This window comes from Cupressus sempervirens, chromosome 3 (assembly GCF_028749045.1).
Source record: "Cupressus sempervirens isolate cs-2001-9-10 chromosome 3, ASM2874904v1, whole genome shotgun sequence".
In the NCBI taxonomy this organism is placed as follows: Eukaryota; Viridiplantae; Streptophyta; class Pinopsida; order Cupressales; family Cupressaceae; genus Cupressus; species Cupressus sempervirens.
In genome coordinates this window covers 116,861,632-116,933,720 of record NC_143120.1, presented here as the reverse complement: position 1 = coordinate 116,933,720, position 72,089 = coordinate 116,861,632, and the positions used below count along the sequence as shown (strand labels likewise).

At 37.9% G+C, this 72,089-nt stretch overlaps 1 protein-coding gene across 1 annotated transcript; it reads right to left on the bottom strand.

The window, feature by feature from the left end:
• Positions 1–38,231: 38,231 nt before the first annotated feature.
• Positions 38,232–41,373, bottom strand: LOC149565048 (scarecrow-like protein 22). Its single transcript, XM_089818580.1, has one exon. It carries the CDS (start codon positions 40,886–40,888, stop codon positions 38,633–38,635), a length of 2,256 nt encoding a protein of 751 aa, XP_089674706.1. The 5' UTR covers positions 40,889–41,373; the 3' UTR covers positions 38,232–38,632.
• Positions 41,374–72,089: the final 30,716 nt, after the last annotated feature.

Here is a 72,089-nt window from a genome sequence, read left to right as displayed (position 1 = left end):
TAACAAAACTATAGGCATGGATTGATCAAAATTGGGGATAGAATATGACCTTGAAACTGCTCTCAAATCAGTTTTTGATGATCATATGCCCTTTCAAAATCACAAAAGGAAGACATATTAAAGGGATTGCCTATCATGATAGATGGTAGAGGTGTGTACATCTGTGATTGGCCCTAATTTCAACCCTAGTTTAGAAAAGGCTAAGTATGTGATGGTATGGATAAACCTAAAAAATTACCATGGGAGTTTAAGGATGAGAAAACCCTAAAAAAAATTGGGGATTTTTTTGGGTCATATCACTTATTTGAGGAGATGATTGATTCAAATTATTTTTATCAGTATACAAGAACTCTAATAAGAATGCAGGACTATTACAGGGTTCCAAATTTTGTAATGTTGAGCACATCTCAAGGGGAATGGAGGCTTAAATTGGAAGTGGAAATTAGCAAAGGTAACTCTAGCCAAAAAGGTAAAGGTATTGATGGAAACTTTTGTGTGGATATCCTCAAAAGAATTGAGGAACAAAGGGAAATTATACCTCGTTGGTCTATCTCCTTTGAAGAGGAAATGATTTCACATAGATGCAATTATGAGGACATAGAGGATGAAGTGATTGGAACTATTAATAGTCCACATTAGGATTGGATTATGGAAATAGCTAACCCCAAAGGATCAACTCAAGTAGTCAAGGAGACACCCTATAGTTTTAGGAGGATTGAAGAATTAAAAGCATTTTCTCCAACTAAAAATCTAAATTTTAATCAGTCTTCATGTATTGTGTTGGACACTTTGGAGGAAGTGGAACAGAACCTCCCCAACCTAGAAGGTATTCAAGAGGATAGAGGAAAGAGACCAGATCTCAAATCAGGAATGGGTTTTTCAACAAGCAATGCTTCTACTCCAAAAGGTAATAGGGAGGAATATGCAAAAGGATTTAAATATATACAAATCTCACCTATTAGAAATTTGGACATGGCCATGCAGGGAACTAGAGATAGTAGGGGAGATAGCTTAGTTTCAAAGTCAGACTACTATTCTCATAAGGAGGAGCATGAACAAGATGAATTTGGATTGGAGGATCTAGTAGATATAGAGAAAAATAGAACCATCTCTCAAGCACCCTCCCAAATTCAAAAACCAAACTGTAAGGAGAAGAAGAAGAGAGGCCCTAAATCAACTAAAGTTAAATTAGCCATAGTTGGTAATGTAGTAGACCAATCAAAATTGTTGAGATCAGGAAGATGATATACATCGTCTTGGAGGAAATGGAGACCCTTTCATGGAATTCTTGAGGCTTTGATGCCTCTAACAAAAGGTGTTTGATCAAACAAGGTCTTGATCAAACCCAACCAGACTTGATCTTCCTTCAAGAGAAAAAGTTAAGTGGGGACTTTATCCAATCCTTTGCTAAAAAGTTTAGGATGTAAGGAAGTTTATTTGTTGAGGTGGAGGGAGTTTTTGGAGGCATGTGTATCTTGTGGAAGGAAGCCTTTGTAAGTGCATAGTTGATAGATTCAGACACAAACTAGTAGCTAATTAAAGTGCATTCCTTTTAGTTGAAGCTAAAATTCTTTTATTTCAATGTTTATGGACCATGCAATCGAACTTTAAAATCTCAGGTATGGGAAACTCTGACTAATAAATGTAATAACATGAAACAAAATTTATTTTAGGTAGTGACTTCAATGCTATTTTATCTCCAGCCAAAAAATTAGGAGGTAAAGGAAGCCTCAGCCAAAGCCACTTGGAATTTGCAGATTTTGTATATGCAAATGGTTTGTAGGATATGGATTTAAATAATGGTAAATTCACATGGACAAACCATTGTAAATGTTTTACAAATATAAAAAAAAGGATAGATAGATTTCTATTTGGGGGATCTTGGTGTGAAACGAAATTGCTATGCCAAGATGAGGTAATACCTTTAACCAGTTCAGATCATTTTCCTATTTGTCTTCAAGTTTGGGATGACTCTTCTCTGGAGAGGGACCCCTTCAAGTTTGAAAAATGTGGCTAAGAGAAGAGGGGTTTGTAGATTTAATTCAAAATTGGTGGAGTAAGGCACCAAAAAGATCAAGGAACTTAACCTTTATTTTCTTCAAGAAACTTCAATTTTTGAAGGATCAATTAAAATTTTGGAATAGAGTAGTCTTCAAAAATATTTTTGATGAAAAGGGGAAATTGAAAAATGAGTTGGTAGAGGTTAATAAAATAGTAATGAAGGGGGGAATGGATGAATCCCTTTATAATAAATAGGTGAGCTTGATAAAGAAGTATAACGAGGTTCTACATAGAGAGGAATCCTTTTGGAGAGAAAAATCTCAGGAGCTCTAGCTTAGAGAGGGTGATAAGTTTTTTCATAGTTAAGTTAAAGGAAAAATAGTAGTCAATAAGGTCTTTACTATCAAGGATAGACATGGTAGATTGCTAGAGGAGAAAGATAATATTAATAAAGAAGCTATAAGTTTCTTCTCATATATTTTTGCTAAAAGTATTTAGGAGCATAATGATACTGAGGATTTGTTGGATGGAATCCCCAAACTAATAAGTGAGGAACAAAATTCTATGTTAATGAAACCTATTTTGGAGTAGGGGGTTTAAAATGTTGGTTTTATTATGGGAAGTGAAGAATGCCCAAGGTCGGATGGGTTCTCGACACTATTTTTTTCAAAAAACATGGAATGTGATTGGAAGGGACCTTTGGGAGGTGGTGGAAGAATCTTAGAGATGAGGATTTTTTTTTAAAAAAAATTAATAACACCTTTTTAACTTTGATTCCAAAAAAAGGTGCCAAGGAATTGTTTGAGGATTTCAAACCAATTGCCCTCTGTAATAGTACATATAAAGTCATAGCCAATGTGATTGCAAATAGTTTTACCAATTATTTTTTTAGGGGAGAAAAGTGGGTTTGGTCTAGGATGATCTATTTATGAAGGGATTACTGTGGTGCATGAAGCAATTCACTCTCTAAAATTGGCTAAAGAGATGGGAATGATGATTAAATTGGTTATCAAGAAAGCATATGACAATGTTAGATAGAGCCTTCCTACTTCATGTTCTTAACTGGTTTGGTTTTTCTTTTGTTTGGTGTAATTGGATATGTAGTTGTATTTCTACACCAAGTCTGTCTATATTGATCAATGGTAGCCCACAAGGTTTTTTTGAGACTACTACTGGTATTAGACAAGGGGACTCTCTCTCCCATTTTATTTTTATTATTATGGAAAAGGTATTGGGGCAGTCTATCAAAAGTAAAAATCTAAAAAGAGTGTGGAGAGGCTTAAAAATAGCAAGGGGTCTTGACCCGATTACACATCTGCAATTTGTTGATGATACTAAATTTGAAATCTCTTTCTTTAATACTCCTATTCCCACCCAAGAACATATTAGTACAATTTTGGGTATGAAGCAGGGTTCCTTACCTAATAAGTATCTTAGGATTCCTCTTTTCAATGGAGCTAATAGAGCCAATCTATGGAAAGATCTGATAGATTCTTGTGTTAAAAGATTGGATAGCTAGAAAGGGAAATGGTTAACATATGTTGGCATAATTTTGTTGTTACAAACAGTTATCTCGACCATTCCAATCTTTGCAATGAGTTGCCTAAAGATCCCTATTAAAGTGTTGAGATATATCGAACAAAGGATGAGGAAATTTTTTTGGAATGAGGCTTAGGAGGAGGAAAAGATTCCACTTATAACATGGGATAGGATTTGTAACCCAAAGAAGCAAGGGGGAGCGGGCCTTTGAAAATGGCACTTGGTAAACAAAGCACTTGGAGCTAAATTGGTGTAGGATATGTCTACTAACCCTTCTCAATTGTGGGTGAAAAATCTATAGGCTAAGTATCTAGATTCTAGGGTGGCATCAAGAATTTTGATAGTTAGAAATCCACCAAAAGGCTCTATTGTTTGGAATTTTATTTTGGATTGTAGACAAGTTATTACATATCACTTATCCTGGTAGATAGGGAATGGTAAAATGGCCTCCTTTTGGGATGACTCTTGGAATGAAGCACATGTTCTTGTAGAGTCTAATAAGGTTCTAGGAGTGAAAGATATTTTAGTAAGAGTTTGGGGGGCTAAAGTTGTTGATTGCATTGAAAGAACTGAACCTCTTGTAGGATCTTACTAGGGTTGGAAAGACTGGACTGCTTTGGGACTTAACAACAAATTAGAATAGAATGATGTAGAGAATCTTCAGCGATAAGTGTGTGATTTATAGAGAGAAAGATGTTAGGATCATTTAGTATGCAGAAAAAAGTGGGCCTTACTCAACAAAAGTGGGATATTAGATGCTAAGTAGAGAAAAATATATAGAAGAATCACCTTCAAAATTATGTTGGGATAAGGATTGTCTACAAAAGGAAGGGACCTTTGCTTGGTTAGCAATTCAATGAAGGATTTTAACTTGTAAAAGAATAAAGAAATATGGATTCATTGGACCAACTCTATGTATCTTATGTCAGAAGGAGGAGGAAGATACATATCATTTATTAGTCCAATGCGAATTTGCAGAGAAGTGCTAGAAAAATTTAAGACAAAATCTAAATTGGTCTAGTCCATTGTCAAACAAGCTATGGCCTCTGTTCCAAGGATGGCCAAAAGACTTCAAAAAGCCTACCTTTTCAAAGGTATGGATTATAAGCCCATAAATAGTAATATGTGATGTGTGGAAGGAGAGAAATAGGCAAATTTTTCAAAATAAGATGGAATTAGTGGATAGAGTTTGGAACCGAAATCATAGAACAAGAGGTGAAACTCTGCAAGTTATCACTTCTAAGGGGCAAGTTAATATGTAATGCCCCGCCTGAAGATCCTTGGAAACAAGGATTCAAATCAACCCAAGATATATTTGTTTTTTTACAAGTATGAATGCACAAGACAACATCATACAGGGATCACAAAGATCGCAACGGAAGACTTCAACACAATCCCGACAACCAACGAATCTCCAAACGCCACTACCCAACTGACATGCCCAAAAAAAAGCCAAAAACCACCACAACAAGATGAGGGCACAACAAATGACCACTCATCAACAAAACACCAAGTTGGGATAAAATGCAGAATCCCAAAATTTGGCTAAGCCTGAAATCCTGAAGCCCTGAAAATTGGCTAAGTCTGGATTTCTGAAGCCCTAAAATTTTCTAGAATCCATAACTTATCTCTGAGAGGTCTGAAACCTATCTAAAATGATTTGTCGCATATATTAAAATATATCTTAAGTATAAGAAATTAAACGATATATTTTAAACCCTGAAGGACTACAACAAAAACCCAAAAACTGAATTTCAAAAGAAACCTCTTGAATTCAAAATGCAACAACAAAGGCTTGAAGAATGCCCAAAAGGGTATCCAGATCAACTCTCAAAAAGATCAAAACACTACAAAAAGTGCCCGTTGATGGCACACGCAGGTTTTTCACAAAAATCGTGCGACACTTTTCACTAAGGGAGGGCGACACTTCTCCCTTACTGCGTGCGACACTTCTCAAGAAGGCGTGGGATACTGGAAAAGTATCACATGACATTTCTCATAAAGTCGTGCAACACTCTTCCAGTGTTGTACGACACTTCTCAAGTAATGTGTGCGACACTTTACAGTATCGTACAACATTCTTTCTATGGGCGTGTGATACTTTAGCAGTGTCGCACAATGCTGAACAAATGTCGCCCATAGAAAGTAAAAACACTTCCAAAACTCAAAAATGAGGAAAAACTGACAAAAGAACCTCCACACCGGGGAGTACCGGATCCACGAAGGCTCGAGGAATGAACACTCGAGCACAAGACCAACACAGAAAGGAGAACATCTATCCATCTAAACTACAGCAGCAAAGAACACACTCAAATAAACATCGCAGAGAACAAAAGAAACATCACAATGTACATAAATACATCTCTGGAACAAAACAACCAAACTAAGTACGCGGGTCCTCCCAACCGTCAATAGCATCATAAGACCATCGTGGATCCTAGCCATCCCCTGCGCGTAACATCCCAAGCCACAGACCAAATCGTCAGTACTGTCGTAATAGGGACGTCACTACTAAAACATGCATAATAACAGCATAAGAAAATCTAACATGCTAGTGATAACGCATAAGATAATCCTACAGTAGATAACATCACCTATCACATGCTAAACAGCAATAAGCAACAGATAGACTACTAAAGCAAATCACATCATCTAATCATATGCTAAACATCATAATAAGGAAATGCGCCAAATAAAATAACATCATCTAAACATGATATACAAGCATCCCAATGAAAGCATAAATCAAAAGAAAGCATACTCTGGAACCCGAAGTACCAAGTGAATACATCCAGCAATGGTCGCACTAGGAAAAAAGATCGTCTCTGTACACCGATCCCTAGCAGTGGTGAAGGTAACTACACCTCCCAACCAAGTGGCACCCTTAGATCCACACCCGTCGTGCTGATGGAGATAATGATCCAACCACAAACACACGAAAATCACAACATCCAAGGCTAACACTCACGCCAAATAGTATGATGGATGAACCAAGAACTTAAGACAATGCAAGGAGTAAAGGTCTTGGTCATACACTCAATAGGCTACTATGTAGGGGTTGACATCTTGGAGAGTCGCTTGGCATCAAAAAGCTCAAGCTCGAATCGTGTGTCCTCAAACTTAAACGAGTGCTCACACATTGTGTCCTTGAACTTAATCGGGTGCTCACACATTTTACTTATCTTAATTTTTATTAACAATCACACATTTTATTTAGTTATCAATTGCTTAAAACTTCTTATCCTCCGTCAACCTCCGGCGCCATGAATGCCGAGCTGCGAGATAGAAGCCCCCTCCAGATGCTACCCTACCCTACCCATGCTCATCCTACAACAACTGCCCGTGGGCATGCATAATCCCATCCCAACCCCAATGATCATAACTTCCAGAAAATCCATGGAAGATCGGGCCTCGCAAGTCACCCAAAAAATGTACGCGCACGTACTCGTGTGTGGCACACCACCATCATGAAGATCATAACACAAGGACACAAATGAGAACATAATGCAAAGAAAACACCCAACTGAAAGCAACACGGGAAGGATGGATTCTACACGAATCCAAAAGCCGACAAAACCATACATCATTAAATCACTCAATCGGCCTCAATCTGAGAGTATGGATTCCACACGAATCCCAATGATGCAACAAGACCAAACATCATGAACTCACTCAATCGGCCTCAATCCGAGAGTATGGATTCTACACGAATCCTACCGTTCACGAACAAAAGCAAAGGTCTAAAAGAAACAATAACAACAAGTATAAAATCACTCAACCGAACACAATGTCGGGAGTACGGATGCAACACGCATCCCAATGCAACATAAAAGTGTAGAAGTGGTCTGAATGATATCCAAATGAATCATCCAGGTCCACGACCCACATTGTACCAAGATAACCCACGAAAATAGGGCGGCACGCAAAATGAGGTAAAAACTCCAAAATTTTGGAAAATTTTGAAATTAAAACCCATTTGGCCTTTGGGTTCAAAAACCCCAAAAATCCAAAAATAAATGGAATCGAACACCGTATGCAAAAATGACCAGCATAACGACGTAAAATCCCAAACCCTCATCCCAAAAAATAGGGAAATGTTCATACCGGCCCAACCGGGTAGAACTAACATACAAAAACGGAGGGCAACACTAGTTCTCAGCCTCCAAACAAATGGCTACCAAAAATAGAAGCTAAAACGAAGCAAAAACAATAAAGCGGGAAAGCCCTACCTCACAGCCAAAAGGTGAAAACAGAAATCTGAACCATAAAATAAATATCTCGCAGAAGTAGCTGAAAATCCTGGCAATCCAAGGTTTCCCCGAGCCGGATCCAACGAGCCCGACCTCGTGACGATCCCACGCCCGTAGCTCCCACAACGAACAAAACAGTAAATCCTCATGAAGAGGATTTTTGGGTTTTACTCTCCAACTTTCCAATTTGAAAGCAAGAAGTGAGGAATTAAATTCCTCTTTGGATATTTATTCACTTTTCAGGTGAATAATCGATTAGGGCATTTAACCAGCCAACCTAGTTAACCCCCGAATCGACCCAAACGAAAACAGGCTATTCCTATAAATAGGAATTCATCTATGGCAAAGCTGCCAGAAATAAAAATAAATCAATTAAAAAGCTTGAAAACCCAAAAACACAGAAATCACCTTAACAACTTTCGTGACAATGCGAACCTCTAAATGCACAGACACGCTTAATGGTCTAATCACATAATGCAAATCAGTTCGGATTTAATAATCACCGAAAGGTTTAAATTAAACATTTAATTAAGGATACGTCGACCATACAAGGACGACATTCATAAAATATGAACGGTTGAATCACTAACTCCATGTGCCACTGCCAGGGATATAAATCCTGCACACTAAACAACACGATCAAGTGCAATTGCATATAATAACATAGCCGAAGCAATAATGCATTAAATCACCTAATTTAACCATTTAATGAATTATATTAAAATAATCTATTTACATCACTCATGTTCGCATAAAGCATAACAACGTAGGAATGAAGTAAATAACCATAGCATTAAATCCATCACATAACATAATCAGAGGTATGTCCAAATACCAGATAACCAGATATCATCATAAAACACATTGTCATCTCAAAATGGCATCATCATGCAATATGATTAATTGAATAACATAGTAGTCTAATATCTATGATACTAGAATCAAAGAGTAACATTTGACCCTCAGGTCATCTCAAATGTAAAACATCACATAAGAACAGATATCTCTCAGATCAAAAATATAACAAGGTGAATGTCCGCAGCACATAACCAAATAATCCCACATGAACAATCCATTTAATTACTTACACATTAATAATGATTGATTACTCTGCATTAAAAAGGCATTTAAAACACATAAGCAAACACAGTCATAAACATGACTAACCACTACTACGAGAACCTAGTCCAGTGTAGCATGGTAATGGTACAGAGTGCAATCTCTGCACACATCTCATGGTAATCACGGAACAACCTCATGATACCACATCGATCCTGGTAACCACTGGCACAAACCTCAGTGAACCAAAAATCACATCATAATCTAAAAGATTAGTCAAAAGCATAATCAAAGCAACTAATACAGAAACATAAATCCAAACACCTCAACGGTGTAGACCACTCAGGGTCACAATCATGATCCCATCACAACAAAAGATCAGCCAAGTTGCATCCATCAGGATGACTTACAAAAGTCAAATGGGAGAGGCACTACATCATCCCCCCCAAAGACTAGGCTTACTCCTGGAAGCCTGCAATCCAAGAATAGAACCCAAAACACACAAGAACCAAAATCAAAAGCGAGCAATAGGAAAGACTCAACAACTCTGTACAAGTCAAACTCAAATCACTCCAACATTCTCAAACCATCACATTACCCCCAAATAGGTTAACCACAAGAGAATGGGTGTCACATAGACACGAGGTCCTCCAGCAAGGAACCTTCTATGTGCTAGGAAGAACCCAACTAGCCATAGAGTCAACAATACAAGGTAAGGAAAATCCCTCTCTACCTCGTCGACAGGTGCCCAACTACAACATGCACCAACCACATGACCACAAAACGAGGTCAAAACACTAAGCACTTCCAACAAAAGTTGGAATCATGGGGAATAACCATCCCAAACTCCCAAGAATATTATAATGTTACACATGATCATTTTGGAATCCACGTAAACTCACCCTTAGAACAAAGAGGATGAAATTTTACCAACAAAAGGACACACTCCAAAGGACTACTCACCACCAAGTGTAGGAGCACGACACCTCACCAAGGTACAAAAGCTCAACTAACACTGGGAACTAGGGTAACACAACCCCACCAGACAAGATATCACCTTCCACAAGGTTGCACAGACTTTCGTCAGTGGACACAATCATGAAATGTCTGCATACCAACTCACGAGATGTTGATATGTGTCCAATGATACCATGTCCCTCTAGCCCCATGCTAGAAAAACTACACCCAATCTACCGCTAAACTCAATCTCTAGCCTCAAGTCCACAATTAAAGAGAAAACTTGACTGGGACAATCCACATGAAGATATAAGCTTAGGGAGAAGGATACTACAGAGTATAGGACTGAGAGGGAGTTGCTCTCTCAACCTCTACACTAAACCAGTCCAAGATGCATTAGGGAACTCACAATTTCCCCCAACCATCAACATACTCACAAGAGAACACTAACTGAGCTAGTGGCATAACCATACTAGCCTACTCTCACAAGAGAGAAAAGGATACAGAGGTGCACCCAAGACAATGTCCAAGAAGGAGAATCTAGACTCATCAAAGAACTGGGTCACTTCCAAAAGACAAGGCAACATCAACCCTAAGCAAGGAACGCTCACAAACCACACTACACCTCACAAGGGCGGTTCAATGCAATAGGAAACACAAAAACTTGAGCACAAACCCCAACAGGTACCTAGTAGATTATGAAGACAAGATAACTCTTCATTATAAATAACATGAAGAGTTAAACTTCTCCAATGGCCATAAATATGATATGTCATGATCAAATTGGCCTCTACTCAAAAAGTTACTTGAAACATCGATCAACAACTCCAAAAGCCATAGCCTCACAGTCGGACTCAGATTGAATCCATTAGAAAAGCATCGAAAAGATATCGACAAGGACTACAACATGAAGAAGCTAAGAGAGACCTAAGACCTACGATCTGAGCCACCACTCAAATCAAAACAACAAGGACAAAACCAATAGCTTTGGTCACCAAGACAAGCAACGGAAAAAATTTCCAAATCCACACAAGAACACACATGCCCAAAACAACATAAGGCATGGAAAGAAAGGTAAATCACACATTGAAACCATCATTACTTTTCTTTCATAAATTCATTAATTAAGCATAACATAAGCACTAATGCATAATGAACTGAAAGATTTCAAGCAAGGGTCCAAGAGTCAATATAGAACAAGTACATACCTTTCAATTTCTTTCAAAAATAACATTCCATTTACTCATCTTTTAAACCATCCAATTACCTTAACACTTAAAATCTATCAAACACACTAGCATGTTCTCCATGATAATATCCCTTGTACACACTACCAGAGGTTTGAGATGAACATGATAGAGTCACAACACACAACAGGGCAGCAGTGAAACACATCCAGAATAGTCATCATGAAACAAAATCAAAGAGCCCAAATGGGGGAATTATCAATTCCAACAGTAAGTATCAAAAAGAGCTCATTTCAACAATAAGTCAAATGTGACAACTGTCACAAAGAGAGCGATAGATAAAATTTGATGACTATTCCAAGAGAGGAAGAAACTAAAAACCAATGCTAGCCCAACAACATGAGGAAAGTACCTCCAGCCAAATAAAATAAGGTATCAAACAAATCACATTATAGGTGATGACTGAGTACAGTCACACAAGAGGGATAAATCACCACACAATGCTAAGGAATACATCATCCTAGCATCGTTAGAGAACACACTCACACACATCAAGCCATATACCATTAGTAACCTCATGCATATGCAGACAACAATAATTTCCATGCAATGCAACATTTAAATATTCATCAAATTAATACAGTTCTACATAAGCTTAAGAAACAATTAGATTGGGGACTTAAGTCATTTACCCAAGGATATAATGCAAACATATTACTTTGCAATGATTCACAATAAACACTCATTTTCAATGAAAGGAACCATTTCATCATTATAACAACAAAATAAAGAATCACAAATAAGATTCATTCATCAACTTACAATCAGAAGAAAATAGGGAAACAATGCACCTAACCCCACAAGAGGAAACAAGAAGAGGCACACAAGCCAACACATGAAAACCAATCAGTGGCTCCATCTAAAAAGGGTCACACACGCAACCAACCAAACAAGGCACATCGATCCCACCTACAAGGCCAGGAAGACTCACTTCCTTCTCCACACACTGCTCTAGTTGCATCTACTAGACAAGCAAGTCCATCACAAGTAGATACCAAAGCAACAAAGATCACGAGTTCTCACCAGGACACTCGCACTCAACCAACGCAACAACAACTACATGGGCAACATAAACACAGAGATCCCAATGTTTGAACATGGGCTCTAATACCAGATGTAATGCCCCGCTCGGAGATCCTTGGAAACAAGGATTCAAATCAAGCCAACATATTTTTTTTTTTTACAAGTATGAATGCACAAGAAAACATCATGCAGGGATCACAAAGATCGTAACAGAAGACTTCAACACAATCCTGGCAACCAACAAATTTCCGAACGACACTACCCAACTGACATACCCAAACAAAAGCCAACAACCACCACAACAAGATGAGGGCACAAGAAATGACCACTCATCAACAAAACACCAAGTTGGGGTAAAATGCAGAATCCCAAAATTTGGCTAAGCCTGAAATCCTGAAGCCTTGAAAATTGGCTAAGTCTGGATTTTTGAAGCCCTGAAATTTCCTAGAATCCATAACTTATCTCTGAGAGGTCTGAAACCTATCTCAAACAATGTGTCGCATATATTAAAATGTATCTTAAGTATAAGAAAATTAAATATACGTCAACTTATACTTAAACGATATATTTTAAACCCCGAAGGACTACAACAGAAACCCAAAAATTTAATTTCAAAAGAAACCTCCTGAATTCAAAATGCAACAAAAAAGGCTTGAAGAACACCCAAAACGGTATCTAGATCAACTCTCAAAAAGATCAGAACACTAAAAAAAGTGCTCGCTGATGGCACGTGCAGGTTTTTCACAAAAATCGTGCGACACTTTTCACTAAGGGAGGGCGACACTTCTCCCTTACAGCGTGCGATACCGAAAAAGTATCGCGCGACATTTCTTGTAAAGCTGTGCGACACTCTTCCAGTGTCGTACGACACTTCTCCAGTAATGCGTGCGACACTTTATAGTATCGTACAACATTCTTTCTATGGGCGTGTGATACTTTAGCAGTGTCGCACAATGTTGAACAAATGTCACCCATAGAAAGTAAAAACACTTCCAGAACTCAAAAATGGGGAAAAACTGACAAAAGAACCTCCACACCGGGGAGTACCGGATCCACCAAGGCTTGAGGAATGAACACTCGAGCGCAAGAACAACACAGAAAGGAGAACATCTATCCATCTAAACTACAGTAGCAAAGAACACACTCAAATAAACATCGCAGAGAACAAAAGCAACATCGCAATGTACATAAATACATCTCCGAAACAAAACAGCCAAACTAAGTACGCAGGTCCTCCCAACAGTCAATAGCATCATAAGACCATCGTGTATCCTACCCATCCCCCGCGCGTAACATCCCAAGCCACCGACCAAATCATCAGTACTATCGTAATAGGGACGTCACTACTAAAACATGCATAATAACAGCATAAGAAAATCTAACATGCTAGTGATAACGCATAAGATAATCCTACAGTAGATAACATCACCTATCACATGCTAAACAACAGTAAGCAACAGATATACTACTAAAGCAAATCACGAATGCGCCAAATAAAATAACATCATCTAAACATGATATACAAGCATCCCAATGAAAGCATAAATCACAAGAAAGCATACTCATGAACCCGAAGTACCAAGTGAATACATCCAGCAATGGTCGCACTAGGACAAAAGATCATCGTTGTACACCGATCCCTAGCAGTGGTGAAGGTAGCTACGCCTCCCAACCACGTGGCACCCTTAGGTCCACACCCGCCGTGCTGATGGAGATAATGATCCAACCACAAACACACAAAAAGCACAACATCCAAGGCTAACACTCACGCCAGACAGTATGATGGATGAACCAAGAACCTAAGACAATGTAAGGAGTAAAGGTCCTGGTTAGACACTCAATAGGCTACTATGTAGGGGATGACATCTTGGAGAGTCGCTTGGCATCAAAAAGCCCAAGCTCGAATCGTGTGTCCTCAAACTTAAACGGGTGCTCACACATTGTGTCCTCAAACTTAATCGGGTGCTCACACATTTTACTTATCTTAAGTTTTATTAACAATCACACATTTTATTTAGTTATCACTTGCATAAAACTTCTTATCCTCCGTCAACCTCTGGCACCATGAACGCCGAGTTGCGAGATAGAAGCCCGCTCCAGATGCTACCCTACCCTACCCATGCTCATCCTACAACAACTGCCTGTGCGCATGCATACTCCCATCCCAACCCCAATGATCATAACTTCCAGCAAATCCACGGAAGATCGGGCCTCACAAGTCACCCAACAAATGTACGCGCACGTACTCGTGTGTGGCGCACCACCATCACGAAGGTAATAACACAAGGACACGAATGAGAACATAATGCAAAAAAAACACCCAACTGAAAGCAACACGGGAAGGACGGATTCTACACGAATCCCAAAGCTGACAAAACCATACATCATTAAATCACTAAATCGGCCTCAATCCGAGAGTATGGATTCCACACGAATCCCAATGATGCAACAAGACCAAACATCATGAACTCACTCAATCGGCCTCAATCCGAGAGTATGGATTCTACGCGAATCCTACCGTTCATGAACAAAAGCAAAGGTCTAAAAGAAACAATAACAACAAGTATAAAATCACTCAACCGAACACAATGTCGGGAGTACGGATGCAACACACATTCCAATGCAACATAAAAGTGTAGAAGTGGTCTGATTGATATCCAAATGGATCATCTAGGTCCACGACCCACATTGTGCCAAGAAAACCCGTGAAAACAGGGTGGCACGCAAAATGAGGTAAAAACTCCAAAAATTTGGAAAATTTTGAAATTAAAACCAATTTGGCCTTTGGGTTCAAAAACCCCAAAGGTCCAATAATAAATGGAATCGGACACCATATGCAAAAACGACCAGCATAACGGCATAAAATCCCAAACCCTCATCCCAAAAAATAGGGAAATGTTCATACCCGCCCAACCGGGTAGAACTAACATACAAAAACAGAGGGAAACACTAGTTCTCAGCCTCCAAACAAACGGCTACCAAAAACAAAAGCTGAAACGGAGCAGAAATAATAAAACGGGAAAGCCCTACCTCACAGCCAAAAGGTGAAAACGGGAATCTGAACCATAAAATAAATATCCTACAGAAGTAGCTGAAAATTTTGACAATCCAAGGTTTCCTCGAGCCGGATCCAACGAGCCCGACCTCGCGACGATCCCACGCCCGTAGCTCCCACAACGAACAAAAAAGTAAATCTTCATGAAGAGGATTTTTGGGTTTTACTCTCCAACTTTCCAATTTGAAAGCGAGAAGTGAGGAATTAAATTCCTCTTTGGATATTTATTCACTTTTCAGGTGAATAATCGATTAGGCCATTTAACCAGCCAACCTAGTTAACCCCTGAATCGACCCAAACAAAAACAGGCTATTCCTATAAATAGGAATTCATCTATGGCAAAGCTGCCAGAAATAAAAATAAATCAATTAAAAAGCCCAAAAACCCAAAAACACAGAAATCACCTTAACAACTTTCACGACAATGCGAACCTCTAAATGCACAAACACGCTTACTGGTCTAATCACATAATGCAAATGAGTTCGGATTTAATAATCATCGAAAGGTTTAAATTAAACATTTAATTAAGGATACGTCGACCATACAAGGACGACATTGGTAAAATATGAACGACTGAATCACTAACTCCATGTGCCACTGCCAGGGATATAAATCTTGCACACTAAACAACACGATCAAGTGCAATTGCATATAATAACATAGCCAAAGCAATAATGCATTAAATCACCTAATTTAACCATTTAATTAATTATATTAAAATAATCTATTTACATCACTCACGTTCGCATAAAGCATAACAACGTAGGAATGAAGTAAATAACCATAGCATTAAATCCATCACATAACATAATCAAAGGTATGTCCAAATACCAGATAACCAGATATCATCATAAAACACACTGTCATCTCAAAATGGCATCATCATGGAATATGATTAACTAAACAGCATAGTAGTCTAATATCTATGATACTGGAATCAAAGAGTAACATTTGACCCTCAGGTCATCTCAAATGTAAAACATCACATAAGAACAGATATCTCTAAGATCAGAAATATAACAACGTGAATGTCCGCAGCACATAACCAAATAATCCCACATGAACAATCCATTTAATTACTTACACATTAATAATGATTGATTACTCTGCATTAAAAAGGTATTTAAAACACATAAGCAAACACAGTCATAAACATGACTAACCACTGCTACGGGAACCTAGTCCAGTGTAGCATGGTAATGGTACACAGTGCAATCTCTGCACACATCTCAGGGTAATCACGGAACAACCTCATGATACCACATCGATCCTGGTAACCACTGGCACAAACCTCAGTGAACCAAAAATCACATCATAATCTCAAAGATCAATCAAAAGCATAATCAAAGCAACTGATACAGAAACATAAATCCAAACACCTCAACGGTGTAGACCACTAAGGGTCACAATCATGATCCCATCACAAAAAAAGATCAACCAAGTTGCATCCATCAGGATGACTTACAAAAGTCAAATGGGAGAGGCACTACATCATCCCCCCCAAAGACTAGGCTTACTCCTGGAATCCTGCAATCCAAGAATAGAACCCAAAACACACAAGAACCAAAATCAAAAGTGAGCAATAGGAATGACTCAACAACTCTATACAAGTCAAACTCAAATCACTCCAACATTCTCAAACCATCACGTTACCCCCAAATAGGTTAACCACGAGAGAATGGGTGTCACACAGACACGAGGTTCTCCAACAAGGAACCTTCTATGCACTAGGAAGAACCCAACTAGCCATAGAGTCAACAATACAAGGTAAGGAAAATCCCTCTCTACCTCGTCAATAGGTGCCCAACTACAACATGCACCAACCACGTGACCACAAAACCAAGTCAAAACACTAAGCACTTCCAACAAAAGTTAGAATCATGGGGAATAACCATCCCAAACTCCCAAGAATACTATCATGTCACACATGATCATTCTGGAATCCACGTAAACTCACCCTTAGAACAAAGAGGATGAAAGTTTACCAACAAAAGGACACACTCCAAAGGACTTCTCACCACCAAGTGTAGGAGCACGACACCTCACCAAGGTACAAAAGCTCAACTAACACTGGGAACTAGGGTAACACAACCCCACCAGAAAAGATATCACCTTCCACAAGGTTGCACAGACTTTCGCCAGTGGACACAATCATGAAATGTCTGCATACCAACTCACGAGATGGTGATATGTGTCCAACGATACCATGTCCCTCTAGCACCATGCTAGGAAGACTACACCCAATCTACCGCTAAACTCAATCTCTAGCCTCAAGTCCACAATTAAAGGGAAAACTTGACTGGGACAATCCACATGAAGATATAAGCTTAGGGAGAAGGATACTACAGAGTATAGGACTGAGAGGGAGTTTCTCTCTCAACCTCTACACTAAACAAGTCCAAGATGCATTAGGGAACTCACAATTTCCCCCAACCATCAACATACTCACAAGAGAACACTAACTGAGCTAGTGGCATAACCATACTAGCCTACTCTCACAAGAGAGAAAAGGATACAGAGGTGCACCCAAGACAATGTCCAAGAAGGAGAATCTAGACTCATCAAAGAACTGAGTCACTCCCAAAAGACAAGGCAACATCAACCCTGAGCAAGGAACGCTCACAAACCATACTACACCTCACAAGGGCGGTTCAGTGCAATAGGAAACACACAAACCCAAGCACAAACCCCAACAGGTACCTAGTAGATTATGAAGACAAGATAACTCTTCATTATGAATAACATGAAGAGTTAAACTTCTCCAATGGCCATAAATATGATATGTATGATCGAATTGGCCTCTACTCAAAAAGGTACTCGAAACATCGATCAACAACTCCAAAAGCCATAGCCTCACAGCCGGACTCAGATCGAATCCATTAGAAAAGCGTCAAAAAGATATCAACAAGGACTACAACATGAAGAAGCTAAGAGAGACCTAAGACCTACGATCTAAGCCACCACTCAAATCAAAACAACAAGGACAAAACCAATAGCCTTGGTCACCAAGACAAGCAACGGACGAAATGTCCAAATCCACACAAGGATACACATGCCCAAAACAACATAAGGCATGGAAAGAAAGGTAAATCACACATTGAAACCATCATTACTTTTCTTTCATAAATTCATTAATTAAGCATAACATAAGCACTAATGCATAATGAACTGAAAGATTTCAAGCAAGGGTCCAAGAGTCACTATAGAACAAGTACATACCTTTCAATTTCTTTCAAAAATAACATTCCATTTACTCATCTTTTAAACCATCCAATTACCTTAACACTTAAAATCTATCAGACACACTAGCATGTTCTCCATGATAATATCCCTTGTACAAACTACCAGAGGTTCGAGATGAACATGATAGAGTCACAACACACAACAGGGCAGCAGTGAAACACATCCAGAATAGTCATCATGAAACAAAATCAAAGAGCCCAAATGGGGTAATTATCAATTCCAACAGTAAGTATCAAAAAGAGCTCATTTCAACAATAAGTCAAATGTGACAACTGTCACAAAGAGATCAATAGATAAAATTTGATGACTATTCCAATAGAGGAAGAAACTAAAAACCAATGCTAGCCCAACAACATGAGGAAAGTACCTCCAGCCAAATAAAATAAGGTATCAAACAAATCACATTACAGGTGATGACTGAGTACAGTCACACAAGAGGGATAAATCACCACACAATGCTAAGGAATACATCATCCTAGCATCGTTAGAGAACACACTCACACCTCATGCATATGCAGACAACAATAATTTCCATGCAATGCAACATTTAAATATTCATCAAATTAATACAGTTCTACATAAGCTTAAGAAACAATTAGATTGGGGACTTAAGTCATTTACCCAAGGATATAATGCAAACATATTACTTTGCAATGATTCACAATAAACACTTATTTTCAATGAAAGGAACCATTTCATCATTATAACAACAAAATAAAGAATCACAAATAAGATTCATTCATCAACTTACAATCAGGAGAAAATAGGGAAACAATGCACCTAACCCCACAAGGGGAAACAAGAATAGGCACACAACCCACCACATGAAAACCAATCAGTGGCTCCATCCAAAAAGGGTCACACACGCAACCAACCAAACAAGGCACATTGATCCCACCTACAAGGCCAGGAAGACTCACTTCCTTCTCCACACACTGCTCTAGTTGCATCTACTGGACAAGCAAGTCCATCACAAGTAGATACCAAAGCAACAAAGATCACGATTTCTCACCAAGACACTCACACTCAACCAACGTAGCAACAACTACATGGGCAACATAAACACAAAGATCCCAATGTTTGAACATGGGCTCTGATACCAGATTCTATGCCCCGCCCGGAGATCCTTGGAAACAAGGATTCAAATCAAGCCAACATTTTTTTTTTTTTTTACAAGTATGAATGCACAAGACAACATCATACAGGGATCACAAAGATCGCAACGGAAGACTTCAACATAATCGCGGCAACCAACGAATCTCCGAACGCCACTACCCAACTGACACACCCAAAAAAAAGCCAACAACCACCACAACAAGATGAGGGCACAAGAAATGACCACTCATCAACAAAACACCAAGTTGGGGTAAAATGTAGAATCCCGAAATTTGGCTAAACCTGAAATCCTGAAGACCTGAAAATTGGCAAAGTTTGGATTTCTGAAGCCCTGAAATTTCCTAGAATCCATAACATATGTCTGAGAGGTCTGAAACCTATCTCAAACAATTTTTCGCATATATTAAAATGTATCTTAAGTATAAGAAAATTAAATATACGTCAACTTATACTTAAACAATATATTTTAAACCCCGAAGGACTACAACAGAAACCCAAAAATTGAATTTCAAAAGAAACCTCCTGAATTCAAAATGCAACAACAAAGGCTTGAAGAATGCCCAAAAGGGTATCCAGATCAACTCTCAAAAATTTCATAACACTACAAAAAGTGCCCGTTGATGGCACGCGCAGGATTTACACAAAAATCGTGCGACACTTTTCACTAAGGGAGGGCGACACTTCTCGCTTACTGCGTGAGACACTTCTCAACAAGGCGTGCGATACTGGAAAAGTATCGCGCGACATTTCTCGTAAAGTCGTGTGACACTCTTCTAGTGTCGTACGACACTTCTCCAGTAATGCGTGCGACACTTTACAGTATCGTACGACATTCTTTCTATGGGCATGCGATACTTTAGCAGTGTCGCACAATGGTGAACAAATGTTGCCCATAGAAAGTAAAAACACTTCCAGAACTCAAAAATGGGGAAAAACTGACAAAAGAACCTCCACACCGGGGAGTACCGAATCCACCAAGGCTCGAGGAATGAACACTCGAGCACAAGAACAACACAGAAAAGAGAACATCTATCCATCTAAACTATAGTAGCAAAGAACACACTCAAATAAACATCGCAGAGAACAAAAGCAACATCGCAATGTACATAAATACATCTTCAGAACAAAATAGCCAAACTAAGTACGCGGGTCCTCCCAACCGTCAATAGCATCATAAGACCATCGTGGATCCTAGCCATCCCCCGCGCGTAACATCCCAAGCCACCGACCAAATCGTCAGTACTGTCATAATAGGGACATCACTACTAAAACATTGAAATGTCCCCTTTTCTGATTTGATATGGTATTTCACACCTCTAATCAGATTTTTAAAATCAAACAACTGATATCACAAAGATCCTCCAAATTTCTCAAGAAACCCCCAAATCGGGTATGCCAGAAATTGTGCCAAAAGCTTCACAGCTTCACCAATTATTAATAAATCTGAAAATGGAAATTTTTACAGAACTTTTAGCAGCATAACAGCCTACAAATTGACATTTCCAGATCCGTATAGCCTTTACACAACAGCTCAAAAATGTAGGACCAAAACTATGCTCATCGGGCTCCCGAAATAGCACAAAATATGCCCGGAAACACCACAAGAACACTAATAATCTATCTCAGAAGTTTAATCACGTCCCAATATATATATTCAGATCTATTTTAACAGCTTAAAGTATAAAATACAGCAGCAACCAAAACTGATATGAAATACTCAACCGGAAACACCAAACTCTCACAAAAATACACCCGAAAACTCACAAATCTGCACTGTTCAGCACAAAGGCAAACTCTGTATGAGCATGCACATGGAATGGCTTCAAACTCCCGTCCTTAGCCTTCCTGGAAACCTGCAAACTCCCGTTCTTGGGTCTCCCTGGAAACCTGCAAACTCCCGTTCTTGGGTCTCCTTCTCCACAGGTTTGGCAGCCTCTGAAGAATAACAAGGAATGAGCAAAATCAAGTTCTGGAATCCCCCCAAAATGCCTCCAAACCTCTTTAAAAAGGGAATAACTGTAACTCACATCCAAGAGAGGTTAATGAAACATATTTTAATAATAATTATCATTTATTAGTCCAACGGTTTCCAAAGATTAACTCTCTTTTTCCGAAACATCACTTTCTTGGGCCTGCCTGTCTTAGCAAAGATTATTATTTTTTAATTATTTGAAAAGGGGACATGACAAGTCCTCCCCTCCCAAACATTGCTTGTCCTCAAGCAATGGTTGAACAATAAACCAATCAATCCTCCTGGATCCCAAATGTAGTCATGAACTATACTACTACCAATTAACACAGACTCCTGCAAGGTCCTCTGCAATATGACCAAGAGGAATCCATAATCAAACTGGCAATTATAGCTCAACCAAACTCCAAAATCACCATTACCACAATCAAAAACCCATGAGGCATAAACTCTTAGAACATCAGAACCCAAGTAAAGTGGACAAATCAAACTACCAACATAGTAAATACCATCAACGCATCCCACTGGCCTATATGGAATGTACAATCCAACTCTGCAACAATGGTGAACCCTCTCGAATGAAACTATACCAAGTATGGAGAATCCACACACTGTACAACTCCTACAGTCAACACAACTCTGCAAATCATCGGCCACTATCTCATAACCATAACTCCCATACACTGCTGATGGTGAAAAGACATTACAAGATAACGAGTAAGAAATGGAATCCAAACCAAATTTGTCTGCCATCAACTCCTCAGCACAGGGATCAAATGCTAACTGATGTACATACCCTGCTAAAGCATCACTCCAAAAATCTTGCTCTAAGTCATGTATTATCAACCTGTCAATTGCAGGACCTATCACCATGTCATGCCCATCACAAATCTCATCCCGAGGCATCAAACTATCCCATAACTGATGATAAGCACTAGGAACCAAAGTACATCTATGTACCACCATCTCATCAACATGGTCATCAAAGGTAGATAGATGAGCATACCTCACAGTGTAATGCCGATAGAATGCCCCAATCTCAGTTAGTGGCTTAGACTGCAATCCAGATGTAACTAACTGTAATCGATCATTAACCAAGTTGGAACTGACTACTACCTCTGAAGACATTGCGAAGGGAGTAGTATTACTAGTAGGAACCATGCCAACTATCAACTGACCAACATCACACATGGTCTTTGATACAACATCTCTAGTCTTCGTGCCATTAGTACTAGAGGTCACCACCATGTCAGGCACACCACAAAAATCTGCTACAGCACCCAACTCAATTGAACCTGACTCTAGTGGGAATGAACCTGATATGCCAATGTTAGTATCAAGGATGGATGCATCCCCATCTCCACTGTCTCTAACAATCTCGGCCATGGACATCCTCGGATCACCAAACACCATAGCTTGTGACTGTATAGAATCAGGTAAAGACTGTAGTCGCTCTAACTCCATGGTCACCTTAGCCAAATGAAACTGTGACTCCTTGAGAGCCAATTGTGTACTCTCAAGAATCTCAGAAGTCACCTCAAGCTGCTCAGTAAGATCACTCACCTCATCTTCCTTGGCCAACAATGCATCACATGCTGTACTGCCCCACTCCATAAGATAATCTCTGTCGGCTACCAACTGCATATAATTCTGTCTCAAAATCCGAATAGCCTCCCATAAAGAGTGGATCTCTGTCAAGGAAAGATAACTTCCTCCCTGCTCATCACTAGTAGGAGAGCCCCATCCATAAACTGCTAACAACTGACGAGCAGCATCAAAATGTTGGCAAGTGATAGAAATGTCTTGGTCACTAACTCTCAACTGATTAGACAAATGATGGCACTGGCTTGACTGTCTCCTACAAACCTCCTCTGATGCACTGTCTGAAGGAGTGTCCTCAAAGTTACTAGTCTCTAGAGTATTACCATCCATATCCTGTGAATCAAATCTAAAGCTCATATCAACATACGGAGTATCAAAAACATTAGCATTGCTGTCCAACTCCTCTATACCCAAGGAAACTAAGTCTTCAAAACTGCCCATTGCATCCTTCTGGATGTCATCAATGCCAATGTGATCCTGGGACTCATCTATACACACTGCCAAATATGAAATATCATCAACACATTCCAGCAAGTATGGCCGACTGGATATATGAACAAAGCCCAACATTGGTGTATAAAAACTAATACCAACATCAGACAAGATACTGGCACAAGAAAAGACAACACCATGTAATCTGCTAATCAAATCCATGATAGCACCCAAACAAACACTGCTACCAAAAAGTGTTAAAGATCTCCAGCCAACTGAATCCCAAATGCCAATATAACAATCTCGAGTCCATATCCGTAAACTAGAATTGGCTGGTAACTCAAGCAAAATCCTGACTTGAGTAATATGACCAATACCAACTAACTCCACATACCTGTCATGATGAGATAATGTAGTGACAATACTGTCTTCACACACCTTCAGCTGGCGGGATAAATCATGTGAAGTACTACTAGCCTCAACCTCATGTGACGAAGCATCTAACTGTGCCTGGTACTCTCTCTCAAAAAAGTCATGAATGCTCAATGTATGCTCATCTACACCAGGTATCTCACCATCATGCACAACAACATCCTCATAATCATCATCCTTGAGGTCAAATCTATCTATCACTCTTTGACTAAAATCATCAAATGTAGTTACCTGATCATGACCTTGAGTAGTCATTCCATGATACCACCAATCATAGGCTGCATCTTCCAAGTGTAGACTTGCAATTTGAACAACATCACTCTCCTTCATGGGGTTAAGTGTGAAGAAGGTCTGTAATTTTTGTAGCCATGCTCTAGCTGAAATTTTATTTGTTCCATCAAAAGTAGGTGCTATAAACTTGCTTATTTTATTTTTGAGCTCTCTTCCACTTATGTCATGCTCCCTTCTGTACTCTTTCTTGGGCATCAAAGTGTTCATCATATCCACATATTCTCTAAAAGGAACCGAACTACGAAAGTCATCATCTAAGCCATTATAAGTAGCTCTTAATGTAATCAAGTTACCTGTAACCTCTTCCATAGGATTAATGGCTGGATTTGGTACTGGTGGCTCATCTGCAGGCAAGAAAATAGTTTTGGTTGATTTAGATGGTGTGGATTTCAGATTTCTTGGCTCCTCTGAAGTGCTCCCTTTCTCATTAATAGATGCAACTCCTTGTAGTTTTTCTGTCAATATTTGCAAAGCCTCTCTAGTTTTTGCCAAACTATCCACTGTTTGCTTCTGAGTATTTTGGATGTCTTGGAAGAATTTCTTTGCCATCTTATCTGGATCAGCCATACTTTTCCCTTCCTTGGATTTTGTACTTTTACTTTCAACTGGAGGTTTGATCAAAATTTCTTTATTCTTTTCTCGCTGCAAATATCTTTTTTCTCTTTCACTTAGTTGCATGCAACCATAAATTTTGACATGCAACTGATTAGAAGCAACATGCAACCACCAAATTCACCAAGAACTAACATGCATATGATTAGAAGTAGAATGCAACCATAAATTTTGACATGCAAGATTTGGGTAGTTATCAAAACTGACATGCAAGATCTGGGTAGTTGTCAAAACTAACATGCAAGATCTGGGTAGTTGTCAAAACTGACCTGCAACTTCTACAAACCCTCAGGCTGGCAAGATCATGGCTCTGATACCACTGAAATGTCCCCTTTTCTGATTTGATATGGTATTTCACACCTCTAATCAGATTTTTTAAAATCAAACAACTGATATCACAAAGATCCTCCAAATTTCTCAAGAAACCCCCAAATCGGGTATGCCAGAAATTGTGCCAAAAGCTTCACAGCTTCACCAATTATTAATAAATCTGAAAATGGAAATTTTTACAGAACTTTTAGCAGCATAACAGCCTACAAATTGACATTTCCAGATCCGTATAGCCTTTACACAACAGCTCAAAAATGTAGGACCAAAACTATGCTCATCGGGCTCCCGAAATAGCACAAAATATGCCCGAAAACACCACAAGAACACTAATAATCTATCTCAGAAGTTTAATCACGTCCCAATATATATATTCAGATCTATTTTAACAGCTTAAAGTATAAAATACAGCAGCAACCAAAACTGATATGAAATACTCAACCGGAAACACCAAACTCTCACAAAAATACACCCGGAAACTCACAAATCTGCACTGTTCAGCACAAAGGCAAACTCTGTATGAGCATGCACATGGAATGGCTTCAAACTCCCGTCCTTAGCCTTCCTGGAAACCTGCAAACTCCCGTTCTTGGGTCTCCCTGGAAACCTGCAAACTCCCGTTCTTGGGTCTCCTTCTCCACAGGTTTGGCAGCCTCTGAAGAATAACAAGGAATGAGCAAAATCAAGTTTTGGAATCCCCCCAAAATGCCTCCAAACCTCTTTAAAAAGGGAATAACTGTAACTCACGTCCAAGAGAGGTTAATGAAACATATTTTAATAATAATTATCATTTATTAGTCCAACGGTTTCCAAAGATTAACTCTCTTTTTCCGAAACATCACTTTCTTGGGCCTGCCTGTCTTAGCAAAGATTATTATTTTTTAATTATTTGAAAAGGGGACATGACAAACATGCATAATAACAGCATAAGAAAATCTAACATGCTAGTGATAACGCATAAGATAATCCTATAGTAGATAACATCACCTATCACATGCTAAACAATAGTAAGCAACAGATATACTACTAAAGCAAATCACATCATCTAATCATATGCTAAACATCGTAATAAGGGAATGCGCCAAATAAAATAACATCATCTAAACATGATATACAAGCATCCCAATGAAAGCATAAATCACAAGAAAGCATACTCTGGAACCCGAAGTACCAAGTGAATACATCCAGCAACGGTCGCACTAGTACAAAAGATTGTCTCTGTACACCGATCCCTAGCAGTGGTGAAGGTAGCTACGCCTCCCAACCACGTGGCACCCATAGGTCCACACCCGCCATGCTGATGGAGATAATGATCCAACTACAAACACACAAAAAGCACAACATCTAAGGCTAAGGCCAGACAGTATGATGGCTAAACCAAGAACCTAAGACAATGCAAGGAGTAAAGGTCCTGGTCAGACACTCAATAGGCTACTATGTAGGGGCTGACATCCTGGAGAGTCGCTTGGCATCAAAAAGCCCAAGCTCGAATCATGTGTCCTCAAACTTAAACGGGTGCTCACACATTGTATCCTCAAACTTAATCGGGTGCTCACACATTTTACTTATCTTAAGTTTTATTAACAATCACACATTTTATTTAGTTATCACTTGCTTAAAACTTCTTATCCTCCGTCAACCTCAGGCACCATGAACGCTGAGCTACGAGATAGAAGCCTCCTCCAGATGCTACCCTACCCTACCCATGCTCATCCTACAACAAGTGCCCATGGGCATGCATACTCCCATCCCAACCCCAATGATCATAACTTTCGGCAAATCCATGGAAGATCGGGCCTCGCAAGTCACCCAACAAATGTACGCGCACGTACTTGTGTGTGGCGCACCACCATCACGAAGATCATAACACAAGGACACAAATGAGAACATAATGCAAAGAAAACACCCAACTGAAAGCAACACGGGAAGGATGGATTCTACACGAATCCAAAAGCCGACAAAACCATACATCATTAAATCACTCAATCGGCCTCAATCCGAGAGTATGGATTCCACACGAATCCCAATGATGCAACAAGACCAAACATCATGAACTCACTCAATCGGCCTCAATCCAAGAGTATGGATTCTACACGAATCCTACCGTTCACGAACAAAAGCAAAGGTCTAAAAGAAACAATAACAAGTATAAAATCACTCAACCGAACACAATGTCGGGAGTACCGATGCAACACGCATCCCAATGCAACATAAAAGTGTAAAAGTGGTCTAACTGATATCCAAATGGATCATCCAAGTCCACGACCCACATTGTGCCAAGAAAACTCGCGAAAATAGGGTGGCACGCAAAACGAGGTAAAAACTTCAAAATTTTCAAAATTAAAACCCATTTGGCCTTTGGGTTCAAAAACCTCAAAAATCCAAAAATAAATGGAATCGGACACCGTATGCAAAAACGACCAACATAACGGCGTAAAATCCCAAACCCTCATCCCAAAATACAGGGAAATGTTCATACCCGCCCAGCCGGGTAGAACTAACATATTGAAACGGAGGGGAACACTAGTTCTCAGCCTCCAAACAAACGGCTACCAAAAACAGAAGCTGAAATGGAGCAGAAACAATAAAACGGGAAAGCCCTACATCACAGCCAAAAGGTGAAAACAGGAATCTAAACCATAAAATAAATATCCTGCAGAAGTAGCTGAAAATCGCGGCAATCCAAGGTTTTCCCGAGCCGGATCCAACGAGCCCGACCTCGCGACGATCCCACGCCTGTAGCTCCCACAACGAACAAAACAGTAAATCCTCATTAAGAGGATTTTTGGGTTTTACTCTCCAACTTTCTAATTTGAAAGTGAGAAGTGAGGAATTAAATTCCTCTTTGGATATTTATTCACTTTTCAGGTGAATAATCGATTAGGGCATTTAACCAACCAACCTAGTTAACCCCCGAATCGACCCAAACGAAAACAGGCTAATCCTATAAATAGAAATTCATCTATGGCAAAGCTGCCAGAAATAAAAATAAATCAATTAAAAAGCCCGAAAACCCAAAAACACAGAAATCACCTTAACAACTTTTGCGACAATGCGAACCTCTAAATGCACAGACACGCTTACTGGTCTAATCACATAATGCAAATGAGTTCAGATTTAATAATCATCGAAAGGTTTAAATTAAACATTTAATTAAGGATACGTCGACCATACAAGGACGACATTCATAAAATATGAACGGTTGAATCACTAACTCCATGTGCCACTGCCAGGGATATAGATCCTGTACACTAAACAACACGATCAAGTGCAATTGCATATAATAACATAGTCGAAGCAATAATGCATTAAATCACCTAATTTAACCATTTAATTAATTATATTAAAATAATCTATTTACATCACTCACGTTCGCATAAAGCATAACAACGTAGGAATGAATTAAATAACCATAGCATTAAATCCATCACATAACATAATCAGAGGTATGTCCAAATACCAGATAACCAGATATCATCATAAAACACACTGTCATCTCAAAATGGCATCATCATGCAATATGATTAACTGAACAGCATAGTATTCTAATATCTATGGTACTGGAATCAAAGAGTAACATTTGACCCTCAGGTCATCTCAAATGTAAAACATCACATAAGACCAGATATCTCTCAGATCAGAAATATAACAAGGTGAATGTCCACAGCACATAACCAAATAATCCCACATGAACAATCCATTTAATTACTTACACATTAATAATGATTGATTACTCTGCATTAAAAATGCATTTAAAACACATAAGCAAACACAGTCATAAACATGACTAACCACTGCTACGGGAACCTAATCCAGTGTAGCATGGTAATGGTACACAGTGCAATCTCTGCACACATCTCAGGGTAATCACGGAACAACCTCATGATACCACATCGATCCTGGTAACCACTGGCACAAACCTCAGTGAACCAAAAATCACATCATAATCTCAAAGATCAATCAAAAGCATAATCAAAGCAACTGATACAGAAACATAAATCCAAACACCTCAACGGTGTAGACCACTAAGGGTCACAATCATGATCCCATCACAACAAAAGATCAACCAAGTTGCATCCATCAGGATGACTTACAAAAGTCAAATGGGAGAGGCACTACATCATCCCCCCTAAAGACTAGGCTTACTCCTCGAAGCCTACAATCCAAGAATAGAACGCAAAACACACAAGAACCAAAATCAAAAGCGAGCAATAGGAATGACTCAACAACTCTGTACAAGTCAAACTCAAATCACTCCAGCATTCTCAAACCATCACGTTACCCCCAAATAGGTTAACCACGAGAGAATGGGTGTCACACAGACACGAGGTCCTCCAACAAGGAACCTTCTATGCGCTAGGAAGAACCCAACTAGCCATAGAGTCAACAATACAAGGGAAGGAAAATCCCTCTCTACCTATAAAGAGGCAAATTTGGAAGCTAATAAATTAGAAAATTATGCAATATCGCTACCTAATATTGGTAATAGAATGATGGATAAATAATAGAATGTTAACGACAACCTTTAAGACAGTAGGAGATGTGCCAACATAATGCAATGATGTGATTGACTAAATGTTGAAGGTGAAAAGTACTTGATGAGGCTTTCGGCAACAAAACAACTCGAAGAGGAACTAATGAAGAGTGATGGTTGAAGCGTGTGAAGGGTAGAGTCAAGTGCAAGTTACTTTGAATAATTTTATAAATTGGATGAGCATGGGGAGGAATATGTAAAGGATTGAAGTGAAGAAATAGTAAAAAAAATAGAAGCTACATTCTCTATTGACTCAGAAAGATAGATGAAGGCATTTGAAGGACTAGTCAGATGGGAAAGGGTAAAAGAGTTGTTACAAATAAAGACTAAAGAGATGATTTTGGCAGTGTTAGGGGTGATTGGAGACCAATTCCAAGAAAGAGCTATGAAGAGGCAAACAAATTTGGATGTGATTTCAATATTCATATTGTGGGGTCTAGAGTTGAACAAAAGAACTTATGAGGTGGAATCTTTGACGCATGCTCTATTTGCAAATGATATGCTAGATGGGTTGGGATCAATTGTGGAGTGGTCAATCCCTGGAATAGGGAAAGACATTAGTGAGTACTTTGTGGATGAAGATGATGTGTGTCATTATGGATATGTGCCCTTGTTGTGCTCTAAGGCATGAGCTAATAAACCACTATTGTATTAACACAAGGAGGTTGTGAGTAACTAAGGCCAATTGACACACTCAGCTACCCAAACCACCATGCAAGAGTTAACACAACGAAAGAAAACACAAAACAACACCAGAGAGAGAGAGAACAAGATTCTTTATTGATTCATGAAAATATCATCATACATGCCTAGTTGTAAAGCCTTCTGGGTTACGGCTAGATACAAAATAAATTCAAATCCAAGATCCAGCTTCAAGTTCATATTTCTAGACACATCCTTTCAATTTCCTATCATCTCCTATCAAAATTATCATTAAGACTCTACCCAAGATCCCCTACTTATACTAATCTAAGCCACAAGTTGGCCCAAAATGCTAAAAACTATAAACCTAACATTAAATACTTGAAGATCCACAAATCGGCCTCCAACAGAAATTAAATATCCAAAAATCGATAACCGAGAAAAATTGTGATATCTCCTAGCTTCGATTGAATTAGAACTTGTGCTTCAAACTAAAGGTAGTACTTTAGCTCCTCCACAAACCCTCAAGCTCACTAAGACTAATTCATTAAAGATATCTTCGGATTCATTTCGAAAGTCATGCACACTAACCTGTCGCACAAATTGTCAAAAATTGATACTCTAGGAGAACTGCCATATCTCTCGACTTATAATGAATTAGGACTTGTGACCTTAACCAAAGATATTACTCTAGGCCCTCTTCAATCCCTAAACTTTGCATTCTCTAACTCATTGTGAAATAATAGTTACACGGCTTACAATAGGCACCTAGAAACCAGAAAATACAGTTCCAACAGCAAGGAAAAACAACTCAAACTTCAACTCAATCCATCCAATCTCTATGCAATTATGAGGGAAAGGTTCTCCAATGCTCAGTAACTAATGAAAGCTTGGAAAAACTAGGAAAGGAAAAATGAGAACATGAAGGATAGTAGTGCAACCTAGGATGCTCCTACATTAGACAACTAAGGTTGGAAGAAATGATTCTCCTAAATCATTGAGATGTATCCAACTCAGATTGAGAAATTCATGAAGCATCTTCCATAGGTCTATTCTTCCAGTTCACCAGATATTCATAATAATATTTTCCCCTTGTGCTTTGATACCACCTGACACAGGGAGGGAGGTTGTGAGAAACTAAGGCCAATTGGCACACTTAGCTACCCAAACCACCATGCAAGAGTTAACACAACGGAAGCAAACACAAAATAGCACCACAGAGAGAGAGAGAGAGAGAGAGAGAGAGAGAGAGAGAGAGAGAGAGAGAGAGAGAGAGGGAGAGAGAGAGAGATTCTTTATTGATTCATGAAAATATCATCATACATGCCTAGCTGTAAGGCCTTCTAGGTTACAGCCAGATACAAAATACATTCAAATCTAAGATCTAGCTTCAAGTTTAGATTTCCATACACGTATCCTTTCAATTTCCTATCCTCCTCCTATCATCTCCTATCAAAATTATTATTAAGACTCTACCCAAGATCCCCTACTTATACCAATCTAAGCCACAAGTCAGCCCAGAATGCTAAAAACTAAATAAACCTAACATTAAATACTTCAAGAGCCACAAGTTAGCCTCCAACAGAAATTAAATGTCCAAAAATTGATACCTGAGCAAAATCACGATATCTCCTAGCTCCGGTTGAATTAGAACTTGTTCTTCAAACTAAAGGTAGTACTTTAAGTCTTCTACAACCTCTTAAGCTCGCTAAGGCTGATTCATTAAGGATATCTTCGGATTCATCTTGGAAGTGACACACAAAAACCTATCGTGCAAATTGCCAGAAATCGATACTCTAGGAGAATTGTTGTATCTCCCAACTTATAATGAATTAGGACTTGCGACCTTAACAAGAGATAGAATTCTAGGCCCTCTTCAATCCCTAAACTTCACATCCTCTAACTCATTGTGAAAAATTAGTTACACAGCCTGCAACAGGCACCCAGAAATCAAAAAACACAGTTCCAGCAGGAAGGAAAAAGGCTCAAACTTCAACACAATCCATCCAATCTCTATGTGATCATGAGGGAAAGGTTCTCCAATGTGTCTCCAATGCTTAGCAACTACTGAAAGCTTGGAAAAACTAGGAAAGAAAAACTGAGCACATGCAGGATAGTAGTGCAACCCAGGATGCTCTTGCATCATGTATTATAAAGCTAAGGAGGTGTGGTTGAGGGTTGTAAGAGAATAGGGGCAAGTGGAACAGGCAGAGAATGCAAATGGATTTGGACCCTGGAGAAATGTCCCTTGTCGTCAAAGAAGCGGTGGTGGTGGCTCTTGGTCTAGCTTGGGCGGAGATTGAGCATGAATGCTAGGTGACAAATAAAAAATAGTTTTGGGGGGCTTCAGAATGGAGGAGATGAGAGATGGAGGATTTTGGAGTTTTGATGTTGTCAAGTGGAAGTACAAAGAAAGGGAGAAGTTACGTACAACAAAGCGACAAAGCTTGATTTTTGTGAAAACATAACAGCTCATAAGTTTTTTTTGGTTATGCATCATCATATAATGTATAGAATTTGTATAGCTTTTAATAATTAACATGTAGTATAGAGGATTAGCTTATAAGGATGATAAGCAAGTATGGGGGAGAAAGGATTTAGGGAGGTAGAGAGGCAGGGTTAGATGTTATTTGGATTTAAACTTGATGTAATGCTCTTATTTTTAAATTAATACAAAAACCTATTACCACTAAAAAAAATTTAGCTTGCATAAAAAAGGTTAGATCCATTCACATAACCTTGAATTTGTAAGCTAGTTAACCGCAACTTATAAAATATATAGTACAATCTTCAAAGTAAATAAAAATGAAAGATTTCTCAAATTTTATCAAATTGCAAATCCATATCATCCATGCACACATGCAAGAAAAAATTATCCTTTAAGGCACTAGTGGAAGTGATTAAATCATATTAACCACCACAATAAGACAATATCTAAATGTTGATACAAATCAAAATGAGTTGTTAGACAAATGTTATGAGCATAAATATGGCTCTTGAAGCTTAAATTTCATTCAAAGTTGCTAAGTCAAAAGGAATGCACACTAAGAATGCAACACCATGTGTTTATTAAGTGCAAATAAACAAATCCCAACACTTATTCCATGACAAAATTGAATTCAAATAGAAAACTCCAATTAAAAAACAAAAATAATGTAACTTGGGCTTCTAGGCATTTTCTTAGGAGAAACAAAAAAAAAAAAAAAGATGTTTAACTCCATAAAAATCACTCCTAAACTTTTGCTAAATGGATTGATAACAAGTTCCATGAGTTTATATCTTGAAATGGTCTTTATTCATGCAAAAATGTGCCCAAAAATCACATAGTGAAGCTCAATTTTGGGTGGTTGGAATTGAACTTGTCTAGATCCACATTTCTATTTTTTCTTAAGGTTTAGCTAGAATTAGATTGGCCTTTTATCTAATGCATGACCTTAGAGGCATCTAGAGACTCAAAAAGAATGTTTTGCAAAAGGAAAAAAGAAACAAAAGACAAAAACCAAAAGGGAGGGAAAATGAGACTTCATTATCTAAGCTTTGAAGTATTAGAAGCTTTTTCACCATTACAAGGATACACAAGGTGACAAAGAAAAAACAAATGTTGGACAAGTAGGTGTGAGTTGAGAGGCGCAAGAAGTCTCAAGATTTCAAACTCTTCTTTCTTTCATTGTTGTGCTTACAATACTCTTTTTAATTATTTCTATATACATAATTCAAAAACAATCATGAAAGTCAAACCATTTGATGTTAATGGACTCTTGTGTTTGCTAATGAAGTTGAATGGTTCTAAATGAGCTCACTAAGAATCCCAATTTATTGACTACAAGATTGCAACATCATAAAAAAATTAAGTTTAATCATAATTTATGAAAATTTAAAAGAGTGAATATCCTTTTAATAGAAAGCCCTAACCCAAAAACTCTCCAACCATATCAGATAACCAAAACTTCTCAATGTAAAATGTTTGATTACTTTTCTTTTTAAATCATTTGACATAAAGACTTGAATTTATTTCCTTATTATATTTTACCACATTGGGAAGGTTAAAAAGTTGCATACAAAGCATGAGTGTGAAAGAGGGTTCCTTGGGGCTTCATTTACAAGTGTGGTCAAAAGGAAAGGCCTAATCTGTTTTGGTAAAAAAGATTTAAAAAAACTATGATGGATAACAGATTTGTACTTGTGGAAGAAAAGAATTGCATGATTGTGTATTTGTTCGAGACAAATGTTAATTTTGGGACCCTTCCTCCACTTTTCAACAATACGTTGTATCTCTTACCTTCACATTTAATCTCCTCCGGGACCCTTGTTCCACTTCTTGTGTTAGACAAAGAGTACTTGGGATGAGATAGGGAATTACGTCCACAAAACCCTTTATATCACCAAGGGTGGACCCTTTCTTTTTCTTCCTAATGAAAACAATGTGCTTTTTATCAACGGACTAGCTTCAAGCTGCTAATAAGCCTCATTCCATACTTTTCCGCTTTCACCTTATTATTATTATTATTAATTGAAGTCTTTTCCAACGTAGATACACTTTTGCGTTCATTTCAATAACAGCAACTTCAGCCTTAGCCTTCCTAAAATATAATTAAATAAACAAAGGTGCACTTAATTAATCACTATTTTAGTTTTCACGGGTCTATTTTTATTTAAAGTTTATGTACATATCATCTAGTAATTGTCTTTTTCGTTTTCATTTTCAAGTTGAAGCCAGTGAGAATATGTAAAATACAAATTTAAAAACATGGTTCTAAAGTTCGAAGGAATTAAAAAATATTCCAGGTATTTGGTGTAAGGTGTGTCCAATGTTTTCCCCAAGAATTAAAATTACTCTTGAGGGTATATATTGAAAGGGATCAGTCTTTCGTTTTTCCTTTGGGAAATCAGTCTTTTCTAGTCATTTAATGTTTTTTAAGTTTTCCTAAGTTAACTGTACTGTTACATTTTTCTCCCCGCCAAATTTAATATAATATCTCTAATTATTTAGGAGAGCACGCAACATTCCCTTATTGCACAGAACGCACATTTACAAGAGATGCTCTCGTAAATTTGCGTCAAATTTATTTGATTACTATAATAATAAAAGTTTTATTTGATTAATATAATAGTAAAAGTTCTATTATGATGTAATGATAAATTGTTAGTATCTTATCTAGAAAGTCTCCAGTTCAACTTTATTTAACTTAATAAATAATAATAAACTATAATATATAATAATGATAATTAATGTTAAAAAAATATTTATTACAAAGTTGTTGAGTATTTTTATTGGAAATTAATTTTTCTATATGATCTTGTAACAAAAAAAAAATTCAAAAAAATAGAGATAAACATCACCAAATCATATCTTCAATCTAAATTATACCAATTTCAAATAAAAACTACTATAAAAAAATAGTAATGTCGATATGAAATTGAATCACAATGCTCTAAAAAATAGTGATAACAGAAAAATATTGCAAACCATTTTTTGATGTACTCCAATATCAAAAAGTATTCATTTAGAAGTGTGGCTCTATTCCTACTTGTGCACTACAGCTACACAACTAATTCAATACGCATTTTTCTAGAATTCAATACATATTTTTGTATAACTCTGAACCACTATTCAATAATAGTGCATCAATAGTACATCAAATTTGTAACTTATTTGAAACTAGTAATTGAAACATTGTAGGATTCATTATATCATGGCAACCTCTTTTCTTACCCATCCATATCTAAAATAGAGTAAGTTCCCTTGTATGGTGAAAAATAATGGCAGATCTCACTCACTCATATCTCAATTTTAAAAACTTACAGAAAATGATAATAAATAAATAAATTAAGTATAATAAACTATGTAACCCCATGTGATCTTTACCAATTTATATGTCAATAAAAAAATAAGATTAAATAGTGATAAATATGTATGTATGGTAACTGCAGGATCGATATCTTACTAGCGTTATTCCCCATGTTTGCGTGGTCTAAGGAGAGCTATCAGAGTAGGTCCAGGCCTAGGGGTTTTATGGAGGAAATAAAAAAATAAAATTTACTGCCACACAAAATTCTCAAGTAGATTAAAAAATTAGTTACTAGAAAGCAATCAAACTATAAGGCTTTCCGTGCAATTTTCAGCTTCTGACAGTTACAGATCTGTGAAAAGCATGACCGATTAAATACTGCGGAGAGCGAGAGCCACGCAGAAACATAAAAAAAATTAGCTTTTATTTCATGTTCTTCCTCCGAGATCCTCCGTTGAATTGATTTTATATATATCAAGTCATCAAAATATTGCATGCAAAATCCAGATTTATATTGTACGTGGTAAGTTCGGCCAACTCGATTTATCTATTAATGAGCTCAGATGTTTCAGTAACATTTATAGAAGTCCCCCTCACGAAACATCTGTTGAATCCACGGTAATAACTGTAATTAGCTATTATCAGGTACTTAAATTTTGCACCAGCTATCGTTTGCAAACTTGAGGCTTGTTGTGAAACAGTGAGGATACGAACGGGCTGAAATTTATGTAATTAATTGCATATTTTAAGTGTTGTTGGTTTTGGGAAATATGGGTACCAGCGCAGCCATTAATGCCCCTGGCTGTGTATAAAGCTTTTGGGGACACAAAGTGGGATCTATATTATCTATAAATCCAGCAGTCGCGAAAAGTGTTGAATTTATGCACCATACCAAACAATTTTCCACAAAAGGAAATCGCAGTGCATTATTGTTGCAGGCTCGCTCAATCATTCGGGAATAAATGTATGACTCAATGATTTGCAATTTTCAGTCGCAATAATAACTAGTACAGATGCGGAAGGGAAAAAGCCTAAAACACCTGCTATGAAGATATTGTGATGGAGCCTGTCATATGATCGATCGGAAGTTTCGGTTTCGTTTTTGATTTATTTCAATTCCAAAACCAGGTATATCAAAATAGGTAGTTGGAACAAATCTAAAACCTATAAAAAAATTCAAGAAATTAGCATTGAGAAGCACAGTATACAGTTCACTAGTGATACAGTAAAGAACATATGCCTGAAGAAGCAGATATAGTTGGAAGGAAAAAAAAACTCCATAGGAATACCGTTTTCATAATCAGATTTCCACAATTTATTTGAAATGTGTAATTTTATTTGTGTATTGAATTGTGTAAGTTTATTTTTTAACATCAGCCATCATTACAAAAAAAACTTATAAAATCCAATTCAGAAATGAAATTACACAATACCATCTTCAGCAATATTTCTGGTTTTGACTGTGTAGGGTTAATTCTTCATCAAAATTTCCGATCGTATTGCATGAACATTACAGCAGGATGAAATAATATGAAAACAGAAATAATGATTCATGGAGCATGATCTACACTGATAAAGTAAACAGCTTACATAATCAAATCCAGAAATATTGAGCGGAAATTTCATGTCTTTATTTTGAAATTTCGGCCTACATAATTGATGCACCCATGGTATATTAGCAACTATAATATCCTGAACATGTGGGAACAAATTTGTCCAAATGGCCTCCTCAAGAAATTTTTTGTCTAAATCTAGCACGCAACATATGGAAGGGGGATGAGTTTCTTCTGTTGGTCTAACTAAAATTTCAAAACCAGATTTCTGAATGATCAAACAATGTACTTTGATCCTCAAATTCATGATTTCCCCCCAAAAAATTCAAATTCATCCTTTTCCAGTCTTGATATTCGACAATTAATGAGGGCTACGGGCAATTTGATTCTAAAGATGCATGTTTACACAAATAACAAATGATTCCCGAATAATCAGATATCATAGAGATAATGCAGAGATAAGAAAAATTTCAAATGGCTTCCTTTCTTTCTCCTTGTTCCCAATTGAACTAAACAAAAAACAGGAGCCATGAAATACCCAAAGAATTATTTACACTCTTTTTACACCAAGAAAAACAATATAGTTTACGCCATTTGGATCGGATTATACAACCAGCGAAGCAACAAGAGCTTCATAGCATCATTAATAGTAGCAACAAATAGTCTTTTTTGGAATTTCGATACCACAAATTATAACAGAAGAAGAAAAAGATCTGAACTTACATCATCTCTTTCCCATAAAGAAGAAGAAGAAGAAGTCTCTGTTAGTAAACTTCAAGTAAATTAAGGGAAAAATAAAAAACACAGCCACAATTTTCCAGTTGCCAATTATTTTTCTAGAAGTAAAGCCTGATGCCTGCGTGTGGCCATGGCTGCTGCTAAGACGACAAGTGACACCTATCTAAGCTAAGCTAATGACGGACTCCATTAATTAGCTTAATAATGATAAAAATTAGCGATCAGCACCTCCAGAGAGAGGCAGAAACGAGGATTCTGCCTTGCCATGCGAGCCGCAGCGTCAACTGGTCTTTGATAACGTCGAAGCCGCGGCCAGGTAGGCGTCGAATCAGATACTCCGCCTGGGTCTCCGTGAAATTGCTGAATGCCACGGGAGCCAAGCCCCCCGCCATGAAAACGGTCCGCCAAGGTGGAACAGCTGCTTTGGCCGGAGTCGAACCCGAGACCACCAGGTTCTCAATCTTGGGCGCCAGGAGAAACTTCTCAATCTTGTACACGGCCTCCATGTTCATGTTGTTCACGGCGTCCAGTGAGTCGAAGAGAAACGAGTAGAACTGAAGCGCTTCCACGAACTGCTGGACGAAGGAGGAGGAAGAGGGGCACATTTCGCCGTCAAGAACCACCACGGCTTTGGGGGAAATCTCCTTCAGAAATGCAGCAAACAAATCCTGGGAAGAGAAGGAGGAGAAGAGACGGTGCATGCCGACGGACATGTTGACGGCCACGGCTTCCCCTTCTCGTATGCGCAGCATGGGGATGGTCAGGGTTTCGAATCCCTCCGACTCTAGGACATTGAATTCGAAGCTAATGTTGAGCTCCTTGGCGAAATGTGCGAGATTTTCCCTGGCGAGGTGCATTTCCACGGAGTCCCGAGCGCCGAGAGCCGTGAGGCGGAGCGAAGGCGAGCCCCCCATTTTGAGAGCGAGCTCCTGCAGAAACGAAGCCCACTGCCCGCCGAGCCCGATTTCGAAGTCTATGATGTGAATTGCGTCCGCCCCTTCCAGAGCCTCCAGCAGGGCCTGATTGGCCGTGAAATTTGCAAACTGCGCGAGCGGTGAAACCTCCGAGAAGCTCTTGTAAGCGCTGATTTTGTGAACGATTCCGACCGGAGAGAGAGGCAGAGAAGGGAAAACGCTGTTGTTTGTGCCAGTGGTCTGGTTGAGGATGCGGGAAGCGAGGGCCTCTTTGAAATAGTAGGCCGCCCGGCGAAGGGGCTTCCCGTAAGGGGTGAGTTGCTGATTGAGCCGCGCCAATATCGCCTGGGCGTGTGTAAAGGTGCCTTGTTCCACTGCCTCCGCTGCCTTTAGCAGCTGTCCCACCATCGTCTGCACCGCCTCCTCTGAACCCAGAGCGATGGATTTCATGAACGGCGGCGCGGCCATTGGACCGCCGGTTGGGCCGGGCTTCTGGCGGTGGAATTGGGGCGGCAGAAGCTGGGGGCGCCGCTGGAGGGATTGGAGAAGATCAACATGCTGTTGCTGCTGGGGTTTGAACATGAATTCCTGCTTCACGGGGTGCTGATTCTGGTGGTTCTGGTGATTCTGCCAGAGCGGCGGAGGCCGTAGCTGCAATGGCATCTGCTTAGACATGGACATCTCGTAGGACACGGGGAAGAACACATTGTTGGGGGCATTGACGGGGTTGGGATTGTTAGAGAAGAGCATCGAATTGGGGTTTGATAAAACCCCTTGCATTACCGTCTGCTGAGGCTCTTGTGGCTGAAAGGGCGTGAAGGGCATGGTGAGCGGAGGGATTGTTGCGGAGATGTCGCTGAATTGGTGGTGGGGGAGCGGTGGTGGCAATGCGGAATAGGCAGGGGATTGGGAGTGTGAATGGGAATGAAAGGGGCTTGTTAACGGCGCCATGGATTCTACACCAGTGGAAAACGCGAAACTCCCTGGGTCAGGAAAGCTGGACTCCATTTGGGGCAGAGGGGATGAAGCAGGGACATCTTTAGGATCATCGCTCTCACCGAGAAGCCAACGCATTAAGGACTGATCTGGAGCAGGGGCAGCTGCAGATTCGAGCAACATGATGCTCTCCAAATCCTCCATTCCCGCACCACCAGAGCTCGGCTGCGCCCATTCCTTCTCCTCCTCCTGACGCCAGTCCCTGCTGCTCACATTACCCTTGCTGCTATTGCCAAACCAGCCCTGTCCTCCGCCGGGAGGTGGCGGAGGCGGCGGTGGCGGCGCGTTGGAGCCATCGGAGACGGCTTCGCAGAAGAGGCCGGACACAGCAGCCACTGCCCCACTCTCACTCGACCCCCCTACCGAAGAAGACAGCGTTGGGCTCGGGCTTCGAATGTCAAGAACAGAAGTAGGCTCCCCTGAAAAACACTGATCCACCACACCGCTCGATCTCGACTTGCAGTGCCTCTTCGCCGCCTGAACCGGCGCCTGCGCTCTCGACCTCACGATCTCGATGCTCAAAACGGGTCCCGAATTCCCCGAACCTCTATTGAGCATCCCGTTCATTAAACAAAATCCCCACAAAATCCAAACCCCCCCAAAAATCAAAACCCCCGCAAAATCACTCAGAAAAACCAGGCAACAAGGCACCAAAACCTTCAGCTACCTAGCTAGCACGTTAAGTACTCTTCGAACAAGCTCAGGCTCAGCCGGGACTCGAACTCGCGGCTTCCATGCTCTTTCAAAGCATCAATGGCGGACGGGGCCAGCAAAATGTGGATGTTTGGTCTCTGTGATTGGGTGTAGAGTGTACTACAGCCCTGCCAAGCGCTCCCTCGAATAAGATGCAGAAAAACCACCGGGGGAAGCAAAGTGCATGTACGCAACTTAACTTCTCCCTTTTTACTACCAAGTTAGCTTGAATTAGCAGCAGGTTTTTTCGTGGCTGCTTTGCCTTTGTGTAAGCCTCCTGCTCTCAAAACAGGCTGCGGAGGGGGCCACTGCGCCATCATTTTCTTTTCTTTTCTTCTCCCCACCCTATCATCCCATCATACATACCACATACCCATTCCCCATCTCCACATCAACTCATTCACTACTCCATCATAGTCGGTGCCGCCAAAACCCCCTCCAAAGTTAACCAGGCTTATTTCAAAAGTAAGCAGCCCCCCCCCGCCCATGTGTCCGCCCCCAGCTTCAAAAGGGGGCCAAGGGAATAAAATAATGATAAAAATGGAGTCTCTGCCAACGGAGCAGCAGCCAGGCCTGCCAGCTGCACCAACTCACAAGCAACCCTGTCTAATAAATCAAAAGCGGGGAAGAAATATATATAATTTGTCTCTCTAACTTTATTATTTAATAAATTAAATGTCACTTGCCCCGACGCCCAAACAAATTGCTGCGCAGCCACAATCTCCGTCAGGATTTTGATTGTCTGCATGGGAGCGAGTAAAACCCTGTTTCTTATGCAGCCCTTTCATTACAATACTGATGACGCCATTTATTGTATCGTTTACCTTAAATGTCATTGCTATTTCAATTACGAGGACGACGACATGCCAAAACCCAAGTTGTAATCGAAAACACAAAAACAGAATGAATGATTTCTGTTATATCAATTTGCGCAAGACTGAATGCCCTTTAGGCATCGTCAAAACTTTTGCCATCCTCCTAGGACTCGTTGGTTTCTGATTAATTATATTAATGATCATTGTTCATAAATTTCAACAATCTCATTAAATTTGAGTTGTTCTTCTCTATGCCAACAATTCAATTCATGCAAGGCCCACTTGTTCCTTTCAACTAGTTTCAAAACAATCAACACTAGATTTGATTTCCCTCGTTCAATCAAAGTGGGCTCTATGTTAAGTCCGATGGCTAAGGGATAAGCAAAGTCTATTTGTTCTTTGCACATGTTCTAAAGGAAACCAATTCTTATATTTTATAATCTATGTTACTCGACTTTTGGTTAGTTGTAAGTCTTCTTCTTCTTTGTTGAGGTTTAATCAAAGTTTTTAGTTCGAAGACAATTTTTAGATTTTATAATCCTTTTAAATAGGTGAAACAATTCAATTGTCGTCTTTTTTGAATTATCGTCACATCTACTACTACCTTTCCTTCCAATTACCGCTCATAAAAAGCTCCAAAAACTTATCGCACATGTACTAATAGTTGATCATTATTAAGTTTTCTTAGTCCATTTGTGCAAAAATCTATTTTTGGGGAGAGCGGCTATTAGGGGGTCCTAGTGGTGGATTTTGGAAGAACATTTTAAAATGGCACTTTTAGAACACCTCGCACTCTATGAGTTCTATAAAGAGCTCTGTAAATGTGGGAAAGCTGAAAGGTTAGCTTTAAGCTCTTCACTCACCTAGAAAGGTTCACCGAAAAAATTGGCAAACTTTGACATACGAATTAGGAACTGTAGGTGCACAAAGTTAGTCTGGGTGACTACTGGGTTGTTTCCCCTAGTTGACTTTTAGGTAATGTAAGAATTTTTTTAAGTTCTTTTTTCATCTTCTTAATGATTTAAATGAACTAGGGAAGCGGTCTATTTACTGTTCCTATCTCAATAATCATTCATTAGAATGTGCTAATATGAAGATCCACTAAAAAAACATATATTTTGCTTAATAATTGTCTAATCGTTGAGAAAAAATGTTTCAAATTAGAGAAATGGTGCAACTCTATTAGTACTCATAGTGCATGATTCCTAGGTCATTTATGCATTGAATTGGATCGGTTATGTAAATCTTGTAGTAGTCAAAGTAAATGTTTAATGGAGTGATGAGAATTTGTTTTGAACATCAGTTTGAAACTAACTCTTATTTTGTTTGAGTGGATATTTGGTCGGTTGCAATTCTTGTTTTTGGTATTGCTAAGGGCTAAATAGTGTATGTTTATTAGTTGTAAGTTGTTAAAGGAAAACAACTCGCAAATTTTATAGTCAATTTCAATGGACTTTTGGATGGTTGCAAGTTGTTCGGAGGAAATCAACTCTTACATTTTATAGTTAATTTTAAGGGGATTTTCACTAGTTATAAGTCTTGTTTCTCTTCTCCTAATTGTTAACCAATGTCGACTTGTTCTAATTGTTATCCAATCCCCACATGTTCTTTACAAGTGGTTTAAATGAAACAAATCTTAGATTTTATAGTCGATTTTGGTGGACTTCTTGTCAATTGTAAGTTTGGTTAATGGTTTAAAGGAAACCAACTCTAAGATTTTATGGTCGGTCTTAATGGACTTTTGGTTAGTTGTAAGTCCTTTTTTCTAATCTTTTCATTAGTCAAAAGAAAACTAGAACTTATATTTTATAGTTCATTTTAGTGGGCTTTTCATTAGTTCTGAGTCTTGTTTAAGTTAGGCTAATGGTTAACTAATACCCACATGTTTTTTACTATTGGAAATATAAGCGGAGTAACTAAGAGGGGAGGGGTGAATCAGTTACTACAAAAATAAATTCCAGATCTCTGTAGATGTCAGTACAAAATAATTCTATCAAAACTTAATTATGCTAATGCTCAGTAAACAAAGAAATGTTGTAACTCGGTAAACATTGTGAATGCTCGGTAATTACTTAACATGCAAATCTTAAGATGTTATTTGTGATTATCATTACTTTAACTAAGTTGCAAGCACAGAAAGGAAATAACATGAACACATTTGACACCAAGATTTAATGTGGAAACCCAATTTGGGAAAAACCACCAATTGCAACTTGTTATTATTTTCACTCTTCTGAAGTGAGCCCTATTAGGAGCCAACCCTGTTAAATGTTACAAAACACATTGTTAGGTGTGACCCTGTTAGAGGATTTAATCATCTTGTTAGGAGTTGCCTTGTCAGAGGTCTTTAAACAATTCAATAGAATTGCCACCTTATTAGAGGATTTACAAATGATTGCTAAGCCAACTCTATTAACAGATTTAAATCACTGCTACAATGGTTAGAGAGTAACAATGAGATGACTTGATTTGGATGCAACCGAATTGTTGATTACAAATCTCAATTATGGCTTGTATACTTGATCCTTCCTAATCGAATATATCTTTTCAACTCCACAAGGATATTATGCTTATCCTTCTAATTTGCTTCCTCTTAGCATCATCAAATCACACATACATTTCTCACACTTCCATACATTCAAATCCTCAACTTGACCTTTTACATATATCTTTCATATTGTCAAGTTAGCTAGAATACAATTTGCGATAACCAATATTCATCTCCTTAGTTGGCTAGAACCATTAGATAAATTAATTAAAATCAATGTGCCAAAATAAGAAAGTCCTTTGTTAGCCGACCCTACTTGGTAGACACTAACTTAGAAATGATTTTTCTATGTTAACCAAGTGAACTTGGTTAACACTACATACTACACAGATCCTTTGGTAATCAAGTGAGCTTGGTTAACACTAGTTTCATCCAACTTTTCCTTCATTAACCTAGTGAGCTCAGTTAATAGTCATCTTCTGCAAACTTCCCTTTGGCACTCGAGTGAACTCGGTAGACACTGCCTTCTGAACTAGAATGCTTGGTAGACACAAAAAACTATCTTCACCACCCAAGTGAGTTTGGCATACACTACCTAATGATGATATGTTTGTGTAGCATCAAAGACAATACACAATTAATCAATTGTTTCAACAATCTCCCTCTTTGGCATTGATGGCAACACAACATGTCATATTACAATGAAATTTTTTAAGCAAGAATAAAATAAGGAACATATTCTTGGTTTCATTCTGATTTTCATCCATAAGAATTCCCTTTGTCAATGTGAACTCTTTCTGTCTTCAGTTTCTCCCTCTATCAAAAAACTTATTTTCCAATCTCCCTCTTTGACATCTCTTTATTATGACAGCATACTTCTCCTTCTATATGACTAAAATTTCTATGAGATATGATAGTAAACTTCTCCCTCTTTGACAACACATGCCAAAGACAATTTTTAGTGAATGTCAATGTACCTTAAGTACTGATTCATTTGTAATATGCCCTTGTCAATACTACATCAACTAATTTATCTTCAACATGCTCTAGTTGATGAATCACTAGACTTTATTTAGTGAGCTTCAAAGAGGGGAATGACCCCTAGCTTACCTCTTAGATACAGAAATGCATCCTTAGGTAATGGCTTGGTGAATATGTCTGCAATTTGTTCTTTTATGTTCACATATTCCAATCCGACTTCTTTATCTTACACCAATTCTCTTAAGAAGTGATATTTTATGGCAATATGCTTTGCTTTGGTATGCATCATTGGATTCTTTGATATGTTGATTGCACTAGTGTTATCATAGTATATGTCTACTAGATCCTTGATTTCTATCTTCATACCTGTCATTAGTTTTTTAAACTAAACAATGTTAGAATAATTAATTGTTACTACCACATACTATGCCTCTGTTGTGGATTGAGAGATGCAACTTTGTTTCTTGCTTGTGCAAGACACTAGTCTTTTACCAGGAAAGAATGCTCCACCACTAGTGCTCTTCTAGTCATCAAGACTTCTTGCCTAATCAGCACCTATAAGTACTTTTAAGTCCAAATTGCCTCCTATTTTGTACCATAAGCCATATTCTTCAGTACCTTTCAGATATCTCATGATTCTCTTGATTGCCATCATATCATTTTCTTTGGAATTTGCTGAGAATCTTGCCACCATACCAACTGCTAATGAAATATCAGGCCTTGTATGCAGTACATACTATAGTTTTCCAATTATTGATCTATACGTGGCCTAGTCTACCTCTTTGGAATCATCATTTTTGGAAAGATTATGGCCAGCAGACATAGGGGTTCCAAAATGTCTTGAATCTTCCATTCCAAATTTCTTTAGTATCTCCTTGATATATTTAAATTGAGTAGTGTAGATACCATTTTTCTTCTGTTGAATCTATAATACAACAAAGAAATCTCTCAAAATATAGACATCTCAAATTCCTTATTCCTTAGTCATTTCTTCTGAAAATGCTTTGCACAAGTCATCATTTCCTATAAATAATGTGTCATGAAAAAATATTTCTACCAACACAATCTTCTTGTCTGGTCCTTCTTTGATATATAGACTACTGTTATCATTTGTTCTTTGAAAACCAATTTGTACCAAGTAGTTATGAAGTTTTTCACACCAAGCTCTGGGTGCTTGCTTGAGACCATATAATGCCTTGTGTAACTTGTAGACCATGTCTATTTTGGTAGGATCTACAAAACCTTCTTGTTGTTCAATGTAAACTTCCCCATTGAGAATTTCATTCAAGAATGTAGAGTTAACATCCATTTGATAAACTTTAAATCATCTGTGAGTTATATATGCAAGTAAAGTTCCAACACCTTCTAATCTTGCAATAAGGGCAAAAGTTTCACCATAATCAATACCTTTTTCTTGAGAATAACTTTTACATACCAACCTTGCTTTGTTTCTAGATACTTTTCCATCTTCATTTAGCTTGTTTTTTAACACCCACTTTGTGCCAATTACATTTTTATCCTTGGGTCTAGGAACAAGAGTCTAGGTTTTGTTCTTCTCTATTTGTTCTATTTCTTCATTCATTGCTTCAACCCAACTTTCATTATCAAATGCATCTTTAATATTTCTAGGTTCAAATTTAGCAAGTAAACGTGTACCTTTTGATTTGCTTCTTGTCATTGTTCCATCTAATTTGTCTCCAATGATCTGATCAGGTGCATGATGTCTTCTGACATATCTTGCTAATGTAGGTTCTTTGGATTTGGAATGAGTTTCACTAATTTCATCATGAACTTCAACATCAAGCTTGGGTCCCACTATCTATGGCTTGGGTCCATTAGACTCGGCTTGCTCTTCAAGTAGCTTGGTAGCCTCTAACTGTGACTTGGGTCCTTTAGACTATGACTCAGGTTGCATTGTCTACAACTCGGTAACTGTTAGAGATTTTGTGGACTTGGGAGGTGATGCCTCCTTTCTTTCAGATAGATTTTGCAGGGTATCAAGTTCATAGTAAACAAATCTTGTGTAATCCTCTAGCTCTTTGTTGCTTTCTTCTTCACTCTTTTCTGCAAACTCATCAATTCTCAAATGTGCACTTTCTATGATTTTATGAGTAGACAAATTCAAACATTTGTATGGCTTACTTCTGTAGGAGTATCGTAGAAATATGCCTCCATCATCTTTGACATCAAATTTTTCTTTTCTAGATTCTTTTAAGATATAACATTTGCTACCAAATACTTTCAAGTAACTTACATTAGGTTTGTATCCATACCATAGTTCATAAGGAGTTTGATTTCAGTATTTCTTCAGTTGTACTCTATTCAAGGTATTGAACTACAGTGATGATAGCTTCCTTCCAATATTTGATTGCAACATTCTTTTCTATCATCAATGTTCTTGCACAATCCATGATGGATCTATTTCTTCTTTCATCTATTCCATTTTGCTTTGGTTTACCAAAGGCTGATACTTGTCTTTTAATTCCTTTTTCAATGCTGAATTTATTGAATTTATTGGAGATGAATTCACCATCTATGTCTAATCTTAAGCATTTTAACTTCCTTCCAATTTTTTTCTCTACTCTTGCCAAGTACCACTTGAATTTTTTGAAAGCTTCAGATTTTTCTTTTAGATAAATTATAGTCATCATTCTAAAATAATCATCAACAAAAAGAATGAAAAACTTTTCTCCACTATAACTCTATATTCTAATAGGTCCACATAAGTCTATATGCACAAGCTCTAAGACTTCTTCAGAGTGATAGTTTTTCCTTTTGAAACTAGTCTTTCCCATCTTACCAATTTGGCAATTTTTGCATAGACCAGTATCAAGTTTCTTCAAACTAGGAATGCCTCTTACTCTTCTGTGTTTGTTTGTCTTAACTAGATTATCAAAGTTTATTTGACATAATCTTTTGTGTCATAACCAGCTTTCTTCTACTTGAGCAATAAAACATGAACTTTCACTGAGATCAAGATAAAATTGGTTACCTTTTGTTTGCTTGCCAGATCCAACCAGATTTCCTTTACCATCCAACAGTTTGGCCTTTCCATCTATGAATTCTATTGTGCCAAACTTAGTAGATTATACTTTAGTCCTTCAACCCAATAAGCATGATCACATACAAGTTCATTGGTTAATGAGATATGACATTTTCTTTTTATGCAACAAGGTTCATTGTTTCCAAATCTTACACTACCTCCATCATAATGTTCCATGTGTTCAAATTTTGTTTTATCTTCAGTCATATGATGTGAACAACCACTATCAATAATTCATGTATCATTTTTACTAACATGAGAGATAAGTGCCATCTTATCTCATTCATCATTAGATTCATCTTTTACAACAATATATACCATTTCATCTTCATTGTTATCAGAATCTTTAGCCATAAAACAAGATTTCTTACCTTTTTCCTTATAGTTCTTGTAATTTTTGACTTCCTTCTTGCCTTTGTACTTATTACTTTTCTTATCATCCTTGTTTTCTCTATTTGGTCACCTAGTAGCAATATAGCCAACTTCTTCGCAAGAAAAGTAGATTAGAGGAATATTGCCTTTGTACTTTCCTCTACCTTTGGAGTATTTCTTTGCAAGTAGGGCTTCAACAATTTCAATATCACTGTTAGAATTTTTTTTTGTTTCTTCTTGGCTACCTAATTGATTGGCCTTTGATTTCTTACTCTTTTCTTTGAGTGAGAGTTTTGCTTCAGATACAGAATCAACATTTTTGGAACTAGGAACATAGTTATCATAGTTATCCAACTCAAAAGCTAGCAATTTTCCAACTAAAGAATCTAGATATATTTTATTATTTGGATCACATTTCATTTCTTGAATAGTAGACAATCTAATTGCATAAATAAGAAGAAGAGTTCTTAGTACCTTGCTTACAAATTTTTTGTCATTAATGTCTCCTCTAGATGCTTTGATTGCGCTCACACTTGCTTTGATTATTTTCACATATTTTGCAATGTTTTCATCTTCTCTTATTTTCTTCTAATCAAAATGACCTTTGAGACTTTCTACTTTGGCTCTTCTTACATTGTCATTTCCTCCATAAATGTCTTTCAATTTGGTCCACATTTCATGTGTCATTTTACAATCTTTTACTTCATCAAATTCAACATAACTAAGAGCAGATGCAATATCAATCATCATAATATTATGATTCTTCTTCTCAGCAATGTCTTCAACTGATAATGTTCTAGTGGGAGTCTTGTATTGAACATCAAGATATTATTTACAACCTGAATCACTAATAGTAACCAAATGTAACCTCATAAGTCCTTGCCATGCTACAAAATTGTCTTTGTTCAACTTGAGAATCTCTCTTCTGTAAGATATCCTGATCTTTAGCTTAGGTCCTCGAAAACTTCTTTGCAAGTACCAAAAGCTCTTATACCAATTGTTGAAAATATAAGAGGAGTAACTGAGAGGGGAGGGGTGAATCAATTACTACAAAAATAAATCCAAGATCTCTTTAAATGTCAGTACAAAATAATTCTGTCAAAACTTAATTCTGTTGATGCTTGACAAACAAAGAAATGTTGAAACTCGGTAAACATTGTGAATACTTGGTAATTACTTAACATGCGAATCTTAAGATATTATTTGTGATTATCATTACTTTAACTAATTTGCAAGCATAGAAAGGAAATAGCATGAACACATTTGACACCAAGATTTAATGTGGAAACCTAATTTGGGAAAAACCACCAATTGCAGCTAGTTACTATTTTCACTCTTCTGAAGTAAGCCCTGTTAGAAGCCAACCCTGTTAAAGGTTACAAAACACATTGTTAGGTGTGACCCTGTTAGAGGATTTAAACACCCTATTAGGAGTGGCCTTGTTAGAGGTCTTTAAATAATTCAATAGAACTACCACCTTATTAGAGGATTTACAAATGGTTGTTAAGCCAACTCTACTAAAAGATTTAGATCACTACTACAATGGTTAGAGAGTAACAATGAGATGACCTGATTTGGATGTAACTAAATTGCTAATTACAGATCTCAATTCTGGCTTGTATACTTGATCCTTCTTAATCAAATATATCTTTTCAGCTCCACAAGGATATTCTACTTATCCTTATGATTCACTTCCTCTTAGCATCATCAAATCACACATACATTTCTCACACTTCCATACATTCAAATTCTCAACTTGACCTTTTACTTATATCTTTCATATTATCAAGTCAGTTAGAATACAATTTACAATAACCAATATTCATCTCCTCAGTCAGCAAGAACCATTAGATTAATTAATTAAACTCAATATTCCAAAATAAGAAAATCCTTCATTAGTTGACCCTGCTCGATAGACACTAACTCAAAAACAATTTTCCTATGTTAACCAAGTGAACTCGATTAACACTACATACTTGCACAAATCCTTTGGTAACCAAGTGAGCTTGGTTAACACTGGTTCCATCCAACTTTTTCTTCATTAACTCAGTGAGCGTAGTTAACATTAGTTGCATCCAACTTTTCTTTCATTAATCGATTGAGCTCGATTAATAGTCATCTTTTGCAAACTTTCATTTAGTGCCTGAGTGAACTCGGTAGACACTCCTTTCTGAACTAGAACACTTAGTAGACATATAAAATTGTCTTCACTACCTGAGTGAGCTTAGCATACACTGACTAATGATGATATGACATTTTGTGTAACATCAAAGACAATACACAATTAATCAATTGTTTCAACACTTTACAAGTGATTTGAAGGAAATAATTATTAGAATTTACATTCCATTTTGGTATACTTTTGGTCAATTATAAGTCTAATGTTAGTCTTGTTAATGTTTTAAAGGAAGCCAACTTTTTGATTGTATAGTCTATTTTGATGCACTTTCATTTAGTTATAAATATATTTTGGGTCTTGCCAATTATTAAGAGGAAACCATCTCTTACATTTTATAGTTCATTTTAGTGGTCTTTTTGTTGTTTGCAACTCATGTTTTAGTCTTGTTAATAGTTAACTAGTGCACACATGTTCTTTGCAAGCAGTTTAAAGGAAATAGTTCTTATATTTTACAGTGAAGTGGACTTCTAGTTGGTTGTAATTCTTGTTTTTGTCTTCTTAATGGTTTAAAGGAAACCAACTGTTAGTTTTCATGCTCCATTTTTATGGAATTTTGGTTTGTTGTAGGTCTTTTTTTTAATCTTGCCAATGGTTTAAGGAAACCAACTCTTAGTTTTCATAGTCCACTTTGTTAGACTTCTAGGTAATTGCAAGCCTTATTTTGATCTTGCTAATGGTTTAAATTTGTCAATATTGTAAAAAGTTACAAATTTTGTCAAATTAACTTTTCCTATTCTTACCATTATAGGGTTAAAAGGTGTTTTGTTATGTCTAGTTTGAAAATTAGTAATGAAACATTGGGAGATGAAGGGATGTGTCTTTTAAAACACCCTTCTGTAGACGCTCAAAAATGGTTCGCATCTAAGACCTCATCACTTCTTCATACTAATTTGTCTCATTTTCTCATTCTACTAACTTTGATCTTTTGGCCAGATTGACCATATTTCGTCATTTGTATCCCCTTTCACATCAATTTCAAATCAACTCGAAATCATATCAAATCAACTCAGAATCACCCCAAATCAACTCGAAATCACTCGAAATTGGTCCTAATCAACCCAAAACATATCAAACATCTCAAATCAATCATCATTTATTTGCTCCTAGGCATTGTTGTGGCTTTCAGTGCCTTGGAAACCTATCAACTTATCAATCTTATCAATCTGACCTTAGTACTGTCATGGCTCTCAGTGCTAGGTCAAAATATCATTCATGTCATTCAATATTTGACGTTGTTGAGGCTTTCAATGTTAGATCATGGCATAATCAACCATTTTAATAATATTGACAATGTCTGTCAGTGTTATTATGATCGAACCTTATCAATCAATTTCAATCCTGTAGCATTTACAATGTCGGTTAAATGTTACATATCAATTTATTCGTGTCATGTGTCCTTGGCATGTTATCAATTTCAATCTATCAATTAATTTGACCATGGTTTTGGTCTACCTTTTCATCATCTTATTTGATATCCATCATCATCACATTTTCATCAAAGGATACGGTTGCATTCATTTAATCAATTTGGCCAATCATCTGCTAATTTTCTCTATAGGATTAAATAGCCCATAATTTAATCCTATTCCTTCTAATTATTCTTCCCAATTATCATCCTCAATTAATTAATTTTATTAATTAATTGATTCATTATCTGCAAACCATGGAAATTCTTAATTTCCTAAGTTCCATTTTTCATCATTAAATCCATTTTCTACTAATTCTTATTTTGTGGAATAAGAGGATTTTTAATTCAAATATTCCATAAAATATTGTGTCATCATGACACTTGGATGTGACACCTCGTGGATTCTCCTTCAACACTTGGCTGAGATTTGTCATAATCAAATATTATTACCTCTTACACATGTCCCTATTTGGCTTATTTGTCATAGATTCTTGGCTTTAAGTGGGTTGAGGAATCTTATGACGCGTCATAGATTCTCTTCCAAATTTGACTTGCATGTGTCATAGAATCTTACTTTTGGCATATTCTGTCATATGCGTCATAGGAATCTCTTGCCACATCGCATGTCTGTGGGTGACAAATCCAATGCCCTCACTTTGAGCGTTGATTATAAAATGAACACTCTTTCTCTCATTTTGGGTCCTTGAATCCTTGAATGCTTAGGTCTTGAAAATCTTAATCTTTGAGTATTGGAGTCTCTACTTCTTTGCATGTTGCATTCTCTCTCTCTCTCTCTCATAAAATCACACTTCAAGTATTCTCATGGCATTATCCACATCATAGACTTTTGCTTCAATTTTGTGTGCACTATAAGAAACTTTGGAGCTACAATCATTTGGAGAAGAAAGAAGAACATGGGAGCTACAAATGAAAAAGGGGGTTTCTATTGCTTTCTCTATTAGTTTGGCTTTCACGGTAGACTAGTGGGTGCTAATACATGCTAATTGAGTTTATGATTTGCTCATAGTGTGTTATGCATTTAGCCCATTTTTTTGGTCCTACATTTGGTGAACCCGACATGAATATGCATATCTAACTTGTGTTTTCTTGTTTTGTGCTTGCAGGTGCAAGGAAGGAGCTCACTTGGAAGGGTATAATGACTATCTGCTCTTCCTTTTTACACCTAGATTAATTAGGGGGTCTAGTAAAATGCTCATATGTTGTTGTTTCATGCATTTTGTTAGCTTGTTGTCCTAGGGCACACTCTGCTCTGTCAGGGCGCACTTGGGACCCCTAGGAGCAGTTTTAGGAGCCCAGAAACCACCAAAACCTCTTTCTATTGTTTCCAACTTACCAACTGCACCCATCTGGGCCCCAACTGCGTCATTGACATAGTCTGCACTATTTGGGCGCACTTGGGAGTGTAGCTTTGAAAATTTCAGTTTCTAGGTCTTGTCTGGGCACCATTTCCCCACACCCTGCACCTGACTTCCCAACTGTGCCCTAAAACTACCAACTGCGCCCAACTGGGCCCCAACTACGTCATTGACACAGTCTGCACTATTTGGGCACACTTGGGGATGTTTAGAGCCATTTTGGCCTTCTGGGGAGCAATTTGCACTGTCGGAGCACACCTAGGTTCATAATAAGCACATGGACCAATCAAAATCTGCATTTCAAGCTCGTATCACTCTCTAGGACATAGATTAGATCATTTTGTGTTACTGATGATCTATTTGTAGCATGTGGAAATCGTTGGATGAAGATATGATCATAACAAACTACTGATGTGTGTGCTTTGCAGGACGTTGTCGAAGACTTTGTGTGTCTTTCAAAACTATGTGTGTGGATTTCCTAGATTAGATAACATTTCGTTTGGTGCTTAAAAAGAACCTTTTTCTTTTCTACCTAGCACGTCTACGGTGTTAGATCCCTAGGAGTTGCATTGGATGTATCCGCTCCCCTCGCCATTCATGGATCTTGGGTGTAAGAGAAATCCGTGTAACTTCTATAGGAGGCCTGCCTTGGACCAAGATACTTGATATTGGGTATGCCAGGGGAAGACCTCAGAGTGGTAATGGGCCAAAGCCAGGTCAACATTCCAGTCGCTCTATAAAATTTGATTACGGTGAAAGCTCTGTTGGCGGTATTGTTGCGTGATAGCTCTCCTCCAGTACCCTTGTGGTGCATCAAACCCCAGTTCTTAGGGTTGGGAGACCTTCTACGGAAGTTTATCATTAACTTGCCAAATGGAATGCCCTTACTAAAAACCATGTTTTAGTGGCCAAAATCCTTTCTATCCACTGGCTCAAGGGGTCACCCATGCCCGTGAAGACATCCTACATTCTCGTGGTCCTTAGTAGAGGCAACAGTCCCTTGGGAAGTCATGCCCCTTGGGAAGCGGATCTTGGTAGCCCCAAGAAGTGAGTGCGTTGTAAGGGGGAGCCTGTGGTGCCAAGATCCTAGGTTGTCCGCTCTGGATAAGCACGGCTGAACTTCGGTTCAAGTAGGAATTCAGTGGATACAGTCCTAAAAGCCTAGGTTGTGGTGTGTTTGTTAACTTTTTACAACAGCTATTCTTGTCTTAATGTGTCTTGCGTGTGTATAAAACATAATCAAGATAAAAGCCAAAATTTTAAATTTACACCTTGGATATCATTTGAACTTGTCAAAACATCACACATTGCCAAAACATTTCAACCTTTATCAAACTTTGCAAACTTTGGTTCAACACACTCGAACCTTGGAAAACATGGTGACTTGTGCTCTTAAATGTGCTTGGCAAAACGTAGATCTCACACTTGCATAGATTTCACTTGCATTCACCCTAGTCTAGGATTCATTCTTACATCATATAGACTTCATATTGCACCTTTTAGTCCTCATTTAGTATTTATTACTTTTCATATTGCATCCATTTAGGTTCAGTTTTACTTTCCTTAGTTTTTGCATTCCCATCTTAGAATCAACACTTTGCATTCACCGCCTCGCATCTTTGCATACCTATTCATCATCTTGACCACTTTATCCATCATTTCAGGTGTCCTAATCATCATTTTGAGCATCCCAACTAGCCCTAACACTGTCCTCTACCATTTACCTCTCTGTGACATCAATCCTGAAACCATAGCTTCCAGAATTGCCTCAGTTTCAACCCAGTTTACCAACTGCGCCCAAAAACTACCAACTACGCCCAACTATGCCCCAACTATGTCATTGACATAATCTACACTGTCTGGGAGCACTTGGTGGTCCTGAGATCCAGTTTTGGGTTCCAAATAACATTTTGGGGCGTCAACAGTGTCCTTAGGTACCTGGTTAGCTCCCCTTGCACTAGCTTGCCCAGATCTGCATTCTGCAGCACCTAATCGTCATCACCTTCACTTAAGACATCATTATATATGTCATAACCCTCATTTTGCATCTCCCAACCCATCCTAACATCAACCCCAACATCCTGGCTTCCTGGCATGTCAGTTTGGTAACCATACCCCTCAGAATCAGCAAACATTCTTCCTAGCTTACCAACTGCGCCTAGAAACTACCAACTGTGCCCAAAATGGATCCAAGTGCATCAATGATGCAATTGGTACTATTAGGGTGCACCTGGCACTATTAGGGTGCACTTGGGTACCTACATGATCATTTTGGGCCTCTGAACTACACTTTAGGACCCCAAAACTGCATCTAAGAGCCTCTAGACCTACCCATTCTGCACTTGACCCAAAATCGTATCTTGCACCCAAAATCCCCTTTTGCATCATAGGCATTGTCCATATCACATATCCGCTCAGTATCACCATCATTTTGAGTCCTCAAAATGTCATTTTGAACCCCCAAAACCTTTGAATTTAGTCAAAAATCTAGACAAAGTATAAGTCTTAGAGTATCTCCTAGTGTTGACGGATAATGGATCTTGACTAGTCTTTTTACCTCTTTGCTTATCATTTTCTTTCGTCAAAATCTATCTATGTCTTGATAAATTTGACCTTTTCATCTTTTATCAATTTGATATTTTTGTCTTTTATCAGTTTTTGGTCAAGATCCAAAGTCCTTTATCACAAGGTTAAACTCTTAGGCAAAATACTTTCAAAAGGTTTTATCTAAGTTCAAAACTTTCCATATACCCTTGTCATAACATAATCATATCCCTAGCATCCCCCAAATGTTATTTTGACTTACCCTAGTGGTATATCCCCTTCATATTGCATTGATCCAAATCCTTAGCATTATTTTCACTACCAAACCCTATCAAATTGTCCATCAACCAAATTACCTTCTTGAGCATTTACCCTCATTTTGCATGTCCCAAACATCATTACGAACCCTAGAACTGTAAGGAAACTTGGAAATAAAGAATATAACCATTTTCACATAACCCGTAATAGATCTGAAATAAATACGGAATTAAAATCCACATGCAAGAGAATAGACAACGTACCCACAAAATGTGACACAAGATATACCCTGGGAAACCCTCATTGAGGAAAAAACCCAGCCTCCAAAAGCATCCATCACCATGTATTATTTAGCAAAAATACCATTGCCATACATCCATGGAAGCCTTCATGGCCATAGCCACAACCGAGCAAACTATGTGAACAAGCATGAATCCACACATCCCATGCCATGCTTTCAACCTTCACAAATGCTCCCTTGGCTAACCTGTCAAGCCTTGTCCCGCTCGACTCTTGCCTTTTATCTTCTTCTTGTCACTCTCTCTCTCTCTACAACAACTACCCTTGTGGCTGCTTATATAATAGCAAGTCCCACAAAAACACTAAGTGGTATTACATAAACCATGTGCTAAAACCATGTGCTACCTAACCCATTGACCCCACATTTAATATTGGGCATTTAATTCTTTTCCCCAATATTAAATAATTACATCAAATATTATCACAATGTTACAATACAACTCCTCAAGAATATTCCATGAGAATCTTTACATGTTGCACGTCCATCTAGGTACAACATTACATAATAAAAATAAAATAATAAAATAACAATATTATGCAATGTGTGCAACACCCATTATCTCAACAATCTCCCACTTGTTGTATACATTACATAGGGTCAATCTGTAGCCACATAAATGAACAAGGGAACAATCCCTCCTAGCACATCCACCATCATGGATCAAAATATACCAAGTGCTCCATCCTGGTACCCGCAACAAAATTAAAGTATCCAACATTTCAAACATGAATGATCTCACCTCCTATTATGCCACTCCCACTAGACATACATAGAAGCCATCCAAAGAGAAAACCACCCAACCTATCGCATTAGAAGATCATATAATCTTGTACCAATTGAAATTTTCAAGCACAAAAAAAAAACCTGATCCAAAGGCAATCACATGTATCCGTAGTTGTCAAAATATCCATAGCTGAAATAACACCCACAGCAAGTGCCAAACCCATCCAACTATCCATACCTCAAAGGTATAACAAGTGAATCTCATATCATCGACATATCCAATCTGCAACCTGCAATCATAAGCCTCAAGAGCAATACCTGCCACATATATACCAAGAAGCTCCCACTGCAAAAGATAATGTCAAATCTATAACCAATCCACTCACAACATCTCAAAGAAGTGAATCCATGTAGTATCAAGGACATCCATAATACATAATCCAATATCCTGCAAGAATAACTCTCATAACAAGTCTCCAATAGTCTCTCAAATTCTCCACAACCAACAGAGGAAAGAGATAAAGGAATAACCATGTCATCTCTCGCATGACATACATGAGCACAAACCAGTGATCACAATCTCCAACCAATCTCAAATCCAATGTAGTCAAAACTGAACATCCAAGAAGATAACCAAGACCAGAGAAACCATGCAAATCATAACCTGTATCATGTCCTTCTACACACACCTTTAGATGTAAACTGTGCAAGTATGATCTCCTCCATAAAACCCCAACAAGAAGCCTCAACAAAACCCAAACCATACCATATAACTACTCATGGATGTAAGCCTCTCACAAGAAGATCAAACTCAATAAATCCATTCCTAAACCAAGGAATAACCATTCCTAATCCAAGGAATAACCATTCCTAATCCAAGGAATATGCCCAATAAAACCATCTCTCAAACTCAACCAGCATAACAACATATGCAAATGGAGATAACCAATGCTTAACCATCTCTCAAATGAACCCTCCAAAACTAACTCATGTACCATAGCTCAAGATCCATATCCATGAAAGACAAGCATAAATATAATGCAACTGAGAGAAACAATGGGCTATACCTCTCAAGTAGCAAACCGCCGAGTAGACCAAGAGTGGGGAATGAGAATGCTCATCAAGATACCCAAGTCTCCAACCAAGACTCATCTAAGAACAATCTCCTCTCAAGTCCATATCAGGTGACTGCCCCTCGGACTTCCTGCTGAAACCATCAACCGTCCCAACAAATACTTCTCTAATCCAAGAGAAAACAACGTCACCACCGTCTCTAAGTATCCATGAGCACCTGTAACCAATCAATCCATGCCAACTCCAAATTCAACATAACAATATCATGAAGTATCCAGCTTATGATCAATGTACTCAATACCAAGAAACTAAACCAAGATCAATGTCAAAGTTCCAACCATGGCCTTAGGAACATAAACATGACAACATGATCTAACCATCTCAACCAAAGAGATAACATGCTCCACATGAACATACTATAACATGTCACAACTCTAAACGCGTATCAAGAGTATACCATGACATAATAATGAAACCATCCTCATACCAAGGATAACATGCCAAATAAAAGCATAAACCACACCTTTGCCAAGAACCCTGTGAGTCCTCAAGATGCAACTATCTCCACACACCATGAAGAAAACCATCTCCACATACTAGGAAGAACCATCTCCACACACCATGAAGATAACCAAGAACTCCATGAGTCCTCAAGATCTAACCATCTTCAAACACCATGAAGATAACAAGTGCACCATGCAAATGTCAAAGACGCTTCTGCAGCAACAGGATCTAAGACAAACCTCCAACATCTGCAAACACTCAATAAATATATCAATGCCAAAAAACTCCCACTCAACCGTGGTACCAAGTCACCTATGGCATCATAAAATCCATCCTCTCCAAACCAAGAAGATATAAACCAAACCAAGAACTAATCCTGCACTATCACCCCATCACTGTCACAAGCTCCCACTAAACCATGTATCCAAGCTATCCATGACATCATGATGAAAAACCATCCTCTAACCATGAGAATCAACCAAGGCATCAAACCATCAAAGAACTCAAAGTGCACATCATGAGCTCCTTAAAAGAAACTAAATAACTATGATCCTCAACCAAGAAGATATACCACCATAACTAAATAAAAAATCCAAGCTAATGAACATCAAGGATGTACCTGTATAACCAATCATGTCATGCCAAAATCCATGACACCATGATCACATCCATGAACTGAGCATCTGGCTCTCAAAGTGTCCAACCTATCAGCATAAAATAGTCAACCACAATCCTCCACCATGACTATACCTGGTAACAACATCTCATCCCTTCTACATGAAGATAAAATCATGTGAATTAGGGCATAGACAACCCAAATCCAAGCCACCAATCTGAATATGCATCAATAATGAAAGATCAATGGGCAAAGACAACCCATAACCAAGCCATAAATGCAACCTGTAAGTATAGACCGCTTACAACACTGCACAACTTGTAGACCCAACAAGTCATCATGCATATCCAAACCAAACACTGATAACCATATCATCATGAGACCAAACTAAAATATGAACTGAGTATACAATGACATCAAAACTTAAATCTCCAATGCCATAAACTCACAATGTTACCATAGTCAAAATATACCTATAAACTGTTTAGATCAATATATCAAAAAATAAATCATGCCAAACCTGCACCAAATCTGACCAATTTGTAGAACTCTCCAAGAGCTTTCCGTTGACTACTTGAAGTCCAAAATCTGACTCCATATGCCCAAGTTATGCCCCAATTCGTGCTCAAAATAAACAACATTTGACTTTAGGGCTCTTAAAACTTGACAAAATTTCAAAATCATAGAACCAAACCTACACCATCTTGTAGTGCTCTGAATTAGCTTTCCTGCGCCTGTAAGAACTCTGAAATCTTATATTCTGAGAGAAAGTTATGGCCATTTTACTAAGACAATCTTTTTACCATTTTCAGTACGATTTTTCATTTTAAATTTTTTCAGTGACAAAAATTCCGACGGGATTAAATTTGACGGCCATCATGGGCTGAAACTAAAAAACTCTTTCATTTCCTCTGAACATGGCCAAACTAGGGCATATTATATATCAAAATTTATGGAAATGTTGACCCGGATCCAATGGTGAGGTTTGTTTTTACCCAGGAGGTCATTTTTGCAAGCCACCCCCCAAAACCCTCATTTTAAATGAAACATCCGAAAAATCCTTTTGTCCAACAGTTTCACATGCCCAAATCTTTTAACATCCCATCATAATAGCAAATCCAAAACCCTCAGATCTGCAATAAATCATTCATATACCTTGCCCCTTTCTTTTTATCCTCTCATGCATTCCCATGGATTCAATCTAGGGTTACAATAATAAAACCATAGCTCTGATACCACTTGTAAGGAAACTTGGCAATAAAGAATATAACTGTTTTCACATAACCCATAATAGATCTGAAATAAATACAGAATTAAAATCCACATGCAAGAGAATAGACAATGTACCCACAAAATGTGACACAAGATATACCCTGGGAAACCCTCATTGAGGAAAAAACCCAGCCTCCAAAAGCATCCATCACCATGTATTATTCAACAAAAATACCATTTCCATACATCCATGGAAGCCTTCATGTCCATAGCCACAACCGAGCAAACTATGTGAACAAGCATGAATCCACACATCCCATGCCATGCTTTCAACCTTCACAAATGCTCCCTTGGCTAACCTGTCAAGCCTTGTCCCGCTCGACTCTTGCCTTTTATCTTCTTCTTGTCACTCTCTCTCTCTCTCTACAACAACTACCCTTGTGGCTTCTTATATAGTAGCAAGTCCCACAAAAACACTAAGTGGTATTACATAAACCATGTGCTAAAACCATGTGCTACCTAACCCATTGACCCCACATTTAATATTGGGCATTTAATTATTTTCCCCAATATTAAATAATTACATCAAATATTATCACAATGTTACAATACAACTCATCAAGAATATTCCATGAGAATCTTTACATGTTGCACATCCATCTAGGTACAACATTACATAATAAAAATAAAATAATAAAATAACAATATTATGCAATGTGTGCAACACCTATTATCTCAACAAGAACATCATCCTTTGCATGATATACCTTTCATACATCAACCTTTATCATCCTTAACAAGTCCAAAACATAACCCTAATTGTCATTTTGCATACCTTAGAGTCATTTTCATCCCCTCTAGTCAAACTTCAAAACATCACCCTGCATTTTGCATTTGCATAATATCCCTAGGAAATTTTAACTTTGCACATCAAAACCATAATTCATTTAGCATTTCCTCACATTTCATAACATTCTTAAACAATTAAAAATCCCAAAAACACTCATATCTTGCATACCCACCACTCTAAAATCACCCAAAACACTCAAAAATTCCATTGCATTTGCACTCTTAGGTATCATGCCAGCACTTACTAGGAGACAATCAGCTCAAAGACCCAAGGAACTCTATCAACCTTTGTTTTTTGAGGCACAAGCACAACCAAAACCTCATCCAAGACAAAGAAAGAGCAAGAAAATCCAACAAACCTTTGACGAAGACCAAATCGAGGCATCACAACCATTACTAGCAGACCCCTTGTATATGTATCCGCAAGAACCTCATAATCAAGCTATGGCACAAAAAACCTTGAACAATACACCTACCATGAGATTTCCTCCAAACACTTCCCCCGCACATGGTATGGTTCAATGGAGTCCTGACTTTGAACCTATATTCGTGCCAATGCCACTAGGAGGAGGAAGTGTACCAACCTCACCTGAAGATGAACAATCACATGCATTTGAATTCAGCCAACCTAACACATCAAACATACAACAAGGTATTGTACACCTAAGTGATGACTCTGACACTAATTATTGCATCACTGATGAAGAAATGGCTATGGCATGTCAAGACAAAAATTTTCGCAGGAACTTCAAATGTTTGGCAGCACAAGAAATTGTCAAATTTAACCCAAACTTGGAAGGTCCTAGGCCCAAAAATCAAACCAACACAACAATTGAAAACATCCAACCCATGATAAATTTGGACTTAGACAAGGGAAAACAACCTTTGGAGTTTTCAAACACAATAATGGCACCTATAAGATCCCATCAAGAACCAACAATTGAAATCCTCCAAAGTACATTTGAAAACATCAATGTTAACCCCTTGTTTGATGAAATACCACCAATCCCTAAACACCCTAAAAGGACATTAAGACTTGATTTTAGTCACATGATGCAACAACAAGATGCACCTAAAGGGACCCATGCTCTAGGGTTGCCAGACATACCTTCTTTGGAGGCAAATCAACAAAGTACACCTTTGCTTCTAACTTTACCCCGTGCTATGACATCAAACACTATGGAGCCTCTCATAAATACAACATGTGAAACATCAAGTGCAACCATCCCTATAGATGCACAAAGGAAAAGTCTTATTGACATTATGCCTATTCCTAACAAGGGCACATCTCATAGTCAAGTCAATATGATGTCGCAAGCAGGAACATCAAAAACACAAAGGTACCAAAATAACAATACAAACATGACGTTAAATTCTCAAGGACTTAGTCAACCCCCACGACAACAACAACCTACAATGGTACAAGGACCCAACACTTCCAAGGCACAACCAAGTCTACATCTGCTTGACACAGATCCAACATATCAACAACAACATCAAACACAATGACAACAACCACAAGTGGGGCAAACATCCAACATTCCTAACACGCAATCCCATATGGACCCACTTGACTTACACACAATTTATCAACAACAATTTCAGCATCAATTCCAACAACAACAAATGATGTTTGCTAAACAACAAGAGAAACTCAAGCAATGGTTGGAATACCAAAAATGCCTTGAGCAACAAATCGCATACCAGCAACATTTGTTACAACAACAACATGTGCCACAACAACCTCAACAGATACCTCTAGAACAACAAGCACACACATGGTCTCACATACAACCAACAGAGGTATCCCAACAACAGCCACAACACATGGCACAACAACCACAACACATGGCACAACAACAACACGTGGTACAAAAATCACAGTCAATCCCACAACAAGTGCCACATCAAATACCACAACAAGTTCCCCAACAACAAGGACCTTTCTGTCTTCAAGGTGCCAACTTACCTCCACCACCTAGTGACACTTCATCAGATTCATTAGACACAAAAATGTCAGAACCAAGTAGACATAGTTCTCACCATAGCAAACGGTCTACTCATAGACACAAAAGACTTGAAGGAAAGACCATCATGCAAAACCCCAATGAAGAACTTTTACAACAATTCAAACAACTTTCCAAACAAGTCGAGGCATTGGGAGTCCAAAAGAAATAGGCTCTATATACGGAAAGGGACCTACGTCCTAACCCATTCGATAAAAGTCTGTATATGCCTCCATTCCTAAAACACTTTGAAGCTCCAAGGTTTGAAAAATACCAAGGAAAAGGCAACCCTATTGATCACATCCAAGAATTTTGTGCTTCATGTACTGAACTCAGTGATGAATCCATTTACCTTGTGAGATTGTTCCCTCGTTCTTTAGGTGGGCCTGCACTTGAGTGGTACTCCAAACTTCCTGGTAATATCAAATCTTGGTCAGAGCTAGGAGACAAATTTATCTCCCACTTTTCCTTTAACATCACAAATGAGGTGAGACTTTCTGATTTGTGCTCAACTAAACAAAAGACAGGAGAATCATTCATCACATTCTTACTGCGTTGGAGAAGCTTAGTTAGTCAATGCTCATTAGACATCCCTGAAGAACAACAAGTACACTTGTGCATTGAAAACTTAGTCCCAGACTTAATGTATGAACTCAAAATCAAGAGTCCAAGCACCATTTCTAAACTAATGAAAAAAAGGGCTAGTATTGAAGATGCTCTTATCCGTAAGGGAGTCCTCAAGATAAACAAAGAAAACACAAACACCAACTCGTCTAATGACAAGGCAAAATTTTTCTCCAAAAACAAGAATGTGACTAATGATGGCATCGTGGATGCCTGCACAATTAGCATAGCACAACCTCAATTGACTTTGAAAGGTGTAAACCCTACAAATTCACAAACTCCTAATCAAACAACACCTCAACAAAAGAAAACTGAGACTTCCATGCAAGATAAACCTCAAAGACATCCTAGAACCAAAGATAGGAAATTCACACCATTGGGAATACCACTTGAGACTGCATTACAATAGTTAGTGAGTAATAACTTCCTGCAATTAACCCCAATCAAAGATGAACCATTGACTAAAGCTGATTGGTGGGATGACAAAAAGTATTGTGATTACCATCACACCAAAGGACACAAAACTTCATCATGCTTCCAACTGAAACATGCAATATAAGACCTTATTGATGATGGTGTCATCACAATTGATCCATCACTATTAGCATCCAACTTTGATCACACTATTTTCAAAGATCCTTTGGGTAATCATGACAAAGAGAAACCCTCAAGTTTAAACTCAAACTCGCAAGGTAATGTGAATTACACATGTACCGACTATGACTACACCATCAATTACTTTAATGAGTCCGACTTTCACATATCCACATTCATATTAAACGCTGAAGACCCTCATTATGCTATCACTACATGCTGTAGCAAGATTACCCTACCTGGAGCCCCAGCTAGACCTACTGCTTCTACTAGACCTGCACCCCCAAGTAGGCCTATTGCCCCTACTTCATCTGATTATAGCCTTGTTGAACAACTTGGCAAAACCCCTACACAAATATCCATTTTGGACCTACTGCGTGCATCTCCCCAACACCAAAAGATTTTGGAGCAAGCCCTTAAAGAGTCAGTAGTCCCAGATAACATTGATGTTGCCCAGTTCCAAGCCATGGTTGGAAACCTATCCACATCACAACATATCACCTTTTCTCTTCGAGATATTCCTAAGGACAAACCTAACCATAATGATCCCCTTTATCTCGAAGTCTTCATCCATAATGCCAAAGTTAGACGTGTCTTAATAGATGGAGGAGCAGGACTGAACATCTGTACTCTTAAGGTTGTCAACAATTTGGGTTATTTTGAAGATGATGTGGATCCATCTCGAAGAATCACAATAAAAGCTTATGATGATGGTGAACACTTCTCTAGGGGCATCATCACATTACCTATCAGAGTTGGTCCTGCTATTGAAGATACATTGTTCCATGTCCTAGATATAGAAATGAATTGCAACATGATACTAGGATGCCCTTGGCTTCATGCTATGAAAGCAGTCCCTTCTACATATCATCAATGTCTGAAGTTTTCCTATCACAATGTAGAGGTTACCATCCTCGGTGATCTAGATCCTTTCCAATTTTGTGCTAATCTAAGAGATGCTACTGCATACCAAATCCCAACAAATAATGAAGCACAACCCAGATATTCCTCTAAGTATGTGGATGCTGATATACTACTCAGTAAAGCCAAGGAAAAGATGAAGATTGAAGACAATGGGTGTGGAGAGTACTTTATCTCTCAAGTCTCTCACATTAGGGAGTCACCACTTTCTCCCATCAGCACAAAGAATGATACTTCTATCAATGAGAATACATCCATATGTATTGAGAAAGCAAAAGTAGAACGAGAACCCACGTTGATATCTCCTAGCAAGTATGGACTTGGGTTTACCATCATGCAGAAACAAGGTTATGATGGCTATAGTGGTCTTGGATCTCAGAAACAAGGAATCATTGAACCTATCACTACAGAAGGACAACCTCCTAGTTTGGGGCTTGGATTTAAACCATTACGAATAGGTCCTCCTAGTACTATGGTACCTATGTGTAAGACTATGGATGTTTTGAATGATGAAAAGGCATCTGAGGATATCCCACTTGAAACCAACAATTCCCTAGCCTCTGAGCATAACCCCAATGACCCAGTTGAATCAGTTACCCATATATCTACCTTCAATCAAAGCCCATTCAATACTGATGATGGAATCTCCTCAAGTTATCTTGAACCTTTGGATTGGGACCAATGTGGACCACCAATTTTTGATCAATTCGACAATGATGACACTCTTATAATAGAATTTGAAGGCATTATGACTGGAGATCATAAAGAAGCAACTTCTCCTAAAGAGAACACATTGGCATATTTTGGGGAGCCAACTTCACTTTCTAGTTACAAAGCAAAAAGAGAAAAAGATAGCAAGCATAGGTCTCTTGGTGAAAATCAAAAGGCACCATTAGACTATAAAAAATCAAAAGCTAAGCAGCTTCCAATGATACAAAATGAAAAATATGATGCCATGAATATCAGTGTTCTAGTGTTCAACATGCCACAAAGTCTTTTGGAGCTCTCTCAATTAGTGTTCATGCGGAAGGTCATTGGTCTCAAACCTCCCAACCCTCCCTTATATCCCTTTGTTTATCCCCCAATCCAGCTACCTAATTTGTCCTATAACTCCAGCTACCTAATTTGTCCTATAACCAAAATCAGTCATTTATCCAACAAGCCTTTGCATATGTCATCATTAGTGACATCCCACATGACATTTCTATTGACCCATTTATCCTTAGATTCCTTGATTCGCAAGAGATAGACATTGTCTTACATACAGTACATGATGGTATCTCTCGAGGCCTTTCTAGTGGTTTGATTTTAGCTACAAACTCGGAACAAATCCTCCATAGTTATGGTCAGTCATGGATCCAGAGCTCATCAGCTAGCAACACCAACAATAGATATCTTCTCAGCATTTGTCAGTGACGTTCTTGATTTCATCTAAAAGTCCTGAAAAAATATCAAAAAAATAGTAAAAGGTCATGAAAAAAGGAAAGAAAAAAGTGAAAAAAGTCATGAAAAAATGGATTTCTTGATGAAAACCTAGTAAACAAGCATCTTGGCACGAAAATTTGAGTCAAGAGAAAAATTTCGTCCAAAAGTGAAAACCTGGCAAACAGGCGCTTTGGGCAAGTACCATGGTGAAAACCTGGCAAACAGACACCATGTGTAATCAGTGTCGCTCCTCCATCTATCGGGATTCCATCTGGTCTTTTCCCCCTCCATCATTCCTCGATCATATCCTTCATATTGCAAGACATCCTTGGTCCCTTATCATGGCTCATGAACTGGTTAATGTCCTTTGTTACCTTGCCTAAGCATCAACAGTCTGCACACACACTCTGTCATTGGCCTTTGTACATAATTTGCGTCTTGTCTGGGGGCATATTACCTACATGGTGCATGAGTTTGAATTTTAACTGGGGGCATATCCCTAAGTTCTTTCTATCCATTGGACCTATCGCATAACAGATTGGAGCTAACACTTGTTTATGCTTATACGATCCTGAAAAAATCCTAAAAATTCAAATACGATCCTTAAAAAATCCCTAAAAATCATAAAATGTCTTGAGAAAATTACTAAAAATCACATAATGTCCTGAAAAAATCCTAAACATTCAAATACGATCCTGAAAAAATCCCTAAAAATCATAAAATGTCCTGAAAAAATCCTAAACATTCACATAATGTCCTAAAAAAATCCTAAACATTCACATACGATTTTGAAAAAATCACTAAAAATCATAACATGTCCTGAAGAAAACCCTAAAAATCATAAAATGTCCTGAAGAAACTAGTCACGCAAAAACATCAAATATCCTCAAAAACCCTAAAAATCACAAAACTTGTCAAAAATTTGCAATAAACCTTGTACATACTCACTGTGGATAACCACCCCTTTTGAGTAAACACTTGCACTTTGCAGACTGAAAATCAAAGCACTACGCTTCAGTGCCAATCACAATATCTATGCAACATGAACTAACAATCAATCCAACATGTCACGATGAACTTATCAACTGAATCCACAACTAGAAATATCACATTATCAACATGTTGAACACTATCTACACACCTAAAACATTAACAAGAACGTAATAATGGACAAGAATAGCTGTTGGCTCACACTGTTTAGTGAGTGATTTATTTTTGCTTTGCTTTTTCTTTGATCATGTCCCTATGCTACTCGATGATATAAATTGATCTATGAGAGTGGCCGAGACGGTTCATGGTCATCTTTTTCCATTTTTGTCTGTTACAATGTACCTTTGAGAGTTTGGGGCATGTACATATACCTTAGGAAGGACAAGGTCATTCTCTGTTTGCATTGTGCTTGTTTACGCAAAAGGCTTGCATTTGCGCTCTGGCCCTTTATGCCATGATGCGTTGCATTCCATTTGCCATATCAAAATAAAGCTCCATTTGACATATAGTGCACTTTCTAGAAGCAAAAGTCTTTCCATCATACTAAAATCTCCTCATCTCATCTTTCTTCATCATATCATTCTCCATCACCATGATCATGTCTTCTGATTCACCAAATCATCTTCATCTTGCATTCATGCATTCTTGCATCATCCTACGCTGTCAATCAACTTTCTATGGCTTTCCACCTGGTTCAACCTCATTCTAACATTTGTCTCATCATATTTGACCAAATACGACCATTTTTGATGATTTCCCTCATGTTATGACATCTTTCCATCATTTTGGGCATGCACACACAGTTTCGGGTCTACACTCTAGGCCTCATAACTTTCACATTTTAGCTCTGATTTTCATTCCGTCAGTTGCTATAGTTTTGTCTTCTTGTTGTCGATAAATTGACTTATCATATGCTTATCTTAGTCAATTTTTAGATGGGGCACCCATATATATCATCCCTACTATGGCATGTTGTGGCTTTCTCATCACTTATTCTTTGATACAACGCTCTAAATCACATTGTACCAAAGAGGGGCAAAATGTAGACGCTCAAAAATGGTTCTCATCTACAACCTCATCACTTCTTCATACTAATTTGTCCCATTTTCTCATTCTACTAACTTTGATCTTTTGGCCAGATTGACCATATTTCGTCATTTGTATCCCCTTTCACATCAATTTCAAATCAACTCGAAATCATATCAAATCAACCTAGAATCACCCCAAATCAACTCAAAATCACTCAAAATTGGCCCTAATCAACCCAAAACATATCAAAAATCTCAAATCAATCATCATTTATCCGCTCCTAGGCATTGTTGTGGCTTTCAGTGCCTTGGAAACCTATCAACTTATCAATCTTATCAATCTGACCTTAGTACTGTCATGGCTCTCAATGCTAGGTCAAAATATCATTCATGTCATTCAATCTTTGATGTTGTTGAGGCTTTCAATGTCAGATCATGGCATCATCAACCACTTTAATAATATTGACAATGTCTGTCAGTGTTATTATGATCGAACCTTATCAATCAATTTCAATCATGTGGCATTTACAAGGTCGGTTAAGTGTTACATATCAATTTATTCGTGTCATGTGTCCTTGGCATGTTATCAATTTTGATCTATCAATTAATTTGACCATGGTTTTGGTCTACCTTTTCATCATCTTATTTGATATCCATCATCGTCACATTTTCATCAAAGGATACGGTCACATTCATTTAATCAATTTGGCCAATCATCTGCTAATTTTCTCTATAGGATTAAGTAACCCATAATTTAATCCTATTCTTTCTAATTATTCTTCCCAATTATCATCCTCAATTAATTAATTGATTCATTATCTGCAAACCATGGAAATTCTTAATTTCCTAAGTTCCATTTTTCATCATTAAATCCATTTTCTACTAATTCTTATTTTGTGGAATAAGAGGATTTTTAATTCAAATATTCCATAAAATATTGCGTCATCATGACACTTGGATGTGACACTCGTGGATTCTCCTTCGACACTTGGCTGAGATTTGTCATAATCAAATATTATTACCTCTTACACATGTCCCTATTTGGCTTATTTGTCATAGATTCTTGGCTTTAAGTGGGTTGAGGAATCTTATGACGCGTCATATATTCTCTTCCAAATTTGACTTGCATGTGTCATAGAATCTTACTTTTGGCATATTCTGTCATATGCGTCATAGGAATCTCTTGCCACATTGCATGTCTGTGGGTGACAAATCCAATGCCCTCACTTTGAGTGTTGATTATAAAATGAACACTCTTTCTCTCATTTTGGGTCCTTGAATCCTTGAATGCTTAGGTCTTGAAAATCCTAATTTTGAGTCTTGGAGTCTCTACTTCTTTGCATGTTGCATTCTCTCTATCTCTCATAAAATCACACTTCAAGTATTCTCATGGCATTATCCACATCATAGACTTTTGCTTCAATTTTGTGTGCACTATAAGCAACTTTGGAGCTACAATCATTTGGAGAAGAAAGAAGAACATGGGAGCTACAAACGAAAAAGGTGGTTTCTATTTCTTTCTCTATTAGTTTGGCTTTCATGGTAGACTAGTGGGTGCTAATACATGTTGATTGAGTTTGTGATTTGCTCATAGTGTGTTATGCATTTAGCCTGTTTTTCTGGTCCTACACCTTCAAACTTGATTTGAGATGGAGATGCATGTTAAATGAACATATGGGATGAATGAAGTGATCATTTCTGAATATTTTTTTAAATATTTAGTCATGGTTTCTTGATAGTATGGACTTATACTAAATTTGTACAGCTTGCAAGTGGTATGGTTGGAAAGATAATTGAGATATATTTCAAATGTTTTGGTTTTGTTGAATCTCATTGAGTTTAGATAGAGATGTCACATTTTTAGTACAAGTTGTTTAGAAACCTGCTTAGGGTGACCAATTTTGGGAAAAATAACATAGATCATTTGTCCATAGTTGGATATTGTAACACCCCATCAGGGAATCCAAAAGAAATTAACCTCATATGTCATGAAGTTTGTCAAACATTTTTTTAAAGATTAAAACAACAAGAGATAACATAGCAACAACAATAATTCACATACCATGGTAAACTTTAAGAAACCCCCCTCAAGAAAAAGATATAAATTATTGGAAAATCTTTCATTACTTTGAAAAATCAAATTATTTTTATCGGAAAATCTCTCAATTTCTTTATTTTAAATATTATTTACAATGACAATTATTTTAGAATCATAATGTTTGAGTAGAAAATATTGATGAATCTCAATAATAAGAGGAAGTTCACTAATCGTCATGGAATATTACAAATCAAAATTGAACATGTTTTATCTCATGGAAATTATGAGGATAATTACAGTATTTTTTAATCAATAATGAAAACTAAATATTGGTAATATATCCCTAAAGTAACTAATACTTATGATAATTATTGGTGAACTAATTTTAATTGCTTCGATAATATATAATATTTAGGTGAATTAGATTTAATCATGTATTGAATATTGTGGTGAATCTTCGAGTTTAAATTTTTTAATAAAATAAATTATTGAGCGATTTTAAATATTTTAGAACTAAATTTAATAAAAATGTGGTGATTTAGATTGCATTAAATCTTAAATTATTAGCCAAATTACCAGCAAATTTTTTCTAAAATTCATAAAAATTATGAATATTCACCACTAAAAAAATTACCCTATCACATACATACAAATAATCCATAAATAAATTACATCTCTTAACGGTTCCATGACGTTGAATCACAAA

What these genes read in the sequence shown, in the direction of transcription:
- LOC149565048 (XM_089818580.1), bottom strand. Translation starts at nt 40,888, where the DNA reads ATGAACGGGATGCTCAATAGAGGTTCGGGGAATTCGGGACCCGTTTTG.